Source organism: Bubalus kerabau, unplaced genomic scaffold (assembly GCF_029407905.1).
Source record: "Bubalus kerabau isolate K-KA32 ecotype Philippines breed swamp buffalo unplaced genomic scaffold, PCC_UOA_SB_1v2 scaffold_27, whole genome shotgun sequence".
Taxonomy (NCBI): domain Eukaryota; kingdom Metazoa; phylum Chordata; class Mammalia; order Artiodactyla; family Bovidae; genus Bubalus; species Bubalus kerabau.
Window position 1 is genome coordinate 395,184 of NW_026577881.1, and position 70,222 is coordinate 465,405.

The following is a 70,222-nucleotide window of genomic DNA, read 5'->3' on the forward strand; positions in this document are numbered from 1 at the left end:
GGCACAGGAGAGTCAGGCCTCGTCTTGTCTGAGGAAGGGAACCCCGCTGGCCTCTCGAGTTGCTCAGGGGGTCTCAGGCCCCTCGTCGAGCTGTGTGTGGAACCCGCGGGTCTTTGCGGACGATGCACGGGAGTGGAAGTGCCCCTTCGTGTTGTGCCTTCACCCACAGGGTTGCCTTCGAAGAGGGGTCCGGGCCTCGGGTCCTTCTCAAGAGCGGACCGGGGAATCGGGGGCGTTCGGCATGTGGCCCCACCCACGTGGCTCGTCTCGAATTTCCTCGTGAGACCGGCCTCATCCTGAGGTGCGCCGGGAAGGCCGGGAACCCCTTCCAGACCACGCAGGGGAATCGCCTCTCCTGTCGCGATCAGGAGGGGAGAAGGGGCTCAGAGGAAGCGGTGCCGGGACCCTCGGTGTTCCCCTCGGGGGACCCCGGCGTGTCGGTGGACTTTTTGGGGGTCGCAGGAAGGCTGTCAGGGACCGCTTCGCCCTTCAGGGCGGAACAGGGGACTTCCCTTGAGACGCCGTGGCGGGCAAGGGCCTCATCTTGCCAAGAGGTGGGAACCACGTGGTTTTTCTCGAGTTGCGGTGGGATTCTCGAGGTACGACGGGGATCTCAGCCTTCCCCTTGGGTTGGCCCTGGGAAGCCCAATCTTCCCCTCGGGTTGCGAGGGAAAGCTGGGGGTTGAGCTCGAGTCACTGCAGGGCCGAAGAGACCTCACCTAGGCGTGTGTCCGGGACCTAATATTCCTCTCCAGCGAAGGCAGGGATCTCGGGGTTGCATTCCAGGCTCCCCCGGGGAGTCAGGCCTCGTCTCGAGGGGAAGCCAAGGACTCCGCTCTCCTCTCGAGTCGCGACGCGGGTCTCTTGGAGCCCCCTGAGCGGCCTCAAGGGAGTCCAGCCTCCTCTTCCGTTTGGAGAGAAGACACGGGGTTGCTCTCCAGGCCATGCAAGAAAAGAAGGCCCTCAGCTCGCGAGGACGGGGGCGTCTCAGGGGTTTCCTCGAGCTGCGGCGCCCGTGGGGGTTTTCTCCCGAGGCACGACGAGGATCTCAGGGAGCCTCTCGTGCGGCGCCAGGGAAGTCAGGTCTCCACGCGCGTGGCGAGGGGCAACGCGTCCTGGCTCTCGAGTCACGGGAGGGGACTAGAGCCTCGATATGCGTTGAAGAAGGACTCTCGAGGTCTTTGTCGGGGGGCGGCGGGAAACCCTCGTTTCCCTCGCCTTCTGCCGGGGACCTTAGGGAACTTCCCAGGGTGCCTCTGAGAGGCGAGGGATCCTGTGGAGGTGGCGGGGCCCCTCGGGACTCCGCTGGGTCTGGCGCAACGGAAGAGGGCGTCACCTCGAGGGGAGGCAGGAACCTCAGGCTTCCTCTCTGTTTCGGACTCCGACCGCAGGGTCCCTGTAGAGTTGGCACAGGAGAGTCAGGCCTCGTCTTGTCTGAGGAAGGGAACCCCTCTGGCCTCTCGAGTTGCTCAGGGGGTCTCAGGCCCCTCGTCGAGCTGTGTGTGGAACCCGCGGGTGTTTCCGTATGATGCACGGGGGTGTCAGTGCCCCTTCGTGTTGTGCCTTCACCCACAGGATTGCCTTCGAAGAGGGGTCCGTCATCGGGTTCTTCTCAAGAGCGGACAGGGGAATCGGGCGCGTTTGGCATGTGGCCCCACCCACGTGGCTCGTTTCGAATGTCCTCGTGAGACCGGCCTCCTCTTGACGTGCGCCGGCAAGTCCGGGAACCCCTTCCAGACCACGCAGAGGAATCGCCTCTCCTGTCGCGATCAGGAGGGGAGAAGGGGCTCAGAGGAAGCGGTGCCGGTACCCTCGGTGTTCCACTCGAGGGAACCCGGCGTGTCGGGGGACTTTTGGAGGTCGCAGGAAGGCTGTCAGGGACCGTTTCGCCCTTCAGGGCGGAACAGGGGACTTCCCTTTAGACGCCGTCGCGGGCAAGGGCCTCATCTTGCGAAGAGTTGGGAACCACGTTGTTTTTCTCGAGTTGCGGCGGGATTCTCGTGTTACGACGGGGGATTACAGGCTTCCTCTTGTGTCAGCCCTGCGTAGCCCAAACTTCTATTCTAGTGGCGAGGGAAATCTGGGGAGTGCGCTCGAGTCACTGCAGGGCCAAAGAGACCTCATCTAGGCGTGTGTTCAGGACCTAATGCTCCTCTCCAGGGAACACAAGGATCTCGGGGTTGCATCCCATGCTCCCCCGGGGAGTCAGGCCTCGCCTCGAGGGGAAGCAAAGGAATCCGCTCTCCTCCCGAGTCGCGACGCGGGTATCTTGGTGCCCCCTGAGTGGCCTCAAGGGAGTCCAGCCTCCTCTTCACTTTTGAGAGAGGACTCGTGATTGCTCTCCAGGCCAAGCAGGAAAAGAAGGCCCTCACCTCGCGAGGACGGGGGCATCTCAGGGGTTTCCTCGAGCTGCGGCACCCGTGGGGGTTTTCTCCCGAGGCACGACGAGGATCTCAGGGAGCCTCTCGTGCGGCGCCAGGGAAGTCATGTCTCCATGCACGTGGCGAGAAGGAGCGCGTCATTGTTCTCGAGTCATGGGAGGGGACTAGGGCCTCAAGACGCGTTGAAGAAGGACTCTCGATGTCTTTCTCGGGTTGCAGCGGGAAACCCTCGTTTCCCCCGACTTCTGCCGGGAACCTGAGGGAACTTCCCAGGGTGCCTCTGAGAGGTGAGGGACGCTGTGGATTTGGCGGGGCCTCTCGGGACTCCACTGGGTTTGTCGCAATGGAGGAGGGCCTCATCTCGAGTGGAGGCAGGAACCTCAGGATTCCTCTCCAATTCTGGCTCTGATCGTAGTGTCCCTGCAGAGTTGGGACAGGAGAGTCAGGCTATGTCTTTTCTGAGGAATGGAACTCCGCTTGCCTCTCGAGTCGTTCAGGGGGTTTCAGGGCCTTTGACAAGCTGTGTGTGGAATCTGCGGGTGTTTCCAGAAGATGCAAGGGGGTGTCAGTGCCCCTTCGTTTTGTGTCTTCATCCACAGGGTTGCCTTCAAAGAGGTGTCCGGGCATCGGGTTCATTTCAAGAGCGGACCGGGAAATCGGGGTCATTCTGCATGTGGCACCACCCACGTGGCTCATCTCGAATTTCCTCGTGAGACCAGCATCATCCTGAGGTGCGCCGGGAAGGCCGGGAACCCCTTCCACACAAAGTAGGGGAATCGATTCTCCTGCCGTGATCAGGAGGGGAGATGGGGCTCAGATGAAGTGGTGCCGGGACCCTCGGTGGTCCACTCGAGGGAACCCGGCGTTTCAGGGAACTTTAGGGGTTGCATCAAGGGAGCCAAGTACCGTTTCCCACTTCAGCACGGAACATGGGACTTCCCTGGAGACGCTGTAGCGGGCAAGGGCCTCATCCTGTGAAGACGTTGGAACCACATCGTTTTTCTTGAGTTGCATCGGGATTCTCGAAAACGACAGGAATTTCAGGCTTCCTCTTGGGTTGGCCCTGGGAAGCCCAATCTTCAATTCGAGTTGCGACGGAAAGCTGGGGGTTCTGCTCGAGTCACTACAGGGCCAAAGAGACCTCATCGAGGCGTGTGTCCAGGACCTAATATTCCTCTCAAGGGAAGACAGGGATCCCGGGTTTCCATTCCAGACTCCCCCGGGGAGTCAGGACTCGCCTGGAGGTGAAGCAAAGGACTCCGCTTTCCTCTCAAGTCGCGACACGGATCTCTTGGAGCCCACTGAGTGGACTCAAGGGTGTCGAGCCTCCTCTTCAGTTTGGAGAGAGGACTCGGGATTGCTCTCCAGGCCAGGGAGGAAAAGAAGGCCCTCATCTCGCGATGACGGGGGCGTTTCATGGGTTTCCTCAGGCTGCTGCGCCCATGGGGGTTTTCTCACGAGGCACGACGAGGACCTCAGGGAGCCTCTCGTGCAGTGCCAGGGAAGTCAGGTCTCCATGCGCATGGCGAGGGGGAGCTGGTCATCACTCTCGAGTCATGGGAAGCGGCTAGGTCCTCAAGAGGCGTTGAAGAAGGACTCTCGAGGTCTTTCTCGGGTTGCGGCGGGAAACCCTCGTTTCCCTCGACTTCTGCAGGGGACCTTAGGGAACTTCCCAGGGTGCCTCTGAGAGGTGAGGGATGCTGTGTAGTTGGCAGGGCCTCTCGGGACTATGCTGGGTTCAGCGCAATGGAAGATGGCCTCATCTCGAGGGGAGGCAGCAACCTCAGGATTCCTCTCGGTTTCGGACTCCGACTGCACGGTCCCTGCAGTGTTGGGACAGGAGAGTCATGCCTCGTCTTGTCAGAGGAATGGAATTCTGGTTGCCTCTCGAGTTGTTCCGGGAGTCTCAGGCCCCTTGTCGAGCTGTGTGTACACCCTTCGGGTTTTTCCGGATGATGCACGGGGGTGGCAGTGCCCCTTCGTGTAGTGCCTTCACCCACAGGGTTGCCTTCGAAGAGGGGTCCGGGCCTCGGGTCCTTCTCAAAAGCGGACCGGGGAATCGGGGGCATTTGGCATGTGGCACCACCCACGTGGCTTGTCTCCAATTTCCCTGTGAGACCGGCCTCATCCTGAGGTGCACCGGGAAGGCCGGGAACCCTTTCTGAACCACGCAGGGGAATCGACTCTCCTGTCGTGATCAGGAGGGGAGAACGGGCTCTGATGAAGCTGTTCCGGGACTCTTGGTCTTCCCTCGAGGGTACCCGGCGTGTCGGGGAGCTTTTGGGGGTCGCACGAAGGGTGTCAGGTACTGTTTCGCACTTCAGGGCGGAACATGGGACTTCCCCTGAGACTCTGTAGTGGGCAAGGGCCTCATCTTGCGAAGACGTTGGAACCACGTGTTTTTTCTCGAGTTGCGGCGGGATTCTCGAGTGACGATGGGGATTACAGGCTTCCTCCTTTGTTGGCCCTGGGAAGCCCAGTCTTCCATTCGATTGGCGAGGGAAAGCTGGGGGTTGCGCTCGAGTCACTGCAGGGCCAAAGAGACCTCATTTAGGCTTGTGTCCATGACCTAATGTTCCTCTCCAGGGAAGGCAGGGATCTCGGGGTTGCATTCCAGGATCCCCCTGGGTGTCAGGCCTCGTCTCGAGGGGAAGCAAAGGACTCCGCTGTCCTCCCGAGTCGCGACGCGGATATCTTGGAGCCCCCTAGTGGCGTCAATGGAGTCAAGCCTCCTCTTCATTTTGGAGAGAGGGCTCGGGATTGTTCTCCAGGCCATGCAGGAAAAGAAGGCCCTTCACCTCTCGAGGACGGGGGCGTCTCTGGGGTTTCCTCGAGCTGCGGCGCCCGTGGGGTTTTCTCGCGAGGCACGGCGAGGATCTCAGGGAGCCTCTCGTGCGGCGCCAAGGAAGTCAGGTCTCCCTGCGCGTAGCGAGGAGGAGCGCGTTGTGGCTCTCGAGTAATGGGAGGGGACTAGGGCCTCAAGACGCGTTGAAGAGGGACTCTCGAGGTCTTTCTCGGGTTGTGGCGGGAAAAAGTCGTTTCCCTCGATTTCTGCCGGGCACCTTAGGGAACTTCCCAGGGTGTCTCTGAGAGTTGAGGGATACTGTGGAGTTGGCGGTGCCTCTAGGGACTCCGCTGGGTTTGTCGCAATGGAAGAGGGTCTCATCTCGAGGGGAGGCAGGAACCTCAGACTTCCTCTCTGTTTCGGACTCCGACATCAGGGTCCCTGCAGAGTTGGGACAGGAGAGTCAGGCTACGTCTTTTCTGAGGAATGGAACTCCGCTTGCCTCTCGAGTTGTTCATGGGGTTTCAGGCCCCTTGTCAAACTGTGTGTGGAATCTGCAAGTTTTTCCAGACGATGCACGGGGGTGTCAGTGACCCTTCGTTTTTTTGTCTTCATCCACAGGGTTGCCTTCGAAGAGGTGTCTGGGCTTCGGGTTCTTATGAAGAGCGGACCGGGATATCGGGGTCGTTCAGCATTTGGCACCACCCACGTGGGTTGTCTCGAATTTCCTCATGAAACCGGCCTTATCCTGAAGTGTGCCGCGAAGGTCATGAAACTCTTCCAGACAAAGCAGAGGAATCGACCCTCCTGTGGCGATCAGGAGGGGAGAAGTGGCTCAGATGAAGTGCTGCTGGGAACCTCGGTGTTTCCCTCAAGTGAGACAGGTATGTCGGGTAACTTTTGGGGTCGCATAAAGCGTTCCAAGTACCATTTCGCTCTTCAAAATGGAACGTTGGACTTCTCTTGGGGTGCTCCAGCGGGCATGGGCCTCATCTTGGAATGACTGCGGAACCACTTGGTTTTTCTCTAGTTGCGGTGGGATATTTGAGTTACCACAGGGAATTCATGCTTCCTCTTGTGTTGGCCCACAAAAGTCTTATCTTCCATTCGAGATTCGAGGAAGAGCTGGAGGTGCGCTCTAGTCACTGAAGGCAAAAGAGACCCCACCAAGGCTTGTGTGCAGGACCTAATGTTCATGTCAAGGCTCGACAGAAATCTCGGGGTTGCATTCCAGACTCACCTTGGAGTCAGGCCTCGTCTCGAGGGGAAGCAAAGGACTCTGCTCTCCTCTCGAGTCGGACGGGTATGTCTTGGAGCCCACTGAGTGGCTTAAAGGGAGTCAAACCTCCTCTGGTGTTTGGAGGGAGGACACGGGATTGTTCTCCAGGGAATGCAGGAAATGAAGGCCCTCATCTCCCAATGACTGGGGCGTTTCGTAGGTTTTCTCGAGCTGTGGTGCTAGTGTGGGGTTTCTCACGAAGTAAGACTGGGAGCTCAGTGAGCCTCTCACGTGGTGCCAGGGCAGTCAGGTCTCTATGCACGTGGTGAGAGGGAGCCCGTCATTGTTCTCGAGTCATGGTAGGGGAATTGGGCCTGAAGACGTGTTAAAGAAGGACTCTCGAGGTCTTTCCTGGGTTGCAGCAGGAAACCCTGGGTTCCATCGACTTGTGCCAGTGACCTCAGGAAGCTTCTCAGCGTGCCTCTGAGAAGTCAGGGTCACTGTGGAGTTGGGAGGGGCCTCTCGGAACTCCACTGGGTTTGGTGCAATTGAAGAGGGCCTCATGACAAGTTGAGGCAGGAACCTCAGTGTTCCTCTCCTGGCTTCGAATGCGCCAGATCTGACTCGGATCGCAGAGTCCCTGCAGAGTTGGGACAGGAGAGTCAGGCCTCGTCTTGTGTGGAGGACTGGAACTCCGCTTGACTCTCGCGTTGTTCATGGGGTGACAGGCCACTTGTCGATTTGTATGTGGAACTTGTGGGTATTTCTGGACGATGCACCGGGGTGTCACTGCCCCTTCGTGTTGTGCCTTGATCCACAGGATTGCCTTCGAGTTGGGTTCTGCCATCGGGTTCTTATCAAGAGCGGACCAGGGAATTGGGGTCTTTTGGCATGCCGCACCACCCACGAGGCTATGTCTCAAATTTCCTCGTGAGACTGGCCTCATCTTGATGTGCGCCAGGAAGGTCGGGAATGCCTTCCAGACAAAGCAGGGGAATCGAACCTCCTGTCGCGATCAAGAGGGGAGAAGAGTCTCAGATGAAGTGGTGCCGGGAACCTCGGTGTTCTCCTCAAGTGAGAATGGTATGTCGGGGAACTTTTTGGGTCGCATCAAGGGTTCCAAGTAACTTTTCGCTCTTCAATACAGAACGTGGGACTTCTCTTGAGACGCTGTAGCGGGCAAGGGCCTCATCTTTCGATGACGGGGGAACCACGTGGTTTTTCTTGAGTTGGGGCGGGATTCTCGAGTTACGACGGGGAATTCAGGCTTCCTGTTCAACTGGCCCAGGGAAGTCCAGTTTTCATTCGAATTGCGAGTTAGAACTGGGGATTGCTCTCGAGACACTGCAGGGCCAAATAGACCTCATCTAGGCTTGTGTCCAGGACCTAATGTTCCTCTGCTGGGGCGACAGCGATCTCGGCATTGCATTCTTGACTCACCCGGGGAATCAGGCCTCATCTCGAGGGGAAGCCAAGGACACCGCTCTCCTGTCAAGTCGCGACGGGTATATCTTGGAGCTCACTGTGTGGCCTAAAATGAGTCAAGCCTCCTGTGGAGTTTGGAGAGAGGACTCAGGATTGCTCTCCAGGCCATACAGCAAAAGAAGGCCCTCATCTCGTGAGGACTGGGGCGTCTCATGGGTATTCTCGAGCTGCGGCTCCAGTGTGGTGTTGCTCACGAGGTATAATGGGGAGCTCAGGGAGCCTCTCCTGTGGCGCCAGGGAAGTCAGGTTTCTATGCGCGTGGCTAGGGGGAGCGCATCATTGCTCTCGAGTCATGGTAGGGGAATCGCACCTCAAGACGTGTTGAAGAAGGACTCTCGAGGTCTTTTACGGGTTGGGGCAGGAAACCCTTGGTTCCCTCGACTTGTGCCGGTGATCTCAGGAAGGTCTAAGGGTGCCTCTGAGAAGTCAGGGATACTGTGCAGTTGGGAGGGGCCTCTCGGGACTCCACTGGGTTCGGTGCAATGGAAGAGGGCCTCATCTCGAGTGGAGGGAGGAAACTCATGTTTCCTCTCCTGACTTCCCCTGGGCCAGATCTGACTCGGATCGCAGTTTCGCTGCAGAGTTCGAACAGGAGAGTCAGGCCTCGTCTTGTGTGGAGGAATGGAACTCTGCTTGCCTCTCCAGTTGTTCACGGGGTGACAGGTCACTTCTCGAGCTGTGTGTGGTACCTGCGGGTTTCTGCAGACGATACCCGGGGGTGTCAGTGCCCCTTCGTGTTGTGCCTTCATCAAAAGGGTTATCTTCAAAGAGGTGTCCGGGCATTGGGATCTTATCAAGAGCGAACCGGGAAATCGGGGTCTTTCGGCATGTGTCACCATCCACGAGGCTATGTCTCGAAAATCCTCGTGAGACCGGCCTCATCCTGAGATGCACCGGGAAAGGCGGGAACCCCTTCAAGACAAAACAGGGGAATCGACCCTCCTGTCGCCATCAGGAAGGGAGAAGGGGCCCAGATGTAGTGGTGCCGGGAACCTCGGTGTTCTCCTCTAGTCAGACTGGTGTGTCGAGGAACTTTTGAGGGCGCATCAAGGGTGCCAATACCGTTTCGCACTTCAAGACGGAACGTGGGACTTCTCTTGAGACGCTGTAGGGGGCAAGGGCCTCATCTTGGGATGACGGGGGAACCACGTGGCGTTTCTCGAGTTGTGGCGGGATTCTCGAGTTTCGACGGGGAATACAGTCTTCCTCATGTGTTGGGCCAGGGAAGTCCTATCTTCCATTCGAGTTTCAAGGGAGAGCTGGGGATTGCCCTCGAGTCACTGCAGGGCAAAATAGACCTCATCTAGGCTTGTGTCCAGGACTTAATGTTCATCCCTAGGGGCGACAGGGATCTTGGGGTTGCATACCAGACTCACCCGGGGAATCAGGCCTCGTCTCGAGGGGAAAAAAAGGACTCCCCTCTCCTGTCGAGTCGCGACGGGTATCTCTTGGAGCCCACTGCATGGCGTAAAGGGAGTGAAGCCTCCTATGGAGTTTGGAGAGATGACTCGGGATTGTTTTCCTGGCCATGCAGGAAAAAAGGCCCTCATCTCGCGATGACGGGGGCGTCTCGTGGGTTTTCTCCAGCTGCGGCGCCAGTATCAGATTTCTCACGAGGTATGACGGGGAGCTCAGAGAGCCTCTCGTGTGGTGCTAGGGACGTCAGGTCTCCGTGCGTGTGGTGAAGGGGAGTGCGTGATTGCTCTCGAGTCATAGTAGGCGAATCGGGCCTCAAGACGCATTGAAGAAGGACTCTCGAGGTCTTTCTCGGGTTGCGGCAGGGAACCCTGGGTTCCCTTGATTTGTGTCGGTGACCTCAGGCAACTTCTCAGGGTGCCTCTGAGAAGTCAGGGACACTGTGGATTTGGGAGGGGCCTTTCGTTACTCAACTGGGTTTGGTGCAATCGAAGAGGGCCTCATCTCGAATGGAGGCAGGAACCTCAGGGGTCCTCTCCATTTCTGACTCGGGTCGCAGAGTACCTGCCGAGTACGGACAAGAGAGTCACGCCTCGTCTTCCGTGGAGGAATGGATCTCCACTTGCCTTTCGAGTTGTTCACGGAGTGACAGGCCACTTGTTGAGCTGTGTGTGGAACCTGCGGGTTTTTCCGGACGATGCACAGGGATGTCAGTGCCCCTTCGTGTTGTGCCTTCATCACAGGGTTGCCTTCAAAGAGGTGTCCGGGCATCGGGTTCTTTTCAAGAGCGTACCAGAAAATTGGGGTCTTTCAGCATGTGGTACCACCCACGAGGCTACGTCTCGAATTTTCTCGGGAGACCGGCCTAATCCTGAGGTTCGCCGGGAAGGTAGGGAACCCTTGCAGACAAAGCAGGGGAATCGACCCACCGGTCGCGATCAGAAGGGGAGAAGGGGCTCAGATGAAGTGGTGCCGGGAACCTCGGTGGTCCCCTCGAGTGAGACCGGCATGTCACGGCACTTTTGAGGTCGCATCAAGGGTGCCAAATACAGTTTCGTACTTCAAGACGGAACGTGGGAATTCTCTGGAGATGCTGTAGCGGGCAAGGGCCTCATATTGCGATGACGAGGGAAACACGTGGTTTTTCTCGAGTTGCGGCGGGATTCTCGAGTTACAACGGGGAATTCAGGCTTCCTCTTGTGTTGGCCCAGGAAGTCCAATCTTCCATTCAACTTGTCAGAGAGAGCTGGGGGTTGCTCTCGAGTCACTTCAGGGCAAAGAGTCCTCATCTAGGCTTGGGTCCAGGATGTAGTGTTCCTCTCCAGGGGCAACAGGGATATCGGGGTCGCATTCCAGTCTCACCCGGTGGGTCACGCCTCGTCTCGAGTGGAAGCAAAGGACTCCACTATCTTCTCGAGTCGCGACGTGTAACTCTTGGAGCCCAATGAGTGGCCTAAAGGGAGTCAAGCGTCCTGTGTAGCTTGGACAGAAGGTTCACGCTTGATCTGCATACCATTCAGTTAAAGATGGCCCTCCTCTCGTGATGACGGGAGCGTCTCATGGGTTTTCTCGAGCTGCGGCGCCAGTGTGGGGTTTCTCACGAGATATGATGGGGAGCTCAGGGAGCTTCTAGTGCGGCGCCAGAGAAGTCAGGCCTCCATGCGTGTGGCCAGGCAGATCGCGTCATTGCTCTGGAGTCATGGGAGGGACTAGGGCCTCAAGACGCATTTAAGAATGAGTCTTGAGGTCTTTCTTGGGTTGGGGCGGGAAACACTCGTTTCCCTCGACCTCTACTGGGGACCTTAGGGAACTTCCCAGGTGCCTCTGAGAGGTGAGGGATACTGAGGAGTTAGAGGGGCCTCTCGGGACTCCACTAGGTTTGACGAAATGAAAGAGGGCCTCATCTCGATTGGAGGCAGGAACCTCAGGCTTCCTCTCCATTTCTGACTCCGACCGCAGGGTCCCTGCAGGGTTGGGACAGGAGAGTCAGGCCTCGTCTTGTCTGAGTAATGGAACTCTGCTTGCCTCTCGAGTCGTTCAGTGGGTCTCAGGCCCCTTGTCGAGCTGTGTGTGGAACCTGCGGGTGTTTCCAGAAGATGCACGGGGGTGTCATTGCCCCTTCATTTGGTGCCTTCCCCCACAGGGTTGCCTTCAAAGAGGTGTCCGGGCATCAGGCTCATTTCAAGAGCGGACCGGGAAATCGGGGTCGTTCGACATGTGGCAGCACCCACGTGGCTCATCTCGAATTTCCTCGTGAGACCAGCATCATCCTGAGGTGCGCCGGGAAGGCCGGGAACACCTTCCACACAAAGAAGGGGAATCGACTCTCCTGTCGCGATCAGGAGGGGAGATGGGGCTCAGATGAAGTGGGGCCTGGACTCTAGGTGTTCAACTCGAGGGAACCCGGCGTTTCAGGGAACTTTAGGGGTCGCATCAAGGGAGCCAAGTACCGTTTCCTACTTCAGGATGGAACATGGGACTTCCCTGGAGACGCTGTAGCGGGCAAGGGCCTCATCCTGTGAAGACGTTGGAACCACGTCGTTTTTCTCGAGTTGCGTCTGGATTCTTGAAAAAGACGGGGATTTCAGGCTTCCTCTTGGGTTGGCCCTGGGAAGACCAATCTTCCCCTGGAGTTGCGAGGGAAAGATGGGGGTTCTGCTCGAGTCACTACAGGGCCAAAGAGACCTCATCGAGGCGTGTGTCCAGGACCTAATATTCCTCTCAAGGGAAGACAGAGATCTCGGGTTTCCATTCCAGACTCCCCCGGGGAGTCAGGCCTCGCCTCGAGGGGAAGCAGAGGACTCCACTTTCCTCTCAAGTCGCGACACGGATCTCTTGGAGCCCACTGAGTGGACTCAAGGGTGTCGAGCCTCCTCTTCAGTTTGGAGAGAGGACTCGGGATTGCTCTCCAGGTCAGGGAGGAAAAGAAGGCCCTCATCTCGCGATGACGGGGGCATCTCATGGGTTTCCTCAGGCTGCGGCGCCCGTGGGGTTTTCTCACGAGGCACGACGAGGACCTCAGGGAGCCTCTCGTGCGGCGCCAGGGAACTCATGTCTCCATGCGCATGGCGAGGAGGAGCTGGTCATCACTCTCGAGTCATGGGAAGTGACTAGGGCCTCAAGACGCGTTGAAGAAGGACTCTCGAGGTCTTTCTCGGGTGGCGGCGCGAAACCCTCGTTTCCCTCGACTTCTGCAGGGGACTATAGGCAACTTACCAGGGTGCCTCTGAGAGGTGAGGAATGCTGTGGAGTTGGCAGGGCCTCTCGGGACTCTGCTGGGTTCGGCGCAATGGAAGAGGGCCTCATCTCGAGGGGAGGCAGGAACCTCAGGCTTCCTCTCCGATTCTGACTCCGACTGCACGGTCCCTGCAGTGTTGGGACAGGAGAGTCATGCCTCGTCTTGTCTGAGGAATGGAATTCTGGTTGCCTCTCGAGTTGTTCCGGGAGTCTCAGGCCCCTTGTCAAGCTGTGTGTAGACCCTGCGGGTTTTTCCGGATGATGCACGGGGGTGTCAGTGCCCCTTCGTGTTGTGCCTTCACTCACAGGGTTGCCTTCGAAGAGGTGTCCGGGCATCGGGTTCTTATCAAGAGCGGACCGGAAAATCGGTGTCGTTCGGCACGTGGCACCTCACACATGGCTAGTCTCGAATTTCCTCCTGAGACCGGCCTCATCCTGAGGTGCACCAGGAAGGCCGGGAACCCCTTCCAGAGAAAGCAGGGGAATCGACTCTCCTGTCGCGATCAGGAGGGGAGAAGGGGCTCAGATGAAGTGGTGCCGGGAACCTTGGTGTTCCCCTCGAGGGAACCCAGCGTGTCGGGGAACTTTTGCGGTCGCATCAAGGGTGTCAAGTACCGTTTCGCACTTAAGGACAGAACATGGGACTTCCCTGGAGACGCCGGGAATTTCGGTGTTCCCCTGGAGTGAGACCGGTATGTTGGGGAACTTTGGGGTCGCATCAAGGGTGCCAAGTAGCATTTCGAACTTTAAGATGGAACGTGGGACTTCTCTTGAGACTCTAGCTGGCAAGGGCCTCATATTGCGATGAAGGGGGAACCACATGGTTTTTAAGACTTGAGGCTGAATTCTCGAATTACGATGGGAAATTCAGACTTCCTCATGTGTTGACCGTGGGAAGCCCAATCTTCCATTCAAATTGTGAGGGAGAGATGGAGGTTGCTCTCGATCACTGTAGGGCAAAATAGACCTCATCTAGGCTTGTGTCTAGGACATAATGTTCCACTCCAGGGGCGACAGGGATCTCGGGGTTGCATTCCAAACTCACCCGGGGAGTCAGGCCTCGTCTCCAGGGAAACAAAGGACTCCGCTCTCCTCTCGAGTCGCACCGGGTATTTCTTGGACCCAACTGAGTGGCCTAAAGGGAGTCAATCCTCCTGTGAAGTTTGGAGAGAGGACCAGGGATTGCTCTCCAGGTCAGGCAGGAAAAGAAGGCCCCCATCTCTCCTTGACGGGGGCATCTTGTGGTTTTTCTCGAACTGCGGCGCCACTGTGGGTTTTCTCACGAGGTACGATGGGGTACTCAGGGAGCCTCTTGTGTGGTACTAGGGAAGTCAGTTTTCCTGCTTGTGGCGAGGGGAGTGCGTCCTTGCTCTGGAGTCATGGTAGGGGAATCGGGCATCAAGAGACGTTGAAAAAGGACTCTCCAAGTCTTTCTCGGGTTACTTCAGGAAACTCTGGGTTCCCTCGACTTGTGCCAGTGACCTCAGGTAGCTTCTCAGGGAGCCTCTGAGAATTCAGGGATACTGTGGTGTTGGGAGGGGCCTCTCGGGACACCACTGAGTTTGGTTCAATGGAAGAGGGCCTCTTCTCTAGTTGAGGCAGGAACCTCAGGGTTCCTCTCCATTTCTGACTCCGATCGCAGGGTCCCTGAAGAGTTGGGCCAGGAGGGTAAGGCCTCGTCTTGTGTGAAGGAATGCAACTTCACTTGCCTCTCGAGTTGTTCACGGGGTGACAGTCCACATTTGGAGCTGTGAGTGGAATCTGCGGGTTTTTCCAGACGATGCATGGGGATGTCAGTGTCCCTTCGTGTTGTGCCTTCATCCCCAGGGTTGCCTTCGAAGAGATGTCCGGGCGTCAGGTTCTTATCTAGAGTGGACCGGGAATTCGGGATCTTTCAACATATGGCACCAACCATGAGGCTACTTTTTGAATTTCCTCATGAGACCGGCCTCATCCGGAGGTTCGCGGGGAACGTCGGGAACCCCTTGCAGACAAAGCATGGGAGTCGACCCTCCTGTCGCGATCAGGAGGGGTGAAGGGGCTCACAGGAAGTGGTGCCATGAACTTTGGTGTTTCCCTCGAGTGAGACCGGTATGTCAGGGAACTTTGGGGGTCGCATCAAGGGTGCCAAGTACCGTTTTGTACTTCAGGATGGAACGTGGGACTTCTCTTGATACGCTGTAGCGGCCAAGGGGCTCATCTTGCGATGACGGGGGAGCCACGTGGTTTTTCTCGAGTTGTGGCGGGATTCTCGAGTTACGACGGGGATTTCAGGCTTCCTCTTGTGTTGGGCCAGGGAAGTCCAATCATCCATTCGAGTTGCGAGGGAGAGCTGGGGGTTGCGCTCGAGTCACTGCAGGGCAAAGGAGACCTCATCTAGGCCTGTGTCCAGGACCTAATGTTCCTCTCCAAGGGCCACAGGGATCTCAGGTTTGCATTCCAGACTCACCCATGGAGTCAGGCCTCGTGTCGAAGGGAAGCAAAGGACTCCGCTCTCCTTTCGAGTTGCGACGGGCACCTCTTGGAGCCCACTTTGTGGCCTAAAGGGAGTCAAGCCTCCTGTGAAGTTTGGAGAGAGGACTTGGGACTGCTCTCCAGGCCATGCAGGAAAAGATGGCCCTCATCTCGCGATGACGGAGGGGTCTTGTGTGTTTTCTCGAGCTGCGGCGCCAGTGTGGGGTTTCACACGAGGTACGACAGGCAGCTCAAGGAGCCTCTCATGTGGCGCCAGGGAAGTCAGGTCTCCATGTGCATGGCGAGGGGGAGCGCGTTATTGCTCTCGAGCCATGGTAGGGGAATCTGACCTCAAGACGCGTTGAAGAAGGACTCTCGAGGTCTTTCTTCGGTTGTGGCAGGAAACCCTTATTTCCCTCGACGTTTGCCGGTGGCCTCAAGGAGCTTCTCAGAATGCCTATGAGAAGTCAGGGATACTGTGGAGATGGGAGGGGCCTCTCGGGACTCCACTGGGTTTGTTTTAATGGAAGAGGGCCTCATCTCGGGTTGAGGCAGGAACCTCAGGTTTCCTCTCCATTTCTGACTCAGATCGAAGCGTGCCTGCAGAGTTGGGATTGGATACTCAAGCCTCGTCTTGTCTGAGGAAGGGAACTCCGCTTGCCTCTCTCATTGTTTAAGGGGTGACAGGCCAGTTGTGGAGCTGTATGTGGATCCTGTGGGATTTTCCGGACGATGAACAGGGTTGCCAGTGCCCCCTCGTGTAGTGCCTTCATCCACAGGGTTGCCTTAGAAGAGGTGTCCGGGCATCGGGTTCTTATCAATAGCAAGACCGAGAAATCGGGGTCTTTCGGCACGTGGCACCAACACGAGGCTACGTCTCGAATTTCTTCGTGAGACTGGCCTCATCCTGATGTGCGCCATGAAGGTCGGGAACCCCTTCTAGACAAAGCAGGGGAATCGACCTTCCTGCCGTGATCAGGAGGGGAGAAGGGGCTCAAATGAAGTGGTGCCAGGAACTTCGGTGTTCCCTTGGAGTGAGACCGGTATATTGGGGAACTTTTGGGGTCGCATCAAGGGTGCCAAGTAGCATTTCGAACTTTATGACGAAACATGGGACTTCTCTTGAGACTCTGTAGCGGGCAAAGGCCTCATATTGTGATGAATGGGGAACCACGTGGTTTTTAAGAGTTGCGGCGGGATTCTCGAGTTACAACGGGAAATTCAGACTTCCTTTTGTGTTGGCCCAGTGAAGACCAATCTTTCATTCGAATTGCGAGGGAGAGATGGGTGTTGCTCTCGAGTCACTGTAGGGCAAAATAGACCTCATCTAGGCTTTTGTCCAGGACATAATGTTCCTCTCCAGGGGCAACAGGGATCTCGGGGTTGCATTCCAGACTCACCCGAGGTAAGGCCTCATCTCGAGGGGAAACAAAGTACTCTGCTCTCCTCTCAAGTCGCGACAGGTATCTCTTGGAGCCCATTGAGTGGCCTAAAGGGAGTAAAGCCTCCTGTGAAGTTTGGAGAAAGGACCAGGGATTGCTCTCCAGGTCAGGCAGGAAAAGATGTCCCCAATCTCGCGATGACCGTGGCGTCTCGTGGGTTTTCCCGAGCTGTGGCGCCAGTGTGGGGTTTCTCACGAGGTATGACGGGGAGCTCAGGGAGCCTCTCATGTGGCACCAGGGAAGTCAGGTGTCCATGCGCATGGCGAGGGGGAGCGTGTCATTGCTCTCGAGTCATGGTAGGGGAATCCGGCCTCAAGACGCGTTGAAGACGGACTCTTGAGGTCTTTCTCGTGTTGCGGCAGGATACCCTGTGTTCCCTCAACTTGTGCCGGTGACCTCAGGGCGTTGCTCAGGGTGCCTCTGAGAAGACACTGATACTGTGGTGTTGGGAGGGGCCTCTCGGGACTCCACTGCGTTTGGTGCAATGGAAGATTGCCGGGAGCCAGCGAGAGACATTCCACTCGTGACAAATGTCATGAGGAAAGAGTCTCGGCATACGCAAAGGCGGGATCGAGCCTCAGGGAGTTCCCCCGCATATTCTTCAGCATCTACCCCCAAAAACCAAAGTCTGCCTTCTTTATTGCTTTGTTCTCTCACCTCTGACATTACTGGGGATGTCCCCCACCACCATCTCACTCTCTCTGTCAAAGAGCTAACTTACAGCTCCAACTAATAATGTTCCTGGGCAATTAGTAGTGTTTAAATCCAAACCCCTCAGATGGTTTTCTAACTCGCCTGACAAGTTTACCCGGTCTCCTACAGCTATGCATACGATTGTGTACAGTCTCCCAGCCTCGAGACGCACGGGAAGTTTAAGATATTCAAATAGCTTAGAGCCTCTCAGAGAGTTAGAAACTGTCAGAATAAAACTAGTAAAAGATTTCATTGATGAACCAATGCTTTTTGCCAAGTTTCCACATCCCCTGAATTGTGTCCTTGAATGTGTGCTAATTAATATAGTTGGTATGTAGAAAAAATAAGTAGTGGCCTTGATGTTGGTAACTTTAGACCCTTAAGGTAATAAATTCTTTTCTTTGTTGTAAACCCATTACACATCCTCCCTATAGGAATGCAATTTTATCTTCGAAAGATGGCGCCAAACCTTAAACAATTACTCTTAGAGAAAATAACTCTTATGGTTGATAAGTCTTTGTCAAGAGTCATAAAATGTTAATAGGTCTTCTGGCCAGAAGATGATGTAAATCATCTAAACCATTTTTATACGATAAATCTGCAGAAAAGAAACCCTGGTTTTTGATAAGGATTAAAGACTGCTGACTTTGCATCCCCTATTATCCTCTATGTGTAACTTAGGGTATTAAAACCTGTGTTGAAAATAAAGCTACGGGCCTTGCTCGCCAACGCTTGGTCTCCCCATGTCATTATTCCCCTCAATTTTCAGATGAGTGTCCATCTGGAGCGCGGATATCCTCTGCGACCATTTATTTGCCTGGGCTTCGAAGACCCACTCGATAAGGTGTCTAAGGTGGGGCACCTTCCTCTATTCTAGAGGGCACTTGCAGCCTCCGTGGTCAGAGCTAACCTGGTGTCACGGGTTATATTGATTTTCCGCGTAAACCAAGCTACTCAGCTGCTTTTCTCCAGTGAATTTTCCTACTGAGCTATCCTCATTCTATTACTCTTTATATCTTTGATGAATAAATAAATATATAAATAGGTCGCCTACTCCATCTTCCCTTCGAATACCCTGGATCAGCTGGGGCTGGACCTCTGCAGGTGGCGCCCGAGACAGGCATTTCGAAGGTAAATCCCCAACCCCATTCCCCCAGTGTTCAGTTTTGGGGACAGATAGGATCCCACTTAGGGGGCTGCAGATCCCCCTGTAGAATAGACAGGGCGAGAGGAGTGGGAAGTGTTGAAGAGTTAGAGAGAAAAAATGGTTTCTAAAAAGGCTGACAAAAAAGGCCTAATCTTTAGATAGCTAAAAGCAAAATCTTTTACTATCCTTAAGTTTCTGACATGGGCAACACTGAATCAAATGAAAGACAGCTCTTTATAGGAGTAATTTTACAGTTATTAAGTAAAAGAAGAATCAAGGTTAAAAAATCTTCCATTCAATCATTTTTTACATTTGTACAAGACCACTGCCCTTGGTTTCTACAACAAGGCACTGTTAACCTCGATATCTTGAAAAAACTAGGAAAACAGCTAAGAGCTTATTGTGCTCAGCAAGGTTTGGAAAAAATCCCTACTTACACCTTTCCTCTGTGGAATATGACTAGAGATGTTTTAGATCCAGCTCATGAATTTGAAAAGGTACCTGTTAAAGTGGAAAGTAAAGTTGGAAAAGTACCTGTTAAACAAAAAAGCAAATCTGAAAAGGTACCTGTTATAAAGAAAAGTGAAAATGAAGAGGCTATACCTAGCTATCGACAGCTAAATGAATGGCTAGCCGCTATGACTGCCAATGAGCATGTAAAAGATAGGGATGAAAAGAAAGATCAGCTCTCCCCTCAATTTGAAAAAGGTTTAGAGGAAACAGCAGCTCGATGCCATTCTGATGAGGATTTTTTTTTTTAAGCTAAAGATGCTCCTAAAAGTTTAAGAAAACATCCCTAATCAGACCATCCGCTCCTAGGAGGTTGAGGGAAACATCCCCGATCAGACAGTTCGTAAGATTTAGTTACCAAACAGTTAAAGGATCTCCGGAACAGAAGAGGAAAACTTCGGGACGCTCCCATCCCCCTATGCCTCCTCCTCCATGTCGGGGTAAAGGGCCACCGCTAGGAGTTTCCCGGAGAAGGATTTTCTCTAGTCCCAAGGATGAACTTGATCCTCACCTTGAGGCTTCTTTTCTAGTCCCCTCTGCAGTTTAGCCAGGGTAAAGAGGTTACAAAATAAATAAAAATATTCTCTAAAATTAAAAAAAAAATTAAAAATGGATTTCTCTGCATCTAAGAATAGACAAATATTTATTGACTGTGGAATATGATTAGAAATGTCCTGGACCTCCGTCACGAGGCTGTTAAATAGACTATGGGGGAGGCTATAGAGGTGGATGGTGGTGAGTCTCCATTTACTGCACAGATCATATTTTCTGCCATTGAAGAAAAAAAAAAAAGGAGGGAGAAAGTGGTCTACCTCCCGAGGAAGGAGAGGGCTTACAGGACGCTGCGGCCGAGAGCCCTGGCGAGCTCCCTCCCCCTCTGCACAAACCTTTAAAAAACTTATCCACCACTTTCTGATTTAAGGCGACTGCCACCGCCTTCGATTGTGCCTCCCAGGACCCAGGAGTTCCCCACTTTGCCCCCAAAGCCTCCCAAAGTGTTGCCTAAGACTGAGGAAGATAAAAAGTTTTTTAAACAAAGGAGCTTTTAGTACACAATATGCAGAGCATGCTCCTTGGAGAAAACTCCCTCAGGGGTGTCTCACCCAGGCTAGGAGAAAAGCGAAAAGGCAAGGAGATTTAATAACAATATTAACCCCTGATGTGCCGCTTACTCCAATTCCAACCGGAGTGGCTGGCCCCCTATCTGAGGACATTGTAAGATTTGTCCTGGGGCGTAGCTTGCTTTCTTTTAAAAAAAAAATTAAATAAAAAAAAAAGAAAGAAAAGAAATTTCGCTGGTGCATGGTGTAGTAGATTCTGATGATATTGAGAAATTAAAGTCTTGATCTCACTGCCTATCAAAACTGTACAAATTAATAAAGGTCAAAGAGTAACACAGCTTTTACTTTTACCTTACTATCAGACAAGGAAAAACTTGACTTCTCAAGCTAAGAGCCACAAAACATTTGGATCTAGTGATCTAGCCTTTTGGGTGCAGGAAATTACAGTTCCAAGGCCTTTAAAAGATCTTTTAATTCAAGAGAATAAAACGCCAGGGCTATTAGACACAGGAACAGACGTCTCTTAACATTGCTGGGAAAGACTGGCCCAGCTCCTGGCCAACACATAATACTGAAAATGAGTTGGTGGGATTAGAGAAAGTGGTATGTGGGGTGGAGATGCTGTACAGGTGGTACACTTAACAATACTTTATATATTGTTATAAATACATAATATAAATGTATTTGCCTAATTACAGTTTGCCTAATTAGGTATGGGTATAAATAAAATATAATAAAGGTATACCTAATTCTATTTATAGATCTATACTTAATTAATTTGTATATAAATTAATATGTATACTATATACACACACATATATGTATACTGTATAATTAAATATATATGGCAGTAATATAATGTGTGTGTGGCTGATATTAATTGGTATGGATTGATGTGCTGTGATGATATATGTTCTATATACTGTATAATTATAAATGTGTGACATGTATTATTACAGTATATTGGTTTGTGTTGGTTGGTATTAGCTGTGTATGTGTTGTATTGTTGTAATATATATTAATTAATATATTAATTATAAAGATTAATTCAAGTATATTGATTTATATATATTATATGTCAATAACTTTATACTTGTTGCCATATATAAATACATATATAAATGCATTTTGCATTTAGGTATATCTGTATACCTGTATACCAAAATGAGATAAGGAGGTTATACATTTATTACTTAAATTTATACAGAGACCTAAACTAAACATTAGACCTAAATTAACATATCCATAGGGAAACAGCTAGACAAATAGTGAAGTTATGTTCCAATTGTAATTAATCACTTAAACGTAAACACACAGGGGCAGACTACAATGATGAGACACTAGATGCCTGAATTACAGGCTACGACTCGGCCCCTGGTCAAGTAAAAAGGCCTCCTTACGGGAGAGTGAAAAAGGCCAGATGTGTTGCTAAATTGTGGGAGAGGGTATGCTTGTATATTTCTACAGAATGCAGATTCTCCGGTTTGGATCTCAGACAAATTCGTCATGTCACATTCCCCAAAGACCAGGTCTGCGGCGCGCGCACTCGCTCGCTCCCCCTCCCCCAGCCAGCTCTCGCCTCCGTGCCACCAGCAGCACCTCGCACCCACCTCTCTGCACCCCGTGACCTAGAGCAAAGAAGTCTGTGCAGCGAGTGAGGGCCAGAGAGGAAAGCGCGCCCGCGGAGTGCCGTCCAGACCAGCGTGGCCCCACCGGCGAGAGGGGACCGCCCTGAGCCCAAGCGGTGGCGGCTAGCCCTAAACCACGAACCCTGCCCCTCCGCCCACCATAGGTGCCTTGGCCCACAGCCTGCCGCTCACGTTCTGCCTCCTGATGCTGGGGACACTGCTCCCCCGGGCTGACGCCTACAGCTGCTCCCTGGTTCATCTTGTTTAAACCCTCAATATAATGTTTGCTCCTTTGTAATGCTGCAACATCCACCTTATCTTATGATGTAACCACTTATTGAATTATGGTCTTGCTGTATTACAACAACTACAGGATTTAATGCAAACACGACGGTTTGTGGGCTTAATTATCTTGGGAACAGCAGCTTTGATAAGTGCAATCACTTCTGTTACTGTGGCAGCAATATCATTGACTCAACAAGTACATACTGCTCAATATGTTGATTCTATGTCCAAAAATGTTTCTTTAACATTGGCAACACAGGAAGCTATAGAGAGAAAATTAGAAATGAGGGTAGACGCCCTAGAGGAAGCAGTAATACATATTGGGACTGAATTGCAGGCTTTAAAGATGAAAATGGCATTGTCTTGTCATGCTGACTATCGGTGGATATGTGTAACACCCCTGAAAGTAAATGAGACAGATTTTGAATGGGAAAAGATTAAAAACCATATTTCAGGTATCTGGAACAGCTCTGACATTGGTTGAGACGTAGGGAAACTTCACTATCAAATAGCAACCATGGAGCACTCCCGATTAGATTTTACTGCTGCTGGAACAGCAAATGATTTCTTCCATACTTTCCCTAACTACATCTCAGGAAAGAATATTCTGTCTAATGTCTTTAGCTATGCTGCGGTGGCTGCTTTAATTCTGCTTCTCATAATCATTCTTCCTTGTATTGTCAGGATTCTTCGGCAGAGTATTCAGAGGCTCGCGACTGAGCTACATCTGGCTGTTTTAAGAAATAAAAAACGGGGAGATGCCGGGAGCCGGCGAGAGACATTCCACTCGTGACAAAGGTCATGAGGAAGGAGGCTGGGCATACACAAAGGCGGGATCGAGCCTCGGGAGTCCTCCCGGATATTCTTGAGCATCTACCCCCCAAAACCAGAGTCTGCCTACTTTATTGCTTTGTGCTCTCACCTCTGACTTTACTGGGGGCTGTCCCCACCACCATCTCACTCTCTCTGTCAAAGAGCTAACTTACAGCTCCAATTAATAAAGTTCCTGGGCAATTAGGAGTGTTTAAATCCAAACACGTCAGATGGCTCTCTAACTCGCCTGACAAGTTTACCCGGTCTCCTACAGCAATGCATACAATTGTTTACAGTCTCCGAGCCTCGAGAGGCACGGGAAGCTTAAGATATTCAAATAGCTTAGAGCCTCTCAGAGAGTTAGAAACTGTCAGAATAAAACTAGTAAAATATTTCATTGATGAACCAATGCTTGTTGCCAAGTTTCCACATCCCCTGAATTGTATCCTTGAATGTGTATTAATTAATATAGTTGGTATGTAGAAGAAATAAGTAGTGGCCTTGGTGTTACTAACTTTAGACCCTTAAGGTAATAAATTATTTCCTTTGTTGTAAGCCCATTACACATCTGCCCTATAGGAATGCAATTTTATCTTCGAAAGATGGGGCCAAACCTTAAAATAATTACTCTTAGAGAAAATAAGTCTTACAGTTGATAAGTCTTTGTCAAGAGTCATAAAATGTTAATAGGTCTTCTGGCTAGAAGATGATGTAAATCACCTAAACCATTTGTATACGATACATTTGCAGGACAGAAACTCTGGTTTTTGATAAGGATCAAAGGCTGCTGTCTTTGCATCCCCATTATCCTCTATGTGTAACTTAGGGTATAAAAACCCCTGTTGAAAATAAAGCTACGGGCCTTGATTGCCAACGCTTAGTCTCCTAATGTCATTCTTCCCCTCAATTTTCAGATGAGTGTCCATCTGGAGCGCGGATATCCTCTGCGACCATTTATTTGCCTGGGCTTCGAAGACCACTTGAGAAGGTGTCTAAGGTGGGGCACTTTTCGCTATTCGAGAGGGAGCCTGCGGCCTCCGTGGTCAGAGCTAACCTGGTGTCACGGGTTATACTGATTTTCCGCATAAACCAAGCTACTCAGCTTCTTTTCTCCACTAAATTTTCCTACTGAGCTATCCTCATTCTATTACTCTTTATATCTTCGATAAATAAATCAATAGGTCGCCTACTCTGTCTCCCCTTCGAAAACCCTGGACCAGCCGAGGCTGGACCTTGTCAGAAGAGGGCCTCATCTCGATTTGAAGCAGGAACCTCAGGGTTGCTCTCCATTTCTGACTCTGAACACAGAGTCCCTACAGAGTTAGGACAGGAGAGTCAGGCCTCGTCTTGTGTGGAGGAATGGAACTCCACTGGACTCTCGAGTTGTTCACCGGATAACAGGCCACTTGTCGAGCTGTGTGTGGAACCTGCGGTTTTATCCGGACGATGCATGGGGGTGTCAGTTCCCCTTCGTTTTTTGCCTTCATACACAGGGTTGCCTTCGAAGAGGTATCCAGCCTTCAGATTCTTATCAAGAGCAGACCAGGAAATCAGTGTCTTTCGGCATGTGGCACCACCCACAAGCCTACGTCTCGAATTTCTTCTTGAGACGGACCTCAACCTGAGGTGCACCAGGAAGGTCGGTAACCCTTTCAGACAAAGCAAGTGAATCGACCCTCTTGTCCCGATCAGGAGGGGAGAAGGGGCTCAGATGAAGTGGTGCCGGGAACCTCGATGTTCCACTCGAGTAAAACTGGGATGTCGGGGAACTTTTGGAGTCACATAAAAGGTGCTAAGTACCGTTTCAAACTTCAAGATGGAACGTGAGACTTCTCTTGAGACGCTGTAGCTGGCAAGGGCCTCATCTTGTGGTGACGGGTTAACCACGTCGTTTTTCTCGAGTTGTGGCGGGATTCTCGAGTTAGGTCAGGAAATTCAGGCTTCCTCTTGTGTTGGCCCAGGGAAGTCCAGTCTTCCATTCGAGTTGCGAGGGAGAGCTAGGGATTGCGCTTGAGTTACTGCAGGGCAAAAGAGACCTTATCTAGGCTTGTGTCCAGGACATAATGTTCGTCTCCAGGGGGGACAGGGATCTCAGGGTTGCTTTCCTGATGCACCCGGGGAGTCAGTCCTTGTCTCGAGGGGAAGCGAAGGACTCCACTCTCCTCTCGAGTTGCGACGGGTATCTCTTGGAGCCCACTGAGTGGTCTAAAGGGAGTCAACCCTCCTCTTCAGTTTGGAGAGAGGACTCGTGATTGCTCTCCAGGCCATGCAGGAAAAGAAGGCCATCATCTCGCGATGAAGGGGACGTCTCGTGGGTTTTCTCGAGCTGCAGTGCCAGTGTGGGGTTTCTCATGAGGTACTACGGGGAGCTCAGGGAGCCTCTCATGTGGCGCTTGGGAAGTCACGTCTCCATGCGCATTGCGAGGGGGAGCGCGTCATTGCTCTAGAGTCATGGAAGGTGTATCGGGCCTCAAGAACCGTTAAAGAAGGACTTTCAAGGTGTTTCTTGGGTCACGGCAGTAAACCCTGGGTTCCCTCGACTAGTGCCGGTGGCCTCAGGGAGCTTCTCAGTGTGCCTCTGAGAAGTCAAGGATACCCTGGAGTTGGGAGGGCCCTCTCGGGACTCCACTGGGTTTGGTGCAATAGAAGAGGGCCTCATCTCGAGTGGAGGCAGGAACCTCAGGGTTCGTCTCCATTTCTGACTCTGATCGCAGGGTCCCTGCAGAGTTGGGACAGGAGAGTCAGGCCTCGTCTTGTAAGGAGGAATGGAACTCCGCTTGCCTCTCGAGTTATTCACGGGGTGACAGGCAACTTGTCGAACTGTGTTTGGAATCTGCGGGTTTTTCCGGACGATGCACGAGGGTGTCAGTGCCCCTTCGTGTTGTGCCTTCTTCCACAGGGTTGCCTTTGAAGAGGTGTCCGGGCATCGGGTTCTTATCAAGAGTGGACCGGGGAATCGGGGTCTTTCAGCATGTGTTACCACCCATGAAGCTACGTCTCAAATATTCTCGTTAGACCGGCCTCATCCTGAGGTGCGCCGGGAAGGTTGGGAACCCCTTCCAGACAAAGCACGGGAGTCGACCCTCCAGTCGCAATCAGGAGGGGAGAAGTGGCTCAGACGAAGTCGTACCGGGAACCTCGGTGTTCCCCTCAAGAGAGACCAGGGTGTCGGGGAACTTTTGGAATCGCATCAAGGGTGCCAAGTTTTCACACTTGAAGTGTGAAAACACTTCAAGAAGAAACCTGGGACTTCTCTTTAGACGCTGTAGCGGGCAAGGGCCTCATCTTGCGATGACAGGGTAACCATGTGGTTTTTCTCGAGTTTCGGCGGGATTCTCGAGTTACGATGGGGAATTCAGGCTTCCTCTTGTGTTGGCCCAGGGAAGTCCAATCTTCCATTGGAGTTGCGAGAGAGAGCTAGGGATTGCTCTCGAGTCACTTCAGGGCAAAAGAGACCTCATCTAAGCTTGTGTCCAGGACCTAATGTTCCTCTCCAGGGGCGACAGAGATCTCGGGGTTGCATTTTAGGCGCACCCGAGGAGTCAGTCCTCATCTCGAGAGGAAGGAAAGGACTCTGCTCTGCTCTCGAGTCCCGACGGGTATTTCTTGGAGACCACTGAGTGGCCTAAAGGGAGTCAAGCCTCCTGTGGATTTTTTTTTTAATTTTATTTTATTTTTAAACTTTACATAATTGTATTAGTTTTTCCAAATATCAAAATGAATCCGCCTCAGGTATACATGTGCTCCCCATCCTGAACCCTCCTCCCTCCTCCCCCCCCATAGCATCCCTCTGGGTCGCCCAGTGCACTAGCCCCAAGCATCCAGTATCATGCATCAAACCTGGACTGGCAACTCTTTTCATACATGATATTTTACATGTTTCAATGCCATTCTCCCAAATCTTCCCACCTTCTCCCTCTCCCACAGAGTCCATAAGACTCTTCTATACCTCAGTGTCTCTTTTGCTGTCTCGTACTCAGGGTTATTGTTACCGTCTTTCAAAATTCCATATATATGCGTTAGTATACTGTATTGGTGTTTTTCTTTCTGGCTTACTTCACTCTGTATAATAGGCTCCAGTTTCATCCACCTCATTAGAACTGATTCATTCTATTCTTTTTAATGGCGGAGTAATACTCCATTGTGTATATGTACCACAGCTTTCTTATCCATTCATCTGCTGATGGACATCTAGGTTGCTTCCATGTCCTGGCTATTAGAAACAGTGCTGCGATGAACATTGGGGTACACGTGTCTCTTTCCCTTCTGGTTTCCTCAGTGTGTATGCCCAGCAGTGGGATTGCTGGATCATAAGGCAGTTCTATTTCCAGTTGTTTAAGGAATCTCCACACTGTTCTCCATAGTGGCTGTACTAGTTTGCATTCCCACCAACAGTGTAAGAGGGTTCCCTTTTCTCCACACCCTCTCCAGCATTTATTATTTGTAGACTTTTGGATTGCAGCCATTCTGACTGGCGTGAAATGGTACCTCATAGTGGTTTTGATTTGCATTTCTATGATAATGAGTGATTTTGAGCATCTTTTCATGTGTTTGTTAGCCATCTGTATGTCTTCTTTGGAGAAATGTCTATTTAGCTCTTTGGCCCATTTTTTGATTGGGTCATTTATTTTTCTGGAGTTGAGCTGTAGGTGTTGCTTGTATATTTTTGAGATTAGTTGTTTGTCAGTTGCTTCATTTCCTATTATTTTCTCCCATTCTGAAGGCTGTCTTTTCACCTTGTTAATAGTTTGCTTTGATGTGCAGAAGCTTTTAAGGTTAATTAGGTCCCATTTGTTTATTTTTGTTTTTATTTCCAATATTCTGGGAGGTGGGTCATAGAGGATCCTGCTGTGATGTATTTCAGAGAGTGTTTTGCCTATGTTCTCCTCTAGGAGTTTTATAGTTTCTGGTCTTACGTTTAGATCTTTAATCCATTTTGAGTTTATTTTTGTGTATTGTGTTAGAAAGTGTTCTAGTTTCATTCTTTTACAAGTGGTTGACCAGATTTCCCAGCACCACTTGTTAAAGAGATTGTCTTTAATCCATTGTATATTTTTGCCTCCTTTGTCAAAGATAAGGTGTCCATATGTGTGTGGATTTATCTCTGGGCTTTCTATTTTGTTCCACTAATCTATATTTCTGTCTTTGTGCCAGTACCATACTGTCTTGATAACTGTGGCTTTGTAGTGGAGCCTGAAATCAGGTAGGTTGATTCCTCCAGTTCCATTCTTCTTTCTCAAGTTTGCTTTGGCTATTCGAGGTTTTTTGTATTTCCATACAAATTGTGAAATTATTTGTTCTAGCTCTGTGAAGAATACTTTTGGTAGCTTGATAGGGATTGCATTGAATCTATAAATTGCCTTGGGTCGTATACTCATTTTCACTATATTGATTCTTCCAATCCATGAACATGGTATATTTCTCCATCTATTAGTGTCCTCTTTGATTTCTTTCACCAGTGTTTTATAGTTTTCTATGTATAGGTCTTTAGTTTCTTTAGGTAGGTATATTCCTAAGTATTTTATTCTTTCCATTTCAATGGTGAATGAAATTGTTTCCTTAATTTCACTTTCTGTTTTCTCATTATTAGTGTATAGGAATTCAAGGGATTTCTGTGTGTTGATTTTATATCCTGCAACTTTACTATAGTCATTGACTAGTTCTAGTAATTTTCTGGTGGAGTCTTTAGGGTTTTCTATGTAGAGGATCATGTCATCTGCAAACAGTGAGAGTTTTACTTCTTCTTTTCCAATTTGGATTCCTTTTGTTTCTTTTTCTGCTCTGATTGCTGTGGCCAAAACTTCCAAAGCTATGTTGAATAGTAATGGTGAAAGTGGGCACCCTTGTCTTGTTCCTGACTTTAGAGGAAATGCTTCCAATTTTTCACCATTGAGGATAATGTTTGCTGTGGGTTTGTCATATATAGCTTTTATTATGTTGAGGTATGTTCCTTCTATTCCTGCTTTCTGGAGAGTTTTTGTCATAAATGGATGTTGAATTTTGTCAAAGGCTTTCTCTGCATCTATTGAGAAAATCATATGGTTTTTATTTTTCAATTTGTTAAGGTGGTGTATTACATTGATTGATTTGTGGATATTGAAGAATCCTTGCATCCCTGGGATAAAGCCCACTTGGTCATGGTGTATGATCTTTTTAATGTGTTGTTGGATTCTGATTGCTAGAATTTTGTTAAGGATTTTTGCATCTATGTTCATCAGTGATATTGGCCTGTAGTTTTCTTTTTTTGTGGGATCTTTGGCAGGTTTTGGTATTAGGCTGATGGTGGCCTCATAGAATGAGTTTGGAACTTTACCTTCCTCTGCAATTTTCTGGAAGAGTTTGAGCAGGATAGGTGTTAGCTCTTCTCTAAATTTTTCGTAGAATTCAGCTGTGAAGCCGTCTGGACCTGGGCTTTTGTTGGCTGGAAGATTTTTGATTACAGTTTCAATTTCCGTGCTTGTGATGGGTCTGTTAAGATTTTCTAGTTCTTCCCTGGTCCAGTTTTGGAAAGTTGTACTTTTCTAAGAATTTGTCCATTTCTTCCACGTTGTCCATTTTATTGGCATATAATTGTTGATAGTAGTCTCTTATGATCCTTTGTATTTCTGTGTTTTCTGTTGTGATCTCTCCATTTTCATTTCTAATTTTATGGATTTGATTTTTCTCCCTTTGTTTCTTGATGAGTCTGGCTAATGGTTTGTCAATTTTATTTATCGTTTCAAAGAACCAGCTTTTGGTTTTGTTGATTTTTGCTATGGTCTCTTTTGTTTCTTTTGCATTTATTTCTGCTCTAATTTTTAAGATTTCTTTCCTTCTACTAACCCTGGGGTTCTTCATTTCTTCCTTTTCTAGTTGCTTTAGGTGTAGAGTTAGTTTATTTATTTGACTTTTTTCTTGTTTCTTGAGGTGTGCCTGTATTGCTATGAACTTTCCCCTTAGGACTGCTTTTACCGTGTCCCACAAGTTTTGGGTTGTTGTGTTTTCATTTTCATCCGTTTCTATGCAAATTTTGATTTCTTTTTTGATTTCTTCTGTGATTTGTTGGTTATTCAGCAGCGTGTTGTTCAGCCTCCATATGTTGGAATTTTTAATAGTTTTTCTCCTGTAATTGAGATCTAATCTTACTGCATTGTGGTCAGAAAAGATGCTTGGAATGATTTCTATTTTTTTGAATTTACCAATGCTAGCTTTATGGCCCAGGATGCGATCTATCCTGGAGAAGGTTCCATGTGCACTTTAGAAAAAGTTGAAATTCATTGTTTTGGGATGAAATGTCCTATAGATATCAATTAGGTCTAACTGGTCTATTGTATCATTTAAAGTTTGTGTTTCCTTGTTAAATTTCTGTTTAGTTGATCTATCCATAGGTGTGAGTGGGGTATTAAAATCTCCAACTATTATTGTGTTAGTGTTAATTTCTCCTTTCATACTTGTTAGCATTTGTCTTACATACTGTGGTGCTCCCACGTTGGGTGCATATATATTTATAATTGTTATATCTTCTTCTTGGATTGATCCTTTGATCATTATGTAGTGACCTTCTTTGTCTCTTTTCACAGCCTTTGTTTTAAAGTCTATTTTATCTGATATGAGTATCGCTACTCCTGCTTTCTTTTGGTCCCTATTTGCATGGAAAATCTTTTTCCAGCCCTTCACTTTCAGTCTGTATGTATCCCCTGTTTTGAGGTGGGTCTCTTGTAGACAACATATGTAGGGGTCTTGTTTTTGTATCCATTCAGCCAGTCTTTGTCTTTTGGTTGGAGCATTCAACCCATTTACGTTTAAGGTAATTACTGATAAGTATGATCCCATTGCCATTTACTTTATTGTTTGGGGTTTGAATTTATACACCGTTTTTGTGTTTCCTGTTTAGTATTTGTTGGAGAGCTGGTTTGGTGGTGCAGAATTCTCTCAGCTTTTGCTTGTCTGAAAAGCTTTTGATTTCTCATTCATACTTGAATGAGATCCTTGCTGGGTACAATAATCTGGGCTGTAGGTTATTTTCTTTCATCATTTTAAGTATGTCTTGCCATTCCCTCCTTGCTTGAAGAGTTTCTATTGAAAGATCAGCTGTTATCCTTATGGCAATTCCCTTGTGTGTTATTTGTTGTTTTTCCCTTGCTGCTTTTCATATTTGTTCTTTGTGTTTGGTTTTTGTTAATGTGATTAATATGTGTCTTGGGGGGTTTCGCCTTGACTTTATCCTGTTTGGGACTCTCTGGGTTTCTTGGACTTGAGTGAGTATTTCCTTCCCCATTTTAGGGAAGTTTTCAACTATTATCTCCTCAAGTATTTTCTCACGGTCTTTCTTTTTGTCTTCTTCTTCTGGGACCCCTATGATTCGAATGTTGTAGCGTTTAATATTGTCCTGGAGGTCTCTGAGATTGTGCTCATTTCTTTTAATTCGTTTTTCATGTATCCTCTCTGATTCATTTATTTCTACCATTCTATCTTCGAATTCACTAATCCTATCTTCTGCCTCTGTTATTCTACTATTTGTTGCCTCCAGAGTGTTTTTAATTTCATTTATTGCATTATTCATTATATATTGACTCTTTTTTTATTTCTTCTAGGTCCTTGTTAAACCTTTCTTGCATCTTCTCAATCCTTGTCTCCAGGCTATTTATCTGTGACTCCATTTTAATTTCAAGATTTTAGATCCATTTCACTATCCTTACTCGGAATTCTTTATCAGGTAGATTCCCTATCTCTTCCTCTTTTGTTTGGTTTGGTGGGCATTTATCCTGTTCCTTTATCTGCTGGGTATTCCTCTGTCTCATCTTGTTTAAATTGCTGAGTTTGGGGTGTCCTTTCTGTATTCTGGCAGTTTGTGGAGTTCTTTACTGTGGCATTTCCTCGCTGTGTGTGGGTTTGTACAGGTGTCTTGTCAAGGTTTCCTGGTTAGGGAAGCTTGTGTCCGTGTTCTGGTGGGTGGAGCTGTATTTCTTCTCTCTGGAGTGCAATGAAGTGTCCACTAATGAGTTATGAGATGTTTGTGGTTTTGGGGTGACTTTGGGCAGCCTGTATCTTGAAGCTCAGGGCTGCGTTCCTTTGTTGCTGGAGAATTGGCTTGGTATGTCTTGCCCTGGAACTTGTTGGCCCTTGTGTGGTGCTTGAATTCAGTGTCGGCATGGAGGCATTTGATGAGCTCCTGTCAATTAATGTTCCTTGGAGTCAGGTGTTCCCTGGAGTCAGGGTTTGGACTTAAGCCTCCTGCTTCCAGTTATCTGTCTTACTTTTACAGTAGTTTCAAAACTTCTCCTTATATACAGCACCATTGATAAAACATCTACGTTAAAGAAGAAAAGTTTCTCTACTGTGAGGGCCACTCAGAAAGGTTCACAGCGTTACATGGAGAAGAGAAGAGGGAGGAGGGAGTTAGAGGTGACCCAAATGAGATCAGGTGGAATCAATAGTGGAGAGAGTGGGCTGGCCAGTAGTCACTTCCTTATGTGCACTCCACAACTGGACCGCTCAGAGATGTTCACAGAGTTATACAGAGATGAGAAGAAGGAGGAAGGAGACAGAGGTGGCCAGAAGAATAAAAGGGGGGAATGAAAAGGAGGGAGACAGATCCAGCAAGTAATCAGTTCCCTAAGTGTTCTCCACCGTCTGGAATACACAGAAATTCACAGAGTTGGGTAGAGTAGAGAGGGGTTAGGGAGGAGACACAGGCGACCTGGTGGAGAAAAAGGAGAGACCAAAGGGAGAGAGAGCAGTCAAGCCAGTAATCTCGCTCCCTAGTGAAAAATGGGTACTGAAGATTGGGTTCTTAAAGGTACAAAATTGGTAACAAATACATAAAAGCAAAAATTAAAAATCTAGAGTAGAGTTTGGAATTTCAAAAATACGATGTTAAAGAAAAGAAGAAGGAAAAGAAAGAGAGAAAAAACGAACAAAGAAAAACAAACAAGGTCGCAAAAATTATCAAGAAAATACAGGTACAAAATTGGTAACTAATACCAAAAAGCAAAAATTAAAAATCTAGAGTAGAGTTTGGAATTTCAAAAATACAATGTTAAAAAAAAGGAAGAAGAAAACTAAAGAGAAAACAAACAAACAAAAACAAGCAATGTCACAAAAATTATAAAGAAACTACAGGTACAAAATTGATATCAAATATCAAAAAGCATAAATTAAAAATCTAGAGTACAGTTTGGAATTTCAAAAATACAATGTTAAAGAAAAGAAGAAAAAAAAAAACAAAACAAAAAAACAAGGTCAAAAAATTATTTTATATATATATATATATATATATATATATATATACACACACATATATGAAGTTTGCTGAAGAAGAAAAAAGTAGGGTCTTTTATTTGCAAAGTAATAGGTTATAAAAGTGAAAATTAAATGAACAATAGAGAACTTAAAATTAAAAAAATTAAAAAAAGTAAGAATGATCATAAAAATATATCTAGGACTTTCTCTGGTTTTGTTGTGAGTATCGTGGGTTCGGTTCATTTTTGGCTAGTTCCTTGGTCCGACTTATATTTCTCAAGATCTATAGGCGCCTTCCTATGTAGTCCTAGTAACCACAGGGTTTTAATCTATTGCCTGTAGCTTCCAAGGCGTTTCCCTCTGTTATAGCTTCTTTTGTTTGCTGGTCTCTTCAGTGTCTGGTTTACGCCCTGACACAAAGGGGACGGTGGAGGACACTTTTTTTTTTTAGGCTCACTTGTTCAGTTGCGCTGTGGGGAGGGAGGGAGGGAGTGATGCTGCAAACAAATAACACTGGCGTGCGCTCGCAGTGCCTCAGCCACACTGGGTCTGCCCCCGCTCACGGCACGTGTAGCCTCCCTGCCCACACTGCTCGGGCTCTAGGTTGTTCCACCGGGAACAATCCGAGGCTGGCCCTGGGCTGCATGCACCTCCCAGGTCCAAGCCGCTCAGGTTCAGGCACTCGGGTAGTCCTCAGAGGCACAGACTCGGTTGGGCCTGCGTTTTGTGCTCTTCCCAGGTCCGAGCAGCTCAGGTGATGAGGTGTTTGGCGAGCGCCAATGTTGTGACTTATCGCCTCCCCGCCACTCGGTTATCTGGGTGTAAAACAGGCGCACCTTCTCAGGCAGATGTTGACCGTCCAGATCCCCAAGAAGTTTTAGTTAGCAAAGAAGCCTGCTTACAGTTTTATAGATAATGTCTCTCTGGGGCTGCAATTGCCCCCTTCCGGCTCTGGCTGCCTGTCACCGGAGGGGGAAGGTCTGCAGCCGGCTATCTCTGTTCAGTCCTTTTGTTCCGTGCGCGGGCCTGGCGGTTTCTTAGGTTAGGGCTGGCTTTTTGCGTGGTAGATATCCCAGAGTCTGGTTTGCTAGCCCAAGTTATTTCGTTCAGATAGCCCTCAGGGTATTCAGGCCAGATTCTTACTCTAAGCGATGCAGCCCGCGCTGCGCCTCCCTGCCCAGCCCCTGCTTGCTAATGGTGTGAGCAGGCGTCTGCACTGCTTCGCGGCTGGGGGAGTTACCGTAGGGCTTGCAATCTGCGAGTTTTAATTGTTTATTTATTTTTATCCCCCTTATGTTGCCCTTTGTGCTTCCAAAGCTTGGCAAAGATTTGGCAGTGAAAAGCTTTCCTGGTGTTTGGAAACTTTTCTCTTTTTAAGACTATCTTCCCGGAATGGAAATCCCTCCCTCCCTCTTTTGTCTCTTTTTTTGTCTTTTATACTTTTTCCTACCTACTTTCCAAGAGTTGGGTTCTTTTCTGGGTGCCTGATGTCCTCTGGCAGCATTCATAAGTTGTATTGTGGAATTTACTCGACGTTTAAATGCTCTTTTGATGAAATTGTTTGGGGGGGAAAGAGTTCTCCCCGTCCTACTCCTCAGCAATCTTGGCTCCTCTCTTGTGGAGTTTGGAGAGAGCACGCGGGATTGCTCTCCAGGCCATGCAGGAAAAGAAGGCCCTCATCTCGCGATGTCGGGGGAGTCTCATGGTTTTTCTGGAGCTGCGGTGCCAGTGTGGGGTTTCTCACAAAGTACGACCGGGAGCTCAGGGAGCCTCTCGTGTGGTGTCAGGGAAGTCAAGTCTCCATACGAGTGGCGAGGGGGCGCACGTCATTGCTCTCGAGTCATGGTAGTGGAATCAGGGCTCAACGCAATGAAAAAGGACGCTCGAGGTCTTTCTCGGGTTGCGGCAGGAAACCCTGGGTTTCCTCGACTTGTGCCTGTGACCTCAGGTAGCTTCTCAGGGTGCCTCTGAGAAGTCAGGGATACTATGGAGCTGGGAGAGGCCTCTCGGGACTCCACTGGGTTTGCTGCAATGGAAGAGGGCCTAATCTCGAGATCAGGAAGGAACCTCAGGGTTCTTCTCCATTTCTGACTCAGATTGCAGGGTCCCTGCAGAATTGGGACAGGAGAGTCAGGCCTCGTCTTGTGTGGAGGAATGGAACTCCGCTTGCCTCTCGAGTTGTTCAAGGAGTGACAGGCCACTTGTCGAGCTGTGTGTGGAACCTGCGTTTTTTTCCAGACAATGCACGGGGGTGTCAGTGCCCCTTCGTGATGTGCTTTCATCCACAGGGTTGCCTTCGAAGTGGTGTGCGGGCATCGGGTTCTTATCAAGAGCGGACCAGGAAATCGGGGTCTTTTGGAATGCGGCACCACACACGAGGCTACGTTTCGAATTTCCTCGTGAGACGGGCCTCATGCTGAGGTGCCCCTGGAAGGTCGGGAAAGCCTTCCAGACAAAGCAGGTTAATCGACCCTACTGTCGCGATCAGGAGAGGAGAAGGGGCTCAGATGAAGTGGTGCCGGGAACCTCGGTGTTCCCCTTGAGTGAGACCGGTATGTCAGGGAACTTTTGGGGTCTCACGAAGCTTGCCAAATACTGTTTCAAACTTCAAGATGAAACGTGGGACTTCTCTTGAGACGCTGTGGCGGGCAAGGGCCTCATCTTGTGATGAAGGGGAAACCACGTGGTTTTTTTCGAGTTGCGATGGGATTGTTGACTTACGACGGGGAATTCAGGCTTCCTCTTCTGTTGGCCCAGGGAAGTCCATTCTTCCATTCGAGTTGCCAGGGAGAGCTGGGTGGGAATTGCTCTCGAGTCACGGCAGGTCAAAATAGACCTCATCTAGGCTTGTGTCCAGGACCTAATGTTCCTCTCCAGGGGCGATAGGGATCACGGGGACGCATTCCAGACTCACCCAGTGAGTCAGGCCTCGGCTCGAGGGGAAGCAAAGGATTCTGATATCCTCCTGGGTCGCGATAGGTATCTCTTGGAGCCCACTGAGTGGCCTCCAGGGAGTCAAGCCTCCTGTGGAGTTGGAGAGAGGACTCGGGATTGCTCTCCAGGCCATACAGGAAAGAAGGCCCTCAGCTCGCAATGACGGGGGCGTCTTGTGGGTTTTCTCGAGTTGGAGCGCAAGTATGAGTTTTCTCACGAGGTACGACGGGGAGCTCAGGGAGCCTCTCGTGTGGCGCCAGGAAAGTCAGGTGTCTATGCGTGTGATGAGGAGGAGCCCATAAATGCTCTCGAGTCATGGTAGGGAAATCGGGACTCAAGACGTGTTGAAGAAGGAGTCTCGAGGTCTTTCTCAGGTTGCGGCAGGAAACCCTGGGTTCCCTCGACTTGTACCGGTGACTTCAGGGAGCTTCTCAGGGTGCCTCTGAGAAGTCAGGCATACTGTGGACTTGGGAGGCGCTCTCGGAACTCCACTGGGTTTGGTGCAATGACAAAGGTTCTCATCTCGAGTTGAGGCAGGAACCTAAGGGTTCCTCTCCATTTAAAACTCCGACCACAGGGTCCCTGAAGAGTTGGGACAGGAGAGTCAGGCCTCGTCTTGTGTGGAGGAATGGAACTCCACTTGCCTCTCGAGTTGTTCACAGGATAACAGACCATTTGTCGAGCTGTGAGTGGAACCTTCGGTTTTTTCCGTAAGATGCATGAGGGGGTCAGTGCCCCTTTGTGTTGTGCCTTCATCCACAGGGTTGCCTTCAAAGAGGTGTCCGGACATCAGGTTCTTATCAATAGCAGAGCAGGAAATCGGGATCTTTCAGAACGTGGCACCATCCATGAGGCTACGTCTCGAATTTCTTCATTAGACTGGTGTCATCCTGAGGTGCGCCATGAAGATCGGGAACCCCTTCCAGACAAAGCAGGGGAATCGACCATCTTGTCGCGATCAGGAGGAGTGAAAGGGCTCAGTTGAAGTCGTGCCGGGAAACTCGGTGTTCCCCTCGAGTGGGACCGGTGTGTCGGGAAACTTTTGGGGTCACTTCAAGGGTGCCAAGTACCGTTTTGCACTTCAATACGGACTTGGGGCTTCTCTTGACACGCTGTAGAGGGCAAGGGCCTCATCTTGGGATGACGGGGGAATCACGTGGTTTTTCTCAAGGTGCGGCGGGATTCTCGAGTTACGACGGGGAATTCAGGCTTCCTCTTGTGTTGGCCCAGGGAAGTCCAATCTTCCATTCGAGTTTCGAGGGAGAGCTGGGGTTTGCTCTTGAGTCACTGCAGGGTAAAAGAGACCTCATCTAGGCTTGTGTCCAGGACCTAATATTCCTCTCCAGGGCCGACAGTGATCTCGGGGTTGCATTCAAGATGCATCCTGGGAGTCAGAGCTCGACTCGAGGGGAAGCAAAGGACCCCGCTCTCCTCTTGAGTCACCACAGGTGTCTCTTGGAGCCCACTGAGTGGCCTAAAGGGAGTCAAGCCCCCTGTGGAGTTTGGAGAGAGGACTCAGGATTGCTCTCCAGGCCATTCAGGAAAAGAAGACCCTCATGTCGCGATGACAGGGGCGTCTTGTTGGTTTTCTCGAGCTGCGGTGCCAGTGTGCGGTTTCTGACGAGGTGCGACGGGAAGCTCAGGGAGCCTTTCGTGTGGCACCAGGGAATTCAGGTCTCCATGCGCATGGCAAGGGGGAGCGCGTCATTGCTCTCGAGATATGATACGGGAATCGGGCCTCAAGACACGTTAAAGCAGGACTCTCAAGGTCTTTCTCGGGTTGCGGCAGGAAACCCTGGGTTCCGTCGACTTCTGCCGGTGACCTTAGGGAGCTTCTCAGGGTGCCTCTGAGATGTCAGGCATACTGTGGATTTGGGACGGGCCTCTCGGGACTCCACTGGTTTTGTGGCAATGGAAAAGGGCCTCATCTTGAGTGGAGGCAGGAACCTCAGGCTTCCTCTCCATTTCTGACTCGGTGCGCAAGGTCCCTAGAGTTGTGACAGGAGAGTCAGGCATCGTCTTGTGTGGAGGAATGGAACTCCGCTTGCTTCTCGAGTTGTTCACGAGGTGACAGACCACTTGTGGAGCTGTGTGAGGAACCTGCGGGTTTTTCCGGAAGATGCACGGGGTGTCAGTGCCCCTACGTGTTGTGCCTTCATCCACAGGCTTGCCTTTGAAGAGGTGTCCAGGAGTCTGGTTTTGATCAAAAGTGGACCATGGAATCGGGGTCTTTCGGCATGTAGTATGGCCCTCGAGGCTACCTCTCGAATTTCCTCGTGAGACCGGCCTCATCCTGAGGTGTGCCGGGAAGGTCGGGAATCCCTTCGAGACAAAGCAGTGGAATCGACCCTCCTATCGCGATCAGGAGAGGAGAAAGGCCTCAGATGAAGTGGTGCCGGAAACTTCAGTGTCCCCTCTAGTGAGATCGGTATATAGGGGAACTTTTGGGGTCGCATCAAGGGTGCCAAGTACTGTTTTGCACTTCAAGACGGAATGTGAGACTTCTCTTGAGACGCTGTAGGGGGCAAGGGCCTCATCTTGCAATACGGGGAACCACGTGATTTTTCTCGAGTTGCGGCGGGTTTCTCAAATTACAACTGGAAATTCAGGCTTCCTCTTGTGTTGGCTCAGAAAGGCCAATCTTCCATTCGAGTTGCAAGGGAAAGCTAGGGGTTGCGCTTGAGTCACTGCAGGGCCAAAGAGACCTCATCTAGGCTTTTGTCCAGGACCTAAGGTTCCTCTCCAGGGGCGACAGGAATCCAGGGTTGCATTCCAGACTCACCCTCGTAGTCAGGCCTCATCTCGAGGGGAAGCAAAGGACACCGCTCTCCTCCTGAGTATCGACGGGTATCTCTTGGAGCCCACTGAGTGACCTAAAGGGAGTCAAGCCTCCTTTGGAGTTTGGAGAGAGGATTCGGGATTGCTCTTCAGGTCATGCAGGAAAGAAGGCCCTCATTTCACCATGACAGGGGCGTCTCGTGGGTTTTCTCGAGCTGCGGCGCCAGTGTGGGGTTTCTCACGAGGTACGATGGGGAGCTCAGGGAGCCTCTCATGTGGTGCCGGGGAAGTCAGATCTTCATGCGCGTGGCGAGGGGGAGCGCGTCATTTTTCTCCAGTCATGGTAGGGGAATCGGGCCTCAAGACGCGTGAAGAAGGACTCTCGTGGATTTTCTCAGGTTACGGCAGGAAACCCTGGGTTCCATCGACTTATGCCCGTGACCTCAGGGAGCTTTTCAGGGTGCCTCTGAGAAGTCAGGGATACTGTGCAGTTGGGAGGGGCCGCTCCGAACTCCACTGGGTTTGGTGCAGTAGAAGAGGGCCTTATCTCGAGTTGAGGCAGGAACCTCATGGTTCCTCTCCATTTCTGATTCAGATCTCAGTGTCCATGCAGAGTTGGGACAGGAGAGTCAGGCCTCGTCTTGTGTGGAGGAATTTAACTCCTCTTCCCTCTCGAGTTGTTCACGGGGTGACAGGCCACTTGTCGATCTGTATGTGGAAATTGCGGGCTTTTCCAACGATGCAGGAGGGTGTCAGACCCCTTCGTTTTGTGCCTTCGTCCACAGGATTGCCTTCGAAGAGGTGTCCTAGCATTGGGTTCTTATCAAGAGCAGACAGGGAAATCGGGGTCTTTCGGCATGTGGCACCAACCACAAGGCTACGTCTCGAATTTCCTCGTGAGACCGGCCTCATCCTGAGGTGCGCCGGGAAGGTCCGGAACCCCTTCCAGACAAAGCAGGGTAATCGACCCTCCCGTCGCGATCAGGAGGGGATAAGGGGCTCAGAACAAGCGGTGCACCGAACCTTGGTGTTCCCTTCGAGTGAGACCAGGGTGTCGGGGAACTTTTGTGCTAACATCAAGGTTGCCAATTATCGTTTTAAACTTCAAGATGGAACGTAGGGCTTCTACTGAGACGCTGTAGCTGGCAAGGGCCTCATCTTGCGATGACGGGGGAACCACCTGGTTTTCCTCGAGTTGCAGCGGGATTTTCGAATTACGACAGGGAATTCAGGTTTCCTCTTGTGTTGTCCCAGGGAAGTCCATTCTTCCATTCGAGGTGCGAGAGAGAGCAGGGGATTGCTCTCGAGTCACTTCAGGGCAAATGAGACCTCATCTATGCTTGTGTCTAGGACCTAATGTTCCTCTCCAGGGGCGACAGGGATCTCGGGGTTGCATTCCAGACTCACCTGAGGAGTCAGGCCTGGTATATAGGGGAAGCAAAGAATTCCGCTCTCCTCTCGAGTCCCAACGGGTATCTCTTGGAGCCCACAGAGTGGCCTAAAGCGAGTCAGGCCTCCTGTGGAGTTTGAAGAGAGGCCTCGAGATTGCTCTCCAGGCCATGCAGGAAAAGAAGGCCTTCATCTCGCGATGACGGAGGCATCTCGTGGGTTTTCTGGAGCTTGGGAGCCAGTGTGGGATTTCTCACGAGGTATGACGGGGAGCTCAGGGAGCCTCTCGTGTGGCGCCAGGGAAGTCAAGTCTCCATGCGAGTGGCAAGGGGGAACGCGTCATTGCTCTCGAGTCATGGTAGGGGAATCGGGATTCAAGATGCGTTGAAGGAGGATTTTCAAGGTCTTTCTCGGGTTGCGTCAGGAAACCCTGTGTTCCCTCGACTTGTGCCAGTGACCTCAGGGAGCTTCTAAGGGTGCCTCTGAAAAGTCACGATACTGTGGATTTGGGAGGGGCCTCTCGGGCCTCCACTGTTTTTGGTGTAATGGAAGAGGGCCTCATCTCGAGTGGAGTCAGGAACCTCAGGGTTCCTCTTCATTTCGGACTCCGATCGCAGGGTCTCTTCAGAGTTGGGACCGGAGAGTCAGGCCTCGTCTTGAGTGGAGGAATGGAACTCTGCTTGCCTCTCGAGTTGTTCATGGGATGACAGGCCTCTTGTCGAGCTGTGTGTGGAACCTGCGGCTTTTACCGAATGATGCATGGGCGTGTCAGTGACCCTTCGTTTTGTGCTTTCGTCCACAGGGTTGCCTTCTAAGAGGTGTCCGGGCATCGGGTTCTTCTCAAGAGTGGGCCGGGAAATCGGGGTATTTCGGCATGTGACACCACCCACGACGCTATGTCTCGAATTTCCTCGTGAGACCGGCCTCATCCTGAGGTGCGCCGGGAATGTGGGGAACCCCTTCCAAACAAAGCAGGGGAATAGACCCTCCTGTCTCGAACAGGAGGGGAGAAGGTGCTCAGATGAAGTGGTGCGGGAACCTCGGTGTTCCTGTCGAGTGAGACCGGCGTGTCCGGGAACATTTGGTGTCGCATCAAGGGTGCAAAGTACCGTTTCGCACTTCAAGACGGAACGTGGTTCTTTTCTTGAGACGCCATAGCAGCAAGGGCCTCATCTTGGGATGACGTTGGAAACACGTGGTTTTTCTCGAGTTGCGGCGGGATTCTCGAGTTACGAAGGGGATTTCTGGCTTCCTCTTGTGTTGGCCCAGGGAAGCCCAATCTTCCATTCGAGTTGCGAGGGAGAGCTGGGGGTTGCGCTCGAGTCACTGCAGGGCAAAAGAAACCTCATCCAGGCTTGTGTCTAGGACCTAATGTTCCTCTCAAGGGATGACTGGGATCTTGGGGTTGCATTCTAGACTCACCCAGGAGTCAGGCGTCCTCTCGAGGGGAAACAAAGGACTTCTCTCTCTTCTCGAGTCGCGACGGGTATTTCTTGGAGCCCACTGAGTGGACTAAAGGGAGTCAAGCCTCCTCTGGAGTTTGGAGAGAGGACTCGGGATTGCACTCCAGGACATGCAGGAAAAGAAGGCCCTCATCTCACGATGACGGGGGGGGGGGGGTCTCGGTGGTTTTACCTAGCTGCAGCGCCTGTGTTGGTTTCTCAGGAGGTACGACGGGGAGCTCAGGGAGCCTCTTGTGTGGCGCCAGGGAAGTTAGGTCTCGATGCGTGTGGCGAGGGGGAGCGCGTCATTGCTCTCGAGTCATGGTAGGGGAATCAGGCCTCTAGACGCGTTGAAGGACTCTCAAGATCTCTCTCGGGTCTTGGCAAGAATACCTGGGTTCCCTCGACTTGTGCCGGTGACCTCAGGGAGATTCTCCGGGTGCCTCTGAGAAGTCAGGGATACTGTGGAGTTGGGAAAGACCTCTCGGGACTCCACTGGGTTTGGTGAAATGGAAGGGGGCCTCATCTCGAGGGGAGGCAGGAACCTCAGGGTTCCTCTCCATTTCTGATTCCGATCGCAGCCCCCTGCATAGTTGGGAGAGGTGAGTCAGGCCTTGTCTTGTGTGCAGGAATGGACCTCCGCTTGCCTCTCGAGTTGTTCACTGGGTGACAGGCACTTGTTGAGGTGTATGAGTAACCTGCGGTCTTTTCCGGACGATGCACGGGGGTGTCAGTGCCCCTTCGTGTTGTGCCTTCATCCACACTATCTTCGAATAGGTGTCTGGGCATCGCGTTCTTAGCAAGAGCGGATCGGGAAATCGCGGTCTTTCGGCATGTGGCACCACCATCGAGGCTACGTCTCGAATTTCCTCGTGAGACAGCCTCATCTGAGGTGCGTGGAGAAGGTCGGGAACCCCTTGCAGACAAAGCAGGGGAATTGACCCTCCTTTCGCGATCAGGAGGGGAGAAGGGGCTCAGATGAAGTGGTGCCAGGAACCTCGGTGTTCCCCTCTAGTGCGACCCGTATGTCGGGGAACTTTTGGGGTAGCATTAAGGGTGCCAAATATCATTTCGCACTTGAAGACAGAACGTGGGACTACTCTTGAGACGCTGGAGCGGGCAAGGGCCTCATCTTGCAATGACGGGGGAACCACGTGGTTTTTCTCAAGTTGAGGCGGAATTCTCGAATTAATACTGGGAATTCAGGCTTCCTCTTGTGTTGGCCCAGGGAGGTCCAATATTCCATTCAGGTTGCGAGGGAAAGCTGGGGAGTGCTCTCGAGTTACTGCAGGGCAAAAGCGACCTCATCTAGCCTTGTGTTCAGGACCCAATGATCCTCTCCAAGGGCGACAGGGATCTCGGGTTTGCATTACAGACTCACCCGGGGAGTTAGGCCTCGTCTCGAGGGGAAGCAAAGGACTCGGCTATCCTCTCGAGTTGCGACGCATATCTCTTGGAGCCCACTGAGTGGTCTAAAGGGAGTCAACCCTCCTCTTCAGTTTGGAGAGAGGACTCGGGATTGCTCTCCAGGCCATGCAGGAAAAGAAGGCCCACATCTCGAGATGACGGGGGCGTCTCGTGGGTTTTCTTGAGCTGCGGCGCCAGTGTGGGGTTTCTCACGAGGTACGACGGGGAGTTCAGGTAGCCTCTCGTGTGGCAACAGGGAAGTCAGGTCTCCATGGGCGGGGCAAGGGGGAGCGCGTCATTGCTCTCAAGTCAGGGTAGGGGAATCGGGCCTCATGACGGGTTGAAAAAGAACTCACGATGTCTTTCTAGGGTTGCAGCAGGAAACCCTGGGTTCCCTTGACTTGTGCCGGTGACTTCAGGGAGCGTCTCAGGGTGCCTCTGAGAAGTCAGGGATACTGTGGATTTGGGAGAGGCCTCTCGGGACTCCTCTGGGTTTGGTGCAATGGAAGTGGGCCTCATCTCGAGTTGAGGCAGGAACCTCAGGGTTCTGCTCCTGACTTCCTGGAGGCCGGATGTGACTCAGATCGCAGTGTCCCTGTTGAGTTTGCCCAGGAGTGTCAGGTCTCGTGTTCTGCGGAGGAATGGAACTCCGCTCACATCTCAAGTTGTTCAAGGATAACACCACTTTTCGTGATGTGTGTGGAACCTGCGGGTTTTTCGGAGATGCACGGGGGCGTCAGTGCTCCTTCCTGTTGTGCCTTCATCCACAGGGTTGCCTTCGAAGAGGTGTCCGGGCATCGTGTTCTCCTCAAGTGCGGACCGGGAAATTGGGGTCTTTCAGCATGTTGCACCACCCACTAGGCTACGTCTCGAATTTTCTCGTGAGACCGGCCTCATCCTGAGGTGCGCATGAAAGTCCGGGAACCCTTTCCAAACAAAGCAGGGGAATCGACCCTACTTTCGGGATCAGGAGGAGAGAAAGGGCTCAGATGAAGTAGTGCCGGGAACCTCGGTGCTCTCCTTGAGTGAAAGTCAGGTAACTTTTCTGGTTGCATCAAGGGTGCCAAGTACCGTTTCGCACTTCAAGATGGAACCTGGGACTTCTCTTGAGATGCTGTAGTGGGCAAGGGCCTCATCTAGCGCTGACGGGGGACCCACGTGTTTTTTCTCGAGTTGCAGCAGGATTCTTGAGTTACGATGGGGAATACAGGTTTCCTCTTGTGTTGGCCCAGGGAAGTCCAATCTTCCATTCGAGTTGCAAGTGAGAGCTGGAGATTGCTCTCGAGTCACTGCAGGGCAAAATAGAGCTCATCTAGGTTTGTGTCCAGGACCGAGTTTTTCTCTCCAGGGGCGACAGGGATCTCGGGGTTGCATTCCAGACTCACCCGGGGAGTCAGGCCTCGTCTCGAAGGGAATGAATGGACTCCGCTCTCCTCTCGAGTCGCGACGGGTATCCCTTGGAGCCCAAGAGTGGCCTAAATGGAGTTAAGCCTCCTGTGGAGTTTGGAGAGAGGACTCAGGATTGCTCTCTAGGCCATGCAGGAAAAGAAGGCCCTCATCTCGCGATGACGGGGGCGTCTTGTGGGTTTTCTCAAGGTGCAGTGCCTGGTTGGGGTTTCTCACGAGATAGGACGGGGAGCTCAGGGAGACTCCTGTGGTGCCACGGAAGTCAGGTCTCCATGGACGTGGCGTGGGGGAGCGGCTCATTGCTCTCGAGTCATGGTAGGGGAATCGAGCCTCAAGACGCTTCGAAGAAGAACTCTCGAGGTCTTTCTCGGGGTGTGGCAGGAAACCCTGGGTTCCCTCGACTTGTGCCCATGACCTCAGGGAGCTTAGCGGGGTTCCTCTGAGAAGTCAGGGATACTGTGGAGTTGAGAGGGGCTTCTCGGGACATCACAGGGACTGGTGCAATTGAAGAGGACCTAATCTCGGATTCAGGCAGTAACGTCAGGGTTCCTCTCCATTTCTGACTCGGATAGCAGGGTCCCTGCAGAGTTGGGACAGGAGAGTCAGACCTCGTCTTGTGTGGAGTAATGGAACTCTGCTTGCCTCTCGAGTTGTTCACGGGATGACAGGCCACCTGTTGAGTTGTATGTGGAACCTGCGGTTTTGGGGGACGATGCACAGGGGTGTCAGTGCCCCTTCGTGTTGTGCCTTCATCCACAGGGTTACCTTCGAAGAGGTGACCGGGCATCGGGATCTTATCAATAGCGGACCAGGAAATCAGGGTCTTTCGGCATGTGGCACAACCCACGAGGCTACGTCTCGACTTCCCTCGTGAGACTGGCCTCATCCTGAGGTTCGCCGGGAAGTCTGGGAACCCCTTCCAGACAAAGCAGGGGAATCGACCCTCCTGTCGCCATCAGGAGGGGAGAAGAGGCTCAGCTGAAGCGGTGCTGGGAACCTCCATGTTCTCCTCGAGTGAGACCGGGGTGTCAGGGAAATTTGGGGGTCACATCAAGGGTGCCAATACCGTTTCACACTTCAAGACGGAACATAGGACTTCCCTGGAGACGCTATAGCTGACAGGGGCCTCATATTTCGATGACGGAGGAACCACGTTGTTTTTCTCCAGTTGCCGCGGGATTCTCGAATTACAATGGGGAATACAGGCTTCCTCTTGTGTTGGCCCAGGGAAGTCCAATCATCCATTCGAGTTGCGAGGGAGAGCTGGGGATTGCACTTGAGTCAATGCAGGACAAAAAAGACCTCATTTAGGCTTGTGTCCAGGACCGAGTTTTCCTCTACAGGGGCGACACGGATCTCGGGATCCCATTCCAGACTCACCCAAGTAGTCAGGCCTCGGCTCGAGGGGAAGCAACGGACTCTGCTCTCCTCTAGAGTAGCGACGTGTATCTCTTGGAGGCTACTGAGTGGCCTAAAGGGAGTCAGGCCTCCAGTGGAGTTTGGAGAGTGGACTCGGGATTGCTCTCTAGGTCATGTAGGAAAAGAAGGCCCTCATCTTACGATGATGGGGGCGTCTCGTGAGTTTTCTCGAGCGGCGGTGCCAGTGTGGGGTTTTCATGAGGTAGGACGGGGAGCGCAGGGAGCCTCTCGTGTGGCGCCAGGGAAGTTAGGTTTCAATGGGCGTGGCGAGGGGAATGCGTCATTGCTCTCCAGTCATGGTAGGGTATCGGGCCTCAAGACGCAGTAAAGAAGGACTCTCAAGGTCTTTCTCAGAATGCAGCAGGAAACCCTGGGTTCACTCGACTTGTGCCAGTGACCACAGAGAGCTTCTGAGGGTGCCTCTGAGAATCAGGGATACTGTGGAGTTTTAGGGGCCTCTCGGGACTCCACTGGGTATGGCGCAATGGAAGAGGGCCTCATTTCGAGTTGATGCAGGAACGTCAGGTTTCATCTACATTTCTGACTCCGATCGCACGGTCCCTGCAGAGTTGGGAAAGGAGAGTCAGGCCTTCTCTTGTTTGGAGGAACGGAACTCCGCATGCCGCTCTAGTTCTTCAAGGGATGACAGGACACTTGTCGATCTGTGTTTGGAATCTGCGTGTTTTTCCGTACTATGCATGGGGATGTCAGTACCCCTTCGTGTTGTGCATTCATCCACAGGTTTGCTTTCGAAGAGGTGTCCTGGCATCGGGTTCTTATTAAGAGCGGACCGGGAAATCGGGGTCTTTCCGCATGTGGCACCACCCACCAGGCTACGTCTCGAATTTCCTAGTGAGACCGGCCTCATCCTGAGGTGCGCCGGGAAGGTCGGAAGCCCTTGCAGACAAAGCAGGGGAATCGACCCTCCTGTCTCAATCAGGAGGGGAGAAGGGGCACAGATGAGGTGATGCCGGGAACCTCGGTGTACCCCTCCAGTGAGACCAGTGTGTTGGGGAACTTTTAGGGTCGCATCAAAGGTGCCAAGTACCGTATCGCACTTCAAGATGGAACGTAAGAGTTCTTTTGAGACGCTGTAGCGGCAATGGCCGCATCTTGCGATGAAGAGGGAACGACGTGGTTTTTCTCGAGTTGTGGCGGGATTCTTGAGTTACAACGGGAAATTCAGGCTTCCTCTTCTGTTGGCCCAGGGAAGTCCAGTCTTCCATTCGAGTTGCGAGGGAGAGTTGGGGATTGCTCTCGAGTCACTGCAGGAAAAAAGAGACTTCATCTAGGCTTGTGTCCAGGACCTAATGTTTCTCTCCAGGGGCGACAGGGATCTCCGGTTCGCATATCAGACTCACCCGAGGAGTCAGGCCTCGCCTCGAGGGGAAGGAAAAGACTCCGCTCTCCTCTCGAGTCGCGACGGGTATGTCTTGGAGTCCACTGAGTGACCAAAAGGGAGTCAAGCCTACTGTGGAGTTTGGAGAGAGGACTCGGGATTGATCTCCAGGCCATGCTAGAAAAGAAGGCCGTCGTGTCGCGAAAATGGGGGCGTCTCGTGGGTTTTCTCTATCTGTGGCGCCAGTGTTTGGTTTCTCACGAGGTATGACGGGGAGCTCAGGGAGCCTCTCGTGTGGCGCCAGGGAAGTCAGGGCTTCATGAGTGTAGCAGAGGGAGCGCGTCATTGCCCTCGAGTCATGGTAGGGGAATCAGGCCTCAAAATGCGTTGAAGAAGGACTCTTGAGTTCTTTCTATGGTGGCGGCAGTAAACCCTGGGTTCACACGAATTGTGCTGGTGACCTCAGGGAGCTTCTCAGGGTGCCTCTGAGAAGTCAGGGATACTGTGGAGCTAGGACGCGTCTCTCGGGACTCCACTGGGTTTCGTGCAATGGAAGAGGTCCTAATCTCGAGTGGAGGCAGGAACCTCAGCGTTCCTCTCGTGACTTCACTGGCGCTGGTCTGATTCGGATCGCAAAGTCCCTGCAGAGTTGGGACAGGAGAGTCAGGCATCGTCTTGTGTAGAGGAATGAAACCCCACTTGCCTCTCGAGTTCTTCAGGGGTGACAAGCCACTTGTTGAGCTGTATGTGGAACCTGCGGGTTTTTCCGGACGATGCACGAGGGTGTCAGTGCCCCTTTGTGTTGTGCCTTCATCCACAGGGTTGCCTTCGAAGAGGTGTCCAGGCATCGGGTTCTTATCAAGAGCGTACCGGGAAATCATAGTCTTTTGGCATGTGGTACCACCCGCGAGCTACGTCTCGAATTTCCTCGTGAGACTGGCCTCATCCTGAAGTGCCCCATGAAGGTCGGGAACCCCTTACAAACAAAGCAGGGGAAGTGACCCTCCTATCACGAACAGGAGGGGAGAAGGGGCTCAGATAAACTGGTGCCGGGAACCTCGGTGTTCACCTCGAGTGAGACCGATATTTCGGGGAACTTTTGGGGTCACATCAAGGGTGTCAAGTATCGTTTTGCACTTCAAGACGGAACGTGGGACTTTTCTTGAGAAGCTGTAGCGGGCAAGGGCCTCATCTTGTGATGACGAGGGAACCAAGTGCTTTTTCTCGAGTTGCGGCGGGATTCTCGAGTTACGAAGGGGAATTCAGGCTTCCTCTTGTGTTGGCCCAGGGAAGTCCAATCTTCCATTCGAGTTGTCAGGGAGAGCGGGGGATTGCTTTCGAGTTACAGAAGGGCAAAAGAGACCTCATCTAGGCTTGTTTCCAGGACCTAATGTTCCTCTCCAGGGGAGACAGGGATCTCGGGGTTGCATTCCAGACCCACCTGGTGAGTCAGGCCTTGTCTCGAGGGGAAGCAAAGGACTCAATTCTCCTCTCGAGTCGCGACGGGTATCTCTTGGAGCCCACTAAGTGGCCTAAAGGGAGTCAAGCCTCCTGTGGAGTTTGGAAAGAGGATTCGGGATTCCTCTCCAGGCCATGCAGGAAAAGAAGGCCCTCATCTCGCGATGACAGGGGCGTATGGTGAGTTTTCTCAAGCTGCGGCGTCAGTGTGGGGTTTCTCACGAGGTACGACAGGGAGCTCAGGGAGCCTCTCTTATGGCGCCAGGGAAGTCAGGTCTCCATGTGCGTGGCGAGGGGGTGCGTGTCATTTCTATAGAGCCATGGAAGCAGATTCGGGCTTCAAGACACGTTGAAGTAGGACTCTCGAGGTCTTTTTCCCATTGTGGCAGGAAACCCTGGGTTCCCTCGACATGTGCCGGTGACCTCATGGAGCTTCTCCGGGTGCCTCTGAGAAGTCAGGGGTACTGTGGAGTTGGGAGGGGCCTCTCTGGACTCCACTGGGTTTGGTGCAATGGATGAGAGCCTCATCTCGAGTGGAGGCAGGAACCTCATGTTTCCTCTCCTGGGTTTCCTGTCACTGGTACTGACTCGGATCGCAGTTTCCCTGCAGAGTTGGTACAGAAAATCAGGTCTCGTCTTGTGTGGAGGAATTGAACTCCACTTGCCTGTCGAGTTGTTCACGGGGTGACAGACCACTTGTTGAACGGTGTTTGTAACCTGGGGGTTTTTCTGGATGATGCACGGGGGTGTCAGTGCCCCTTCGTGTTGTGCTTTCATCCACAGGTTTTCCTTCGTAAAGGTGTCAGGGCATCGCGTTCTTATCAAGAGCAGACCGGGAAATCGGGGTCTTTCGGCTTGTGGCACCACCCACGAGGCTATGTCTCGAATTTCCTCGTGAGACCTGCCTCATCCTTAGGCGCGCTGGAAAGGTCGGGAACCCCTTCCAGACATAGCAGGGGAATCGACACTCCTGTCGCGATCACGAGGGCAGAAGGAGCTCAAATGAAGTGGTTCCGGGAACCTCGGTGTTCCTTTCGAGTGAGACCGGTATGTCGGGGAATTTTGAGATTGCATCAAGGGTGCCAAGTACCGTTTCGCACTTCAAGACAGAAAGTGGGACTTCTCTTGAGTCGCTGTAGCGGGCAAGGGCCTCATCTAGCGCTGATGGGGGAACCACGTGGATTTTCTCGAGTTTCGGCGGGATTCTCGAGTTACGATGTCGAATTCAGGCTTCCAATTGTATTGGCCCAGGGAAGTCCAATCTTCAATTCGATTTGCGAGGGAGAGCTGGCGATTGCTCTCTAGTAACTGCAGTGCAAAATAGACCTCATCTAGGCTTGTGTCCAGGACCGAGTTTTCCTCTCCAGGTGTGACAGGAACTCGGGGTTGCATTCCAGACTCACACGGGGAGTCAGGCCTCGTCTCGAGGGGAAGCAAAGGACTCTGCTCTCCCTTCAGGTCCTGACAGGTATCTCTTGGAGCCAACTGAGAGGCCTAAAGAGAGTCAAGCCTCCTGTGGAGTCTGGAGAGAGGACTCGGTTTTGCTCTCCATGCCAGGCAGGAAACAAGTCCCTCATCTCGTGATGACGGGGGCGTATCGTGGGTTTTTGCGAGCTGCGGTGCCTGAATGGGGTTTCTGAAGAGGTACGACGGGGAGCTCAGGGAGACTCTCTTCAGGAGTCAGGGAAGTCAGGTCTCCATGCGCTTGGCGATGGGGAGCGGGTCTTTGCTCTCGAGTCATGGTAGGGGAATCGGGCCTCAAGACACGCCGAAGGACTCTCAAGGTCTTTCTCGGGTCGCAGCAGGAAACCCTGGGTTCCCTGGACTTGAGCCTGTAACCTCAGGTAGATTCTCAAGGTGCCTCTGAGAATTCAGGGATACTGTGGAATTGGGAGGGGCCTCTCGCGACTCATCTGGGTTTGGTGCAATGGAAGAGGGCCTCACCTCGAGGGGAGACAGGAACCTCAGGATTCCTCTCAGTTTGGGACTCCGACCGCAGGGTCCCTGCAGAGTTGGGACAGGAGAGTCAGGCCTCGTCTTGTCTGAGGAAGGGAACCCCGCTGGCCTCTCGAGTTGCTCAGGGGGTCTCAGGCCCCTCGTCGAGCTGTGTGTGGAACCCGCGGGTCTTTGCGGACGATGCACGGGGGTGGCAGTGCCCCTTCGTGTTGTGCCTTCACCCGCAGGGTTGCCTTGGAAGAGGGGTCCGGGCCTCGGGAACTTCTCAAGAGCGGACCGGGGAATCAGGGGCGTTCGGCATGTGGCCCCACCCACGTGGCTCATCTCGAATTTCCTCGTGAGACCGGCCTCATCCTGAGGTGCGCCGGGAAGGCCGGGAACCCCTTCCAGACCACGCAGGGGAATCGCCTCTCCTGTCGCGATCAGGAGGGGAGAAGGGGCTCAGAGGAAGCGGTGCCGGCACCCTCGGTGTTCCCCTCGGGGGACCCCGGCGTGTCGGGGGACTCTTGGGGATCGCAGGAAGGCTGTCAGGGACCATTTCACCCTTCAGGGAGGAACAGGGGACTTCCCTTGAGACGCCGTGGCGGGCAAGGGCCTCATCTTGCCAAGAGGTGGGAACCACGTGGTTTTTCTCGAGTTGTGGCGGCATTCTCGAGTTACGACGGGGATCTCAGCCTTCCCCTTGGGTTGGCCCTGGGAAGCCCAATCTTCCCCTCGGGTTGCGAGGGAAAGCTGGGGGTTGCGCTCGAGTCACTGCAGGGCCGAAGAGACCTCACGTAGGCGTGTGTCCGGGACCTAATATTCCTCTCCAGGGAAGGCAGGGATCTCGGGGTTGCATTCCAGGCTCCCCCGGGGAGTCAGGCCTCGTCTCGAGGGGAAGCCAAGGACTCCGCTCTCCTCTCGAGTCGCGACGCGGGTCTCTTGGAGCCCCCTGAGCGGCCTCAAGGGAGTCCAGCCTCCTCTTCCGTTTGGAGAGAGGACCCGGGGTTGCTCTCCAGGCCATGCAGGAAAAGAAGGCCCTCAGCTCGCGAGGACGGGGGCGTCTCAGGGGTTTCCTCGAGCTGCGGCGCCCGTGGGGGTTTTCTCCCGAGGCACGACGAGGATCTCAGGGAGCCTCTCGTGCGGCGCGAGGGAAGTCAGGTCTCCATGCGCGTGGCGAGGGGGAGCGCCTCATGGCTCTCGAGTCACGGGAGGGGACTAGGGCCTTGAGACGCGTTGAAGAAGGACTCTCGAGGTCCTTCTCGGGGGGCGGCGGGAAACCCTCGTTTCCCTCGCCTTCTGCCGGGGACCTTAGGGAACTTCCCAGGGTGCCTCTGAGAGGCGAGGGATCCTGTGGAGGTGGCGGGGCCCCTCGGGACTCCGCTGGGTCTGGCGCAACGGAAGAGGGCCTCACCTCGAGGGGAGGCAGTAACCTCAGGCTTCCTCTCCGTTTCGGACTCCGACCGCAGGGTCCCTGCAGAGTTGGGACAGGAGAGTCAGGCCTCGTCTTGTCTGAGGAAGGGAACCCCGCTGGCCTCTCGAGTTGCTCAGGGGGTCTCAGGCCCCTCGTCGAGATGTGTGTGGAACCCGCGGGTCTTTACGGACGATGCACGGGGGTGGCAGTGCCCCTTCGTGTTGTGCCTTCACCCACAGGGTTGCCTTCGAAGAGGGGTCCGGGCCTCGAGTCCTTCTCAAGGGCGGACCGGGGAATCGGGGGCGTTCAGCATGTGGCCCCACCCACGTGGCTCGTCTCGAATTTCCTCGTGAGACCGGCCTCATCCTGAGGTGCGCCGGGAAGGCCCGGAACCCCTTCCAGTCCACGCAGGGGAATCGCCTCTCCTGTCGCGATCAGGAGGGGAGAAGGGGCTCAGAGGAAGCGGTGCCGGGACCCTCGGTGTTCCCCTCGGGGGACCTCGGCGTGTCGGGGGACTTTTGGGGGTCGCAGGAAGGCTGTCAGGGACCATTTCACCCTTCAGGGCGAAACAGGGGACTTCCCTTGAGACGCCGTGGCGGGCAAGGGCCTCATCTTGCCAAGAGGTGGGAACCCCGTGGTTTTTCTCGTCTTGTGGCGGCATTCTCGAGTTACGACAGGGATCTCAGCCTTCCCCTTGGGTTGGCCCTGGGAAGCCCAATCTTCCCCTCGGGTTGCGAGGGAAAGCTGGGGGTTGCACTCGAGTCACTGCAGGGCCGAAGAGACCTCACCTAGGCGTGTGTCCGGGACCTAATATTCCTCTCCAGGGAAGGCAGGGATCTCGGGGTTGCATTCCAGGCTCCTCCGGGGAGTCAGGCCTCGTCTCGAGGGGAAGCCAAGGACTCTGCTCTCCTCTTGAGTCGCGACGCGGGTCTCTTGGAGCCCCCTGAGCGGCCTCAAGGGAGTCCAGCCTCCTCTTGCGTTTGGAGAGAGGACCCGGGATTGCTCTCCAGGCCATGCAGGAAAAGAAGGCCCTCAGCTCGCGAGGACGGGGGCGTCTCAGGGGTTTCCTCGAGCTGCGGCGCCCGTGGGGGTTTTCTCCCGAGGCACGACGAGGATCTCAGGGAGCCTCTCGTGTGGCGCCAGGGAAGTCAGGTCTCCATGCGCGTGGCGAGGGGGAGCGCGTCCTGGCTCTCGAGTCACGGGAGGGACTAGGGCCTCGAGACGCGTTGAAGAAGGACTCTCGAGGTCCTTCTCGGGGGGCGGCGGGAAACCCTCGTTTCCCTCGCCTTCTGCCGGGGACCTTAGGGAACTTCCCAGGGTGCCTCTGAGAGGTGAGGGATCCTGTGGAGGTGGCGGGGCCCCTCGGGACTCCTCTGGGTCTGGCGCAACGGAAGAGGGCCTCACCTCGAGGGGAGGCAGGAACCTCAGGCTTCCTCTCCGTTTCGGACTCCGACCGCAGGGTCCCTGCAGAGTTGGGACAGGAGAGTCAGGCCTCGTCTTGTCTGAGGAAGGGAACCCCGCTGGCCTCTCGAGTTGCTCAGGGGGTCTCAGGCCCCTCGTCGAGCTGTGTGTGGAACCCGCGGGCCTTTGCGGACGATGCCCGGGAGTGGCAGTGCCCCTTCGTGTTGTGCCTTCACCCACAGGGTTGCTTTCGAAGAGGGGTCCTGGCCTCGGTTGCTTCTCAAGAGCGGACCGGGGAATCGGGGGCGTTCGGCATGTGGCACCACCCACGTGGCTCGTCTCGAATTTCCCTGTGAGACCGGCCTCATCCTGAGGTGCACCGGGAAGGCCGGGAACCCCTTCTGAACCACGCAGGGGAATCGCCTCTCCTGTCGCGATCAGGAGGGGAGAACGGGCTCAGATGAAGCTCTGCCGGGAGTCTTGGTGTTCCCTCGATGGTACCCGGCGTGTTGGGGAGCTTTTGGGGGTCGCACGAAGGGTGTCAGGTACTGTTTCGCACTTCAGGGAGGAACATGGGACTTCCCCTGAGACGCTCTAGTGGGCAAGGGCCTCATCTTGCGTAGACGTAGGAAGCACGTGTTTTTTCTCGAGTTGCGGCAGGATTCACGAGTGACGATCGGGATTACAGGCTTCCTCCTCTGTTGGCCCTGGGAAGCCCAGTCTTCCATTCGATTGGCGAGGGAAAGCTGAGGGTTGCGCTCGAGTCACTGCAGGGCCAAAGAGACCTCATCTAGGCTTGTATCCAGGACCTAATGTTCCTCTCCAGGGAAGGCAGGGATCTCGGGGTTGCATTCCAGGATCCCCCTGGGTGTCAGGCCTCGTCTCGAGGGGAAGCAAAGGACTCCGCTGTCCTCCCGAGTCGCGACGCGGATATCTTGGAGCCCCCTAGTGGCGACAATGGAGTCAAGCCTCCTCTTCATTTTGGAGAGAGGGCTCGGGATTGTTCTCCAGGCCATGCAGGAAAAGAAGGCCCTTCACCTCGCGAGGACGGGGACGTCTCAGGGGTTTCCTCGAGCTGCGGCGCCCGTGGGGGTTTTCTCGCGAGGCACGGCGAGGATCTCAGGGAGTCTCTCGTGCCGCGCCAGGGAAGTCAGGTCTCCCTGCGCGTAGGGAGGAGGAGCGCGTTGTGGCTCTCGAGTAATGGGAGGGGACTAGGGCCTCAAGACGCGTTGAAGAGGGACTCTCGAAGTCTTTCTCGGGTTGTGGCGGGAAAACGTCGTTTCCCTCGACTTCTGCCAGGGACCTTAGGGAACTTCCCAGGGTGTCTCTGAGAGTTGAGGGATACTGTGGAGTTGGCGGTGCCTCTCGGGACTCCGCTGGGTTTGTCGCAATGGAAGAGGGGCTCATCTCGAGGGGAGGCAGGAACCTCAGACTTCCTCTCTGTTTCGGACTCCGACATCAGGGTCCCTGCAGAGTTGGGACAGGAGAGTCAGGCTACGTCTTTTCTGAGGAATGGAACTCCGCTTGCCTCTCGAGTTGTTCATTGGGTTTCAGGCCCCTTGTCAAACTGTGTGTGGAATCTGCAGGTTTTTCCAGACAATGCATGGGGGTTTCAGTGACCCTTCGTTTTTTGTCTTTATCCACAGGGTTGCCTTCGAAAAGGTGTCCGGGCATCGGGTTCTTATGAAGAGCGGACCGGGATATCGGGGTCGTTCAGCATTTGGCACCACCCACGTGGGTTGTCTCGAATTTCCTCATGAAACCGGCCTCATCCTGAAGTGTGCCACGAAGGTCATGAAACTCTTCCAGACAAAGCAGAGGAATCGACCCTCCTGTGCGATCAGGAGGGGAGAAGTGGCTCAGATGAAGTGCTGCTGGGAACCTCGGTGTTTCCCTCAAGTGAGACAGGTATGTCGGGTAACTTTTGGGGTCGCATAAAGCGTTCCAAGTACCGTTTTGCTCTTCAAAATGGAACGTTGGACTTCTCTTGGGGTGCTCCAGCGGGCATGGGCCTCATCTTGGAATGACTGCGGAACCACTTGGTTTTTCTCGAGTTGTGGTGGGATATTTGAGTTACCACAGGGAATTCATGCTTCCTCTTGTGTTGGCCCACAAAAGTCTTATCTTCCATTCGAGATTCGAGGAAGAGCTGGAGGTGCGCTCTAGTCACTGAAGGCAAAAGAGACCCCACCAAGGCTTGTGTGAAGGACCTAATGTTCATGTCAAGGCTCGACAGAAATCTCGGGGTTGCATTCCAGACTCACCTTGGAGTCAGGCCTCGTCTCGAGGGGAAGCAAAGGACTCTGCTCTCCTCTCGAGTCGGACGGGTATGTCTTGGAGCCCACTGAGTGGCTTAAAGGGAGTCAAACCTCCTCTGGTGTTTGGAGGGAGGACACGGGATTGCTCTCCAGGGAATGCAGGAAATGAAGGCCCTCATCTCCCAATGACTGGGGCGTTTCGTAGGTTTTCTCGAGCTGTGGCGCTAGTGTGGGGTTTCTCACGAAGTAAGACTGGGAGCTCAGTGAGCCTCTCACGTGGTGCCAGGGCCGTCAGGTCTCTATGCACGTGGTGAGAGGGAGCCCGTCATTGTACTCGAGTCATGGTAGGGGAATTGGGCCTGAAGAGGTGTTAAAGAAGGACTCTTGAGGTCTTTCCTGGGTTGCAGCAGGAAACCCTGGGTTCCATCGACTTGTGCCAGTGACCTCAGGAAGCTTCTCAGCGTGCCTCTGAGAAGTCAGGGTCACTGTGGAGTTGGGAGGGGCCTCTCGGAACTCCACTGGGTTTGGTGCAATGGAAGAGGGCCTCATGACAAGTTGAGGCAGGAACCTCAGGGTTCCTCTCCTGGCTTTGAATGCGCCGAATCTGACTCAGATCGCAGAGTCCCTGCAGAGTTGGGACAGGAGAGTCAGGCCTCCTCTTGTGTGGAGGAATGGAACTCCGCTTGACTCTCGCGTTGTTCATGGGGTGACAGGCCACTTGTCGATTTGTATGTGGAACTTGCGGGTTTTTCTGGACGATGCACCGGGGTGTCACTGCCCCTTCGTGTTGTGCCTTGATCCACAGGATTGCCTTCGAGTTGGGTTCTGCCATCGGGTTCTTATCAAGAGCGGACCAGGGAATCGGGGTCTTTTGGCATGCCGCACCACCCACGAGGCTATGTCTCAAATTTCCTCGTGAGACTGGCCTCATCTTGATGTGCGCCAGGAAGGTCGGGAATGCCTTCCAGACAAAGCAGGGGAATCGAGCCTCCTGTCGCGATCAAGAGGGGAGAAGAGTCTCAGATGAAGTGGTGCCGGGAACCTCGGTGTTCTCCTCAAGTGAGACTGGTATGTCGGGGAACTTTTGGGGTCGCATCAAGGGTTCCAAGTAACTTTTCGCTCTTCAATACGGAACGTGGGACTTCTCTTGAGACGCTGTAGCGGGCAAGGGCCTCATCTTTCGATGACGGGGGAACCACGTGGTTTTTCTTGAGTTGGGGCGGGATTCTCGAGTTACGACGGGGAATTCAGGCTTCCTGTTCAACTGGCCCAGGGAAGTCCAGTTTTCATTCGAATTGCGAGTTAGGACTGGGGATTGCTCTCGAGACACTGCAGGGCCAAATAGACCTCATCTAGGCTTGTGTCCAGGACCTAATGTTCCTCTGCTGGGGCGACAGCGATCTCGGCATTGCATTCTTGACTCACCCGGGGAATCAGGCCTCGTCTCGAGGGGAAGCCAAGGACACCGCTCTCCTGTCAAGTCGCGACGGGTATATCTTGGAGCTCACTGTGTGGCCTAAAATGAGTCAAGCCTCCTGTGGAGTTTGGAGAGAGGACTCAGGATTGCTCTCCAGGCCATACAGCAAAAGAAGGCCCTCATCTCGTGAGGACTGGGGCGTCTCATGGGTATTCTCGAGCTGCGGCTCCAGTGTGGTGTTGCTCACGAGGTATAATGGGGAGCTCAGGGAGCCTCTCCTGTGGCGCCAGGGAAGTCAGGTTTCTATGCGCGTGGCTAGGGGGAGCGCGTCATTGCTCTCGAGTCATGGTAGGGGAATCGCACCTCAAGACGTGTTGAAGAAGGACTCTCGAGGTCTTTTACGGGTTGGGGCAGGAAACCCTTGGTTCCCTCGACTTGTGCCGGTGATCTCAGGAAGGTCTAAGGGTGCCTCTGAGAAGTCAGGGATACTGTGCAGTTGGGAGGGGCCTCTCGGGACTCCACTGGGTTCGGTGCAATGGAAGAGGGCCTCATCTCGAGTGGAGGCAGGAAACTCATGTTTCCTCTCCTGACTTCCCCTGGGCCAGATCTGACTCGGATCGCAGTTTCGCTGCAGAGTTCGAACAGGAGAGTCAGGCCTCGTCTTGTGTGGAGGAATGGAACTCTGCTTGCCTCTCCAGTTGTTCACGGGGTGACAGGTCACTTCTCGAGCTGTGTGTGGTACCTGCGGGTTTCTGCAGACGATACCCGGGGGTGTCAGTGCCCCTTCGTGTTGTGCCTTCATCAAAAGGATTATCTTCAAAGAGGTGTCCGGGCATTGGGATCTTATCAAGAGCGAACCGGGAAATCGGGGTCTTTCGGCATGTGTCACCATCCACGAGGCTATGTCTCGAATATCCTCGTGAGACCGGCCTCATCCTGAGATGCACCGGGAAAGGCGGGAACCCCTTCAAGGCAAAACAGGGGAATCGACCCTCCTGTCGCGATCAGGAAGGGAGAAGGCGCCCAGATGTAGTGGTGCCGGGAACCTCGGTGTTCTCCTCGAGTCAGACCAGTGTGTCGAGGAACTTTTGAGGTCGCATCAAGGGTGCCAATACCGTTTCACACTTCAAGACGGAACGTGGGACTTCTCTTGAGACGCTGTAGGGGGCAAGGGCCTCATCTTGCGATGACGGGGGAACCACGTAGCGTTTCTCGAGTTGTGGCGGGATTCTCGAGTTTCGACGGGGAATACAGTCTTCCTCATGTGTTGGCCCAGGGAACTCCTATCTTCCTTTCGAGTTTCAAGGGAGAGCTGGGGATTGCCCTCGAGTCACTGCAGGGCAAAATAGACCTCATCTAGGCTTGTGTCCAGGACTTAATGTTCATCCCTAGGGGCGACAGGGATCTCGGGCTTGCATACCAGACTCACCCGGGGAATCAGGCCTCGTCTCGAGGGGAAGCAAAGAACTCCGCTGTCCTTTTGAGTCGCGACGGGTATCTCTTGGAGCCCACTGTGTGCCCTAAAGGGAGTCAAGCCTCCTGTGGTGTTTGATAGAGGACTCGGGATTCCTCTCCAGGCCATGCGGGAAAAGAAGGCCCTCATCTCGCGATGACGGCGGCGTCTTGTGGGTTTTCTAGACTGCCGCGCTAGTGCCGGGTTTCTGACGAGGTATGAGAGGGAGCTCAGGGAGCCTCTCTTGTGGCGCCAGGGAAGTCAGGTCCCCATGAGATGGCTAGGGGGAGCTCGTCATTGCTCTCGAGTCATGGTACGGTAATCGGGCCTCAAGACGGGTTGAAGAAGGACTCTCGAGGTCTTTCTCAGGTCACTGCATAAAACCCAGGGTTCCCTTGACTTGTGCCTGCGACCTCAGGGAGCTTCTCAGAGTGCCTCTGAGAAGTCAGGGATACTGTGCAGTTTGGAGGGTCCTCTCGAGACTCCTCTGCATTTGGTGGAATGTAGGAGGGACTCATCTCCAGTTGGAGCAGGAACCTCAGTGTTCCTCTCGATTTCTGACTCAGATCGCAAGGTCCCTGCATGTTGGTACAGGAGAGTCAGGCCTCGTCTTTTCTGGAGGATGGGACTCCTCTTGCCTCTCGAGTTGTTCTCGAGGTGACAGGCCACTTGTCGAGCTGTGTGTGTAACCTGCCCGTTTTTCCGGATGATGCACAGGTGTGTTAGTGCCCCTTCGTGTTGTACCTTCATACTCAAGGCTGCCTTCCAAGAGGTGTCCGAGCATCGGATTCTTATCAAGAGCGGACCGGGAAATTGGAGTCTTTCAGCAAGTGGCACCACCCACAAAGCTACGTATCGAATTTCCCCATGAGACCGGCCTCATCCTGAGTTGTGCAGGGAAGGTCGGGCCCCCTTGCAGACAAAGCAGGGGAATCGACCCACCGGTCACGATCAGGAGGGGAGAAGGGGCTTAAATGAAGTGGTGCCGGGAACCTCGGTGTTCCCCTTGAGTGAGACCGGCGTGTTGGGGGACTTTTGGGGTCGCATCAAGGGTGCCAAGTACCGTTTCGCATTTCAAGACGGAACCTGGGACATCTTTTGAAACGCTGTAGCGGGCAAGGGCCTCATCTTGCGATGACGGGAGAACCACGTGGTTTTGCTCGAGTTGCGGCGGGATTCTCGAGTTATGACCGGGAATTTAGGCTTCCTCTTGTTGGCCTTGAAATCCAATCTTCCATTCGGGTTGCGAGGGGGAGCTGGGGATTGCGCTAGAGTCACTGCAGGGCAAAAGAGACCTAATCTAGGCTTGTGTCCAGGATCTAACGTTGCTCTCCAGGGGCGACAGGGATCTCGGGTTTGCATTCCAGACTCATCAAGGGAGCCAGTTCTCACCTCGAGGGTAAGCAAAGAATTCCGCTCTCGTCTCGAGTCGCGATGGGTATCTCTTGGAGCCCAATGTGTGTACTAAAGGGAGTCAAGCCTCCTGTGGAGTTTGGAGAGAGGACTCGGGATTGGACTCCAGGCCATGCAGGAAAAGAAGGCCCTCATCTCGAGATGACTGTGGCGTCTCGTGGGTTTTCTCGAGCTGCGGCGCCAGTGTGGGGTGTCTCATGAAGTACCACAGGGATTTCAGGGAGCCTCTTGTGTGGCGACAGGAAAATCCAGTATTCCATTCGAGTTGCAAGTTAGAACTGGGGATTGCTCTCCAGTCACTGCAGGGCAAAATAGACCTCATCTACGCTTGTGTCCAGGACCTAGTGTTCCACTACTGGGCCGACAGGGATCTCAGGGTTGCATTCTCGACTCACCCGGAGAGTCAGGCCTCGTCTTGTGGGGAAAAAAAGGACTCCGCTCTCCTGTCGAGTCGCGACGGGTATCTCTTGGAGCCCACTGTGTGGCGTAAAGGGAGTGAAGCCTCCTATGGAGTTTGGAGAGATGACTCGGGATTGTTTTCCTGGCCATGCAGGAAAAAAGGCCCTCATCTCGCGATGACGGGGGCGTCTCGTGGGTTTTCTCCAGCTGCGGCGCCAGTATCAGATTTCTCACGAGGTATGACGGGGAGCTCAGAGAGCCTCTCGTGTGGTGCTAGGGACGTCAGGTCTCCGTGCGTGTGGTGAAGGAGAGTGCGTGATTTCTCTCGAGTCATAGTAGGTGAATCGGGCCTCAAGACGCATTGAAGAAGGACTCTCGAGGTCTTTCTCGGGTTGCGGCAGGGAACCCTGGGTTCCCTCGACTTTTGTCGGTGACCTCAGGCAACTTCTCAGGGTGCCTCTGAGAAGTCAGGGACACTGTGGATTTGGGAGGGGCCTTTCGTTACTCAACTGGGTTTGGTGCAATCGAAGAGGGCCTCATCTCGAATGGAGGCAGGAACCTCAGGGGTCCTCTCCATTTCTGACTCGGGTCGCAGAGTACCTGCCGAGTACGGACAAGAGAGTCACGCCTTGTATTCCGTGGAGGAAAGGATCTCCGCTTGCCATTCGAGTTGTTCACGGAGTGACAGGCCACTTGTTGAGCTGTGTGTGGAACCTGCGGGTTTTTCCGGACGATGCACAGGGGTGTCAGTGCCCCTTCGTGTTGTGCCTTCATCCACAGGGTTGCCTTCAAAGAGGTGTCCGGGCATCGGGTTCTTTTCAAGAGCGTACCAGAAAATTGGGGTCATTCAGCATGTGGTACCACCCACGAGGCTACGTCTCGAATTTCCTCGGGAGACCAGCCTTATCCTGAGGTTCGCCGGGAAGGTAGGGAACCCTTGCAGACAAAGCAGGGGAATCGACCCACCGGTCGCAATCAGAAGGGGAGAAGGGGCTCAGATGAAGTGGTGCCGGGAACCTCGGTGGTCCCCTCGAGTGAGACCGGTATGTCACGGCACTTTTGAGGTCGCATCAAGGGTGCCAAGTACAGTTTCGAACTTCAAGACGGAACGTGGGAATTCTCTGGAGATGCTCTAGCGGGCAAGGGCCTCATATTGCGATGACGAGGGAAACACGTGGTTTTTCTCGAGTTGCGGCGGGATTCTCGAGTTACGACGGGGAATTCAGGCTTCCTCTTGTGTTGGCCCAGGAAGTCCAATCTTCCATTCAACTTGTCAGAGAGAGCTGTGGGTTGCTCTCGAGTCACTTCAGGGCAAATAGTCCTCATCTAGGCTTGGGTCCAGGACATAGTGTTCCTCTCCAGGGGCAACAGGGATATAGGGGTCGCATTCCAGTCTCACCCGGTGGGTCACGCCTCGTCTCGAGTGGAAGCAAAGGACTCCACTATCCTCTCGAGTCGCGACGTGTAACTCTTGGAGCCCAATGAGTGGCCTAAAGGGAGTCAAGCGTCCTGTGTAGCTTGGACAGAAGGTTCACGCTTGATCTGCATACCATTCAGTAAAAGATGGCCCTCCTCTCGTGATGACGGGAGCGTCTCATGGGTTTTCTCGAGCTGCGGCGCCAGTGTGGGGTTTCTCACGAGATATGATGGGGAGCTCAGCGAGCCTCTCGTGCGGCGCCAGAGAAGTCAGGCCTCCATGCGTGTGGCCAGGCAGATCGCGTCATTGCTCTGGAGTCATGGGAGGGACTAGGGCCTCAAGACGCATTTAAGAAGGACTCTCGAGGTCTTTCTTGGGTTGGGGCGGGAAACACTCGTTTCCCTCGACCTCTACCGGGGACCTTAGGGAACTTCCATGGTGCCTCTGAGAGGTGAGGGATACTGAGGTGTTAGAGGGTCCTCTCGGGACTCCACTAGGTTTGACGAAATGAAAGAGGGCCTCATCTCGATTGGAGGCAGGAACCTCAGCTTCCTCTCCATTTCTGACTCCGACCGCAGGGTCCCTGCAGGGTTGGGACAGGAGAGTCAGGCCTCGTCTTGTCTGAGTAATGGAACTCTGCTTGCCTCTCGAGTCGTTCAGTGGGTCTCAGGCCCCTTGTCGAGCTGTGTGTGGAACCTGCGGGTGTTTCCAGAAGATGCACGGGGGTGTCATTGCCCCTTCATTTGGTGCCTTCCCCCACAGGGTTGCCTTCAAAGAGGTGTCCGGGCATCAGGTTCATTTCAAGAGCGGACCGGGAAATCGGGGTCGTTTGACATGTGGCACCACCCACGTGGCTCATCTCGAATTTCCTCGTGAGACCAGCATCATCCTGAGGTGCGCCGGGAAGGCCGGGAACACCTTCCACACAAAGAAGGGGAATCGACTCTCCTGTCACGATCAAGAGGGGAGATGGGGCTCAGATGAAGTGGGGCCGGGACTCTAGGTGTTCCCCTCGAGGGAACCCGGCGTTTCAGGGAACTTTAGGGGTCACATCAAGGGAGCCAAGTACCGTTTCCCACTTCAGGACGGAACATGGGACTTCCCTGGAGACGCTGTAGCGGGCAAGGGCCTCATCCTGTGAAGACGTTGGAACCACGTCGTTTTTCTCGAGTTGCATCGGGATTCTCGAAAACGACAGGAATTTCAGGCTTCCTCTTGGGTTGGCCCTGGGAAGCCCAATCTTCAATTCGAGTTGCGATGGAAAGCTGGGGGTTCTGCTCGAGTCACTACAGGGCCAAAGAGACCTCATCGAGGAGTGTGTCCAGGACCTAATATTCCTCCCAAGGGAAGACAGGGATCACGGGTTTCCATTCCAGACTCCCCCGGGGGGTCAGGACTCGCCTGGAGGGGAAGCAAAGGACTCCGCTTTCCTCTCAAGTCTCGACACGGATCTCTTGGAGCCCACTGAGTGGACTCAAGGGTGCCGAGCCTCCTCTTCAGTTTGGAGAGAGGACTCGGGATTGCTCTCCAGGCCAGGCAGGAAAAGAAGGCCCTCATCTCGCGATGACGGGGGCGTTTCATGGGTTTCCTCAGGCTGCTGCGCCCATGGGGGTTTTCTCACGAGGCACGACGAGGACCTCAGGGAGCCTCTCGTGCGGCGCCAGGGAAGTCAGGTCTCCATGCGCATGGCGAGGGGGAGCTGGTCATCACTCTCGAGTCATGGGAAACGGCTAGGTCCTCAAGAGGCGTTGACGAAGGACTCTCGAGGTCCTTCTCGGGGGGCGGCGGGAAACCCTTGTTTCCCTCGCCTTCTGCAGGGGACCTTAGGGAACTTCCCAGGGTGCCTCTGAGAGGTGAGGGATGCTGTGTAGTTGGCAGGGCCTCTCGAGACTCTGCTGGGTTCGGCGCAATGGAAGAGGGCCTCATCTCGAGGGGAGGCAGGAACCTCAGGCTTCCTCTCGGTTTCGGACTCCGACTGCACGGTCCCTGCAGTGTTGGGACAGGAGAGTCATGCCTCATCTTGTCTGAGGAATGGAATTCTGGTTGCCTCTCGAGTTGTTCCGGAAGTCTCAGGCCCCTTGTCGAGCTGTGTGTAGACCCTGCGGGTTTTTCCGGATGATGCACGGGGGTGTCAGTGCCCCTACGTGTTGTGCCTTCACCCACAGGGTTGCCTTCGAAGAGGTGTCCGGGCATCGGGTTCTTATCAAGAGTGGACCGGAAAATCGGAGTCGTTCAGCACGTGGCACCTCACACGTGGCTAGTCTCGAATTTCCTCCTGAGACCGGCCTCATCCTGAGGTGCGCCAGGAAGGCCGGGAACCCGTTCCAGACAAAGCAGGGGAATCGACTCTCCTGTCGCGATCAGGAGGGGAGAAGGGGCTCAGATGAAGTGGTCCGGGACCCTCGGTGTTCCCCTCGAGGGAACCCAGCGTGTCGGGGAACTTTTACAGTCGCATCAAGGGTGTCAAGTACCGTTTCGCCCTTCAGGGCGGAACATGGGTCTTCCCTGGAGACACCGGGAACTTCGGTGTTCCCTGGAGTGAGACCGGTATGTGGGGGAACTTTGGGGTCGCATCAAGGGTGCCAAGTAGCATTTCGAACTTTAAGATGGAACGTGGGACTTCTCTTGAGACTCTAGCTGGCAAGGGCCTCATATTGCGATAAAGGGGGAACCACATGGTTTTTAAGACTTGAGGCTGAATTCTCGAATTACGATGGGAAATTTAGACTTCCTCTTGTGTTGACCGTGGGAAGACCAATCTTCCATTCAAATTGTGAGGGAGAGATGGAGGTTGCACTCGAGTCACTGCAGGGCCGAAGAGACCTTACCTAGGCGTGTGTCCGGGACCTAATGTTCCACTGCAGGGAAGGCAGGGATCTCGGGGTTGCTTTCCAGGCTCCCCCGGGGAGTCAGGCCTCGTCTCGAGGGCAAGCCAAGGACTCCGCTCTCCTCTCGAGTCGCGACGCGGGTCTCTTGGAGCCCCCTGAGCGGCCTCAAGGGAGTCCAGCCTCCTCTTCCGTTTGGAGAGAGGACCCGGGATTGCACTCCAGGCCATGCAGGAAAAGAAGGCGCTCAGCTCACGAGGACGGGGGCGTCTCAGGGGTTTCCTCGAGCTGCGGCGCCCGTGGGGGTTTTCTCCCGAGGCACGACGAGGATCTCAGGGAGCCTCTCGTGCGGCGCCAGGGAAGTCAGGTCTCCATGCGCGTGGCGAGGGGGAGCGCGTCCTGGCTCTCGAGTCACGGGAGGGGACTAGGGCCTCGAGACGCGTTGAAGAAGGACTCTCGAGGTCTTTGTCGGGGGGCGGTGGGAAACCCTCGTTTCCCTCGCCTTCTGCCGGGGACCTTAGGGAACTTCCCAGGGTGCCTCTGAGAGGCGAGGGATCCTGTGGAGGTGGCGGGGCCCCTCGGGACTCCGCTGGGTCTGGCGCAACGGAAGAGGGCCTCACCTCGAGGGGAGGCAGGAACCTCAGGCTTCCTCTCCGTTTCGGACTCCGACCGCAAGGTCCCTGCAGAGTTGGGACAGGAGAGTCAGGCCTCGTCTTGTCTGAGGAAGGGAACCCCGCTGGCCTCTCGAGTTGCTCAGGGGGTCTCAGGCCCCTCGTCGAGCTGTGTGTGGAACCCGCGGTCTTTGCGGACGATGCCCGGGGGTGGCAGTGCCCCTTCGTGTTGTGCCTTCACCCACAGGGTTGCCTTCGAAGAGGGGTCCGGGCCTCGGGTCCTTCTCAAGGGCGGACCGGGGAATCGGGGGCGTTCGGCATGTGGCCCCACCCACGTGGCTCGTCTCGAATTTCCTCGTGAGACCGGCCTCATCCTGAGGTGGGCCGGGAAGGCCGGGAACCCCTTCCAGACCACGCAGGGGAATCGCCTCTCCTGTCGCGATCAGGAGGGGGAAGGAGCTCAGAGGAAGCGGTGCCGGGACCCTCGGTGTTCCCCTCGAGGGAACCCGGCATGTAGGGGGACTTATGGTGGTCGCAGGAAGGCTGTCAGGGACCGTTTCGCCCTTCAGGGCGGAACAGGGGACTTCCCTTGAGACGCCGTGGCGGGCAAGGGCCTCATCTTGCCAAGAGGTGGGAACCACGTGGTTTTTCTCGAGTTGCGGCGGGATTCTCGAGTTACGACGGGGATCTCAGCCTTCCCCTTGGGTTGGCCCTGGGAAGCCCAAACTTCCCCTCGGGTTGCGAGGGAAAGCTGGGGGTTGCGCTCGAGTCACTGCAGGGCGGAAGAGACCTCACCTAGGCGTGTGTCCGGGACCTAATATTCCTCTCCAGGGAAGGCAGGGATCTCGGGGTTGCATTCCAGGCTCCCCCGGGGAGTCAGGCCTCGTCTCGAGGGGAAGCCAAGCACTCCGCTCTCGTCTCGAGTCGCGACGCGGGTCTCTTGGAGCCCCCTGAGCGGCCTCAAGGGAGTCCAGCCTCCTCTTCCGTTTGGAGAGAGGACCCGGGATTGCTCTCCAGGCCATGCAGGAAATGAAGGCCCTCAGCTCGCGAGGACGGGGGCGTCTCAGGGGTTTCCTCGAGCTGCGGCTCCCGTGGGGTTTTCTGCCGAGGCACGACGAGGATCTCAGGGAGCCTCTCGTGCGGCGCCAGGGAGGTCAGGTCTCCATGCGCGTGGCGAGGGGGAGCGAGTCATGGCTCTCGAGTCACGGGAGGGGACTAGGGCCTCGAGACGCGTTGAAGAAGGACTCTCGAGGTCTTTCTTGGGGGGCGGAGGGAAACCCTCGTTTCCCTCGCCTTCTGCCGGGGACCTTAGGGAACTTCCCAGGGTGCCTCTGAGAGGCGAGGGATCCTGTGGAGGTGGCGGGGCCCCTCGGGACTCCGCTGGGTCTGGCGCAACGGAAGAGGGCCTCACCTCGAGGGGAGGCAGGAACCTCAGGCTTCCTCTCCGTTTCGGACTCCGACCGCAGGGTCCCTGCAGAGTTGGGACCGGAGAGTCAGGCCTCGTCTTGTCTGAGGAAGGGAACCCCGCTGGCCTCTCGAGTTGCTCAGGGGGTCTCAGGCCCCTCGTCGAGCTGTGTGTGGAACCCGCGGGTCTTTGCGGACGATGCAGGGGGGTGGCAGTGCCCCTTCGTGTTGTGCCTTCATCCACAGGGTTGCCTTCGAAGAGGGGTCCGGGCCTCGGGTCCTTCTCCAGGGCGGACCGGGGAATCGGGGGCGTTCGGCATGTGGCCCCACCAACGTGGCTCGTCTCGAATTTCCTCGTGAGACCGGCCTCATCCTGAGGTGCGCCTGGAAGCCCGGGAACCCCTTCCAGACCACGCAGGGCAATTGCCTCTCCTGTCGCGATCCGGAGGGGAGAAGGGGCTCAGAGGAAGCGGTGCCGGGACCCTCGGTGTTCCCCTCTGGGGAACCCGGCGTGTCGGGGGACCTTTGGGGGTCGCAGGAAGGCTGTCAGGGACCGTTTCGCCCTTCAGGGCGGAACAGGGGACTTCCCTTGAGACGCCGTGGCGGGCAAGGGCCTCATCTTGCCAAGAGGTGGGAACCACGGTGTTTTTCTCGAGTTGCGGCGGGATTCTCGAGTTATGACGGGGATCTCAGCCTTCCCCTTGGGTTGGCCCTGGGAAGCCCAATCTTCCCCTCGGGTTGAGAGGGGAAGCTGGGGGTTGCACTCGAGTCACTTCAGGGCCGAAGAGACCTCACCTAGGCGTGTGTCCGGGACCTAATATTCCTCTCCAGCGAAGGCAGGGATCTCGGGGTTGCATTCCAGGCTCCCTCGGGGAGTCAAGCCTTGTCTCGATGGGAAGCCAAAGACTCCGCTCTCCTCTCGAGTCGCGACGCGGGTCTCTTGGAGCCCCCTGAGCGGCCTCAAGGGAGTCCAGCCTCCTCTTCCGTTTGGAGAGAGGACCCGGGATTGCTCTCCAGGCCATGCAGGAAAAGAAGGCCCTCAGCTCGCGAGGACGGGGGCGTCTCAGGGGTTTCCTCGAGCTGCGGCGCCCGTGGGGGTTTTCTCCCGAGGCACGACGAGGATCTCAGGGAGCCTCTCGTGCGGCGCCAGGGAAATCAGGTCTCCATGCGCGTGGCGAGGGGGAGCGCGTCCTGGCTCTCGAGTCACGGGAGGGGACTAGGGCCTCGAGACGCGTTGAAGAAGGACTCTCGAGGTCTTTCTCGGGGGGCGGCGGGAAACCCTCGTTTCCCTCGCCTTCTGCCGGGGACCTTAGGGAACTTCCCAGGGTGCCTCTGAGAGGCGAGGGATCCTGTGGAGGTGGCGGGGCCCCTCGGGACTCCTCTGGGTCTGGAGCAACGGAAGAGGGCCTCACCTCGAGGGGAGGCAGGAACCTCAGGCTTCCTCTCCGTTTCGGACTCCGACTGCAGGGTCCCTGCAGAGTTGGGACAGGAGAGTCAGGCCTCGTCTTGTCTGAGGAAGGGAACCCCGCTGGCCTCTCGAGTTGCTCAGGGGGTCTCAGGGCCCTCGTCGAGCTGTGTGTGGAACCCGCGGGTCTTTGCGGACGATGCACGGGGGTGGCAGTGCCCCTTCGTGTTGTGCCTTCACCCACAGGGTTGCCTTCGAAGAGGGGTCTGGGCCTCGGGTCCTTCTCAAGAGCGGACCGGGGAATCGGGGGCGTTCGGCATGTGTCACCACCCACGTGGTTGGTCTCTAATTTCCTCGTGAGACCGGCCTCCTCCTGAGGTGCGCCGGGAAGGCCGGGAACCCCTTCCAGACCACGCAGGGGAATCGCCTCTCCTGTCGCGATCAGGAGGGGAGAAGGGGCTCAGAGGAAGCGGTGCCGGGACCCTCGGTGTTCCCCTCGAGGGAACCCGGCGTGTCGGGGGACTTTTGGGGGTCGCAGGAAGGCTGTCAGGGACCGTTTCGCCCTTCAGGGCGGAACAGGTGACTTCCCTTGAGACGCCGTGGCGGGCAAGGGCCTCATCTTGCCAAGAGGTGGGAACCACGTGGTTTGTCTCGAGTTGCGGCGGGATTCTCGAGTTACGACGGGGATCTCAGCCTTCCTCTTGAGTTGTCCCTGGGAAGCCCAATCTTCCCCTCGAGTTGCGAGGGAAAGCTGGGGGTTGCGCTCGAGTCATTGCAGAGGCCAAGAGACCTCACCTAGGCGTGTGTCCGGGACCTAATATTCCTCTCCAGGGAAGGCAGGGATCTCGGGGTTGCATTCCAGCTCCCCCGGGGAGTCAGGCCTCGTCTCGAGGGGAAGCCAAGGACTCCGCTCTCCTCTCGAGTCGCGACGCGGATCTCTTGGAGCCCCCTGAGCGGCTTCAAGGGAGTCCAGCCTCCTCTTCAGTTTGGAGAGAGGACTCGTGATTGGTCTCCAGGCCATGCAGGAATATAAGGCCCTCATCTCGCGATGACCGGTGTGTCTCATGTGTTTCCTCGAGCTGCCGCTCAAGTGTGGGTTTCCTCACGAGGTACGATGAGGAACTCATGGAGCCTCTCGTGCAGTGCCAGGTTAGTCAGGTCTTCATGCGCATGGCGAGGGGGAGCGTGTCATGGCTCTCGAGTCATGGTAGGGGAATCGCGACTCAACACATTTTGAAGCACTCTCGAGGTCTTTCTCGAGTCACGGCAGAAAACCCAGGGGTCCCTCGACTTGTGCCTGTGACCTCAGGGAGCTTCTTTTTGTGCCTCTGAGAACTCAGGGATACTGTGGAGTTGGTAGGGGCCTCTCGGGACTCCACTGGTTGTGGTGCAATGGAAGAGGGCTTCATCTCGAGTGGACGCAGGATCCTCAGGCTTCCTCTCCGTTTCTGACTCGGATCCCATGGTCCCTGCATAATAGGGACAAGAGAGTCACACCTAGTCTTCTGTTGAGGAATGGACCTTCGTTTGCCTTTCGAGTTGTTTACAGGGTGACAGGCCACTTGTCGAAATGTCTGTGGGACCTGCGGGTTTTTCTGGATGATGCACGCGGGTGTCAGTGCCCCTTCGTGTTGTGCCTTCATCCACAGGTTTTCCTTCAAAGAGGTGTGCTGGCATCGGGTTCTTTTCAAGAGTGGACCGTGAAATCGGGTTCTTTCGACATGTGGCACCACCCACGAGGCTATGTCTCGAACTTCCTCATGAGACCGGCCTCATCCTGAGGTGCGCCCGGAAGGTCGGGAACCCCTTGCAGACAGAGAAGGGGAGTCGACCCTCCTGTCGCAATCAGGAGAGGAGAAGGGGCTCAGATGAAGTGGTGCCGGGAACCTCGGTGTTCCCCTTGAGTGAGTCTGGTATGTCGCGGAACTTTTGGGGTCGCATCAAGGGTGCCAAGTACCGTTTCGCACTTCAGGATGGAACGTGGGACTTCTCTTGAGATGCTGTAGCGGACAAAGGGCCTCATCTTGCGATGACGAGGGAAGCACGTGGATTTTCTCGAGTTTCGGTGGGATTCTCGAGTTACGACGGGGAATTCAGGCTTCCTCTTGTGTTGGCCCAGGAAGTCTAATCTTCCATTCGAGTTGCCAGGGAGAGCTGGGGATTGGGCTCCATTCACTGAAGGGCAAACTAGACCTCATCTAGGCTTGTATCCAGGACTTAATGTTCCTCTCCATAGGCCACAGGGATTTGGGGTTGCATTCCATACTCACCTGGGGAGTCAGGCCTCATCTCGAGGGGAAGCAAAGGACTCCACTCTCTTCTCGAGTCGCGACAGGTATCTCTTGGAGCCCACTGAGTGGTCTTTGCTCTGTAGGAGAGCTCTAGTGATCATAAGCCTGTACATAAGTGAACACAGACATTCTGTGTGCATGTTGCTGCATACCCAAAATAGGGCCACAAGGAGCCTCATGCTCTCCATGCGGCGCGGAAGCTGTGCAGCCACGCAGCAGCTGAAGAATC